This window comes from Sphaerodactylus townsendi, linkage group LG08, assembly GCF_021028975.2.
Source record: "Sphaerodactylus townsendi isolate TG3544 linkage group LG08, MPM_Stown_v2.3, whole genome shotgun sequence".
In the NCBI taxonomy this organism is placed as follows: Eukaryota; Metazoa; Chordata; class Lepidosauria; order Squamata; family Sphaerodactylidae; genus Sphaerodactylus; species Sphaerodactylus townsendi.
In genome coordinates, this window is record NC_059432.1 from 21259171 (window position 1) to 21330653 (window position 71483).

Genomic DNA, 71483 nt, shown 5'->3' on the forward strand with positions numbered 1-71483 from the left:
CTGGAACATTAAAGAAAACAAAGCGGGGGCTCTCAGGGTACTGGGGAGAAATAAAAATAATTTGCACAGTAGCTTTAAGAGCATTTCATAGATCTTTCCCAATAATCCCTTCTATAAGATGGGAGGAAAAGAACAGGGTGCAGTTTCTTTGACCTTTTAGATCCCAGCGTGTTTTGCTATAACAAAACAGGGATCTTAAATCCCTTGCTATGACAGGGGATCTTAAATAGACACTTCTCTGTCCCCCACCTTGGCCAAATGAAATGTCCTTTCTCTACCAGTGCAGCCTGATTTTCTTCCAGATTGCTGTAAGGTGGGCCAGCAGATGCCAAGCTTACACTAGAGGCGAAATCTGACCTGGGGACTTCCAAATAAGCAGCTCTCTCATACCCACAGCCTTCCCCTCACTAGCTGTCAAGATGTTAAGAGGAACTGGTCACAAACTATGCATGCAGTGTGGTTTTTAACCATCTCATGCAGGCTGCCCTATTAATATCACCAAGGAAAAAGCTCCTGTTGCAGGTCATTTGTTGCCATTGTGTCATACCTGAGTTCCACCAGTTCAGTTGTTTTCAAAATGATACATTATGCAGTAGATTAGGACAAAGGCAAAGGAAAGCAAGAAGGAATCCAAACCAACAGAAACGAGGTTTGGAAGCATTTCATGTCAAGGGGAGGCTGCCAGTCCTGCCCATGTAAGATTTTTGCCTCTGAACCTTTCGGCACTTTTCAAGGTGGAGAATTCTTCAAAGGCAACAGCATTTCAGGGTGTAACTTTGTGTTGGGCCAAACAAAAGGGCCATCCCACTAGCAGGCTGGAAGGTTCAGCTGATATCTACGAAGAGGAAAATCATTCTTTGTGTTTGGTAAATGGAAGGTCAGTACTCCAATGTGCTTCCGCTCTTGCCCCGCCTTCATTACTTTAAGGCTGAAGCCAGGCTCCTTTTTTTGTAAGGATTCCAGCAAAAGACCAAGTCACACCCACCTCAGTGTTCCAGTGGGTTTTCCCCCCTAAAGCAGATAAACCCCAAACCCAACAATTGTAGCAATTAAGAAACAGAGAAGTAACGGAAATTGCCGCTTCCTCTCCCCCCACTCCAGTGCTTCATGCTATCTTGTTAAACAAAAAAAGGCATATGATAGATGCCCAAACTGTACTTAATTTGAGTTGAAAAAGGGTCTTTGGAAATCTACTCCAAGCAGCACAGCGAACCATCTGCAGTCATGTGAGAAAGCATCGTGTGCAGTGGCTTGAAACACACAAAATAAAGGCATGAATCATTGATTCCAATAGAGTTAAGAGCATCTTTCCCAATGGGACTGTTAAAAGCTTAACTTTAGTTAGATTGGGCCGAATGCCATCATTTGAAGATCAGCCACTTCTCAGGCAAAGTGGTGAACTCACATCTGCTTGAAATGTCTCCAAATGTATATCAGAAAATGGTAGCTATTAGAAACTGTTAAGCTTAGAGGTTTAGAAAGTTCTTAAGATATTGTTCAATTGTTTCACTGCTCTTGAAGCAAAAACACAAGGCACCCTTGTTACCATACCACCCTGGCACAGAGGGGGTGGGGTGGGGTGTTTCTCAGCTACCCCTGCCTACTTGCCAGCCTATGAAGGGTGATGTTGGCATTGTATTGCAGAGATGGGAAGCCCATTTTCTGGCAATAGCCAGGGCAGCCTAAAATAATTGTTTTCTGTTTCTCATGCTGTCAGCCTGCTTATCGTGTCAGCACATTTTTAGCAGAACAGCCATGGATATGTTCTCAATGTGATACAGTAGCCCTGCTGAATGAATATTCATTTCATCCGCAAGAAGACTCCTGATGTCATCCCCTCCACTGGTTAACACAGATACTCCCAGAGGTTGTCCTGACATCCTCCAAAGGTTGGCCTGACACCCCCAGAGGTGATCCTTCCCTTATAAATCCCTCAGCCTCCAAAAAAAACCCTTTGCCCAGTGCCATTGACACCTTTCCATCTTTGTCACTGTGCCCATCGCATTGCACCCCCCCACCCACCCCTGGAACCAGACGCTGGCCGTTTGGCTCTGAACCCTGGATCTTCTTCACTTCATGATCAGGTTGTATCACCCATATACCCCATACCCTTTTTCTATTCCAAATCTGTTTTCAATCTATATCTTAGGAACTCTGTGTGTGCATGTTTGCTGAATTGAATCAGATGCTTGTGAACCCCTCATCCCTACAATAAAGATTGCCAAATTTGTATCATATTCCTCTCTGTGGATTTTCTTCTGAGAGCTGATCATATATACTGGTATCAAAGGTGCCTTACCAAAGCCTCTTGCAATGTTAAAAGCAGCCTGCTCTCAGCTAATATTCCCCACATTATTGAGAGACTGTGTCTCCATCTTGGGTAACCCCCTTCAAAAAACACAGGTGTGTGGTGTAAGACCTCCCTCTTTCCCTATAATGCCCCATAAAATGTGATGGAAGGGTTGTGTGTGCCCCTTGGTGCCACAAGGGGAGGAAATTCGGCACCTGCAGAGACCAAGTATCTACCTTCCAAAAACTTCTGGCTGGTGGTCAGAATTGCTAGCTTTGAGCACTGGAAACACGTTATCTACAAGATCAGTTTTCTTATACCCACAGTGGCTGAGTGTTGCCCGGTGGTAACCATTTTTCATAATTGTTGCACTGTCCTTAAACTGTACCTTTGCAACCAATCTGGATTTCTTAATGAGGCAAAAAGTGTGAGAATTCCAGCAGCAAAAAGCATGCTCCTTAGGACTCTTAGCTAGTCTATCCCATGGGCAGCTTCTTGGTAACAAGGCCCACGGCTGTCAAAAGGTCTAATTTCCACCAAAACAGGCTCAGGACTGGCTTGCAAGTCCCATGATCAGTTCACAGTTCACAAGGCCTAATAGGGGAAAAACCAAAATCCCTGATGATCTCTTTAAGGGTTGCAGCAGCAAGTAGTACTCTTCAAAAGTTGAATATGTACCAGCTTCTGCCAATGAGCTATCTACAAGTACAGCATGAAAATATTCTTCAGGAAGTAATCACCCGCCCTGTTCCCCTCTCTGATTTCCATGCTGTGAAGTTGTATTGAGCACACACTACAGGGGTGTCCAACTCTGACACTTCAGATGTTCATGGACTACATTTCCCATCACCCCGTGCTGGCGTAGCCAATTGGCCATGCCAGCAGGTGCTGATGGAAATTGTAGTCCATGAACATCTAAAGCACCAGAGTTGGACACCCCCTGACATAGTACATACTGAATAACATGTAAAGTAGCTTTTATCTGGTTTTTTTGCACACCACAATGCAAGACATCAGGACAGGTGGTAACAACTTCTGAATGAGCGTTTATCAACAGGCCAGGATCCCGAAACCCAGCTTGTAGAAGGAGGTGCAGCTTGGCCTCACTGATAATTATTTTTCTTTGGAAGGTATATAAACATTTTGATAGCTAGGCAGATATAAAAAAAATGTTTAAAGATCATTTTTCCTGGAGTAAAACCAATTTATTTTGATGTTTTGCAGACAGATTTTTATGTGCAGTTATATTAAACATATGGGAGATCGCAATATAACCATTTGGTAGTGGTTATATTAAGATATTGTCCTATCTTCTTTCAGCCTAATCCCTTGAAGCAAATTGCTGCATCTTTGGCTGCAGCGCAGCGTTAATTAAATCATTCATCTGTGCTCGGCTTCCACAGCACCCCCACTTTAAACAAAAAATGAATCCATCATACTTCAGCATTCTTTCTAAACTCATAAGGCAATCAAGCTTCCGGGGACTGAAATGTCTGCCAAGCTCCTTGTAAACGCGGTATGATAGTTCATTGATGGTAACTGGGGAAAAGTCTGCTATGACTACATGCATCATTAAAAGAACAGAGGCATTTGCACTATTTCATGCAACCAGCCACAGTTCTGGGTCTTTTGAGTCTAAGAACAAACAGAACAATTGAAGGAAGACCACAGCTGGCTTTGGGGAACTGCTTGCAAGTCACTACTGATGCCCTGCACTGTTTATCCCTGCTTATAGGTGAAGCGGACGGGCGATTGGTACAGGGCCTTTTCTGTGGTGATGTCTCAGTTTTTGAATGCCTTCCCCACAGCTCTTTGCCTCATATCCAACCTATCTGGGTTTAGGCCGTGAATGGAAATGGTTGGTTTTGTGGTGTTCAGAAATTATGTTGACTGATTTATTTTATTATTTCCCAAAGGTTACTTCAGACCCCAGCCAAGGTGAGAGTTTTCACGTAGGCAATAAATCTCCTAAATGAGTACTGCATTTTAGACAGCTTGTATGCTTGTTTCTCATACACATATATCTGATGTGAACAAAATATACTTCTGTTTAAATACCAATGCATGTATCTTGCGGGACAACAACTGAACATTGTGGTAAATATGCCATGCAGTGCTGTTATGTGAGGCTGTTACCTCAAGTGCATTTACATGGACCCTTAAAATACTCATGAAGATACTCCTGGAAACCTCAGTCTGTCCAAGGATCTCTGGCCAAGTGTTGGTTTGTTGTCTAGTCAGTTGACTTGTTGAGACTCTGTAAGGTTTTCAAGGTGAGAGACAAACAGATGTGATTTGCCATTGCCTGCCTTCATCTAGCAGTCTTGGACTGCCCTTGGTGGTCTCCCATCCAAGTACTTAATCAGGGCTGACCCTACTTAGCTTACAAGATGAAATGAAAATGAGCTGGGAAAGACGTGTTAAGGTTTTATCATAGGTGTACACGGAAACACTGAACACAGCAGTACCATTTAGAATTCAACGTGGAGATCTACCATAAAACAAACCTTGGAGAATGTAGAAAACAGAAATGTCAGAGAATGTTGTGCTCACTTTAGTACCTTAAAGTGAGATGGATGTCAGTCTATACAATACAGCTGCATCCAATTGCTTTGATTAATATTTCCTTTCTTAGTACCAAAATGGCCATAGTTAGACTATTAGAACTGTAATTAATATCAGCTATTGGATACCTTTATCTCTGCCTTATTATTACAGTAAGTTAACACAGTTTGCTCCTGTACTACCCCAGGGGGTCCTTTCAGACAGGAAACTATACTGTTTTACAAAAGCAGATAAACCCAAAATAGTTCCTTAATTTCACAAAAGTGAGAGAAGTATAACTTATATTTCTATAAATGTACTTTAAAAAAATATACATCTGAAAGCTATGGATCTCCCCCGACCAAAAGCATTGTTTCCCCAACACTGTTCCAAAAAAGGTCTATTATCATTCTTGCAACAACAGGAACATTTATTAGTACTCAAACACAAGATTTAATTGTTATAAACACCTTTTCTCTAAGGACAATATAGCTCAAAAGGGCAAACAATGCAAATTTTAGCAGCAAAACATTTTTTAAAAAACTACTAGGCTTGCTTACAGTCCTTTCAAGTACATATAGTAAGATACCGGGCTTTAAAAATAGCTAGCAATCACCAACAGACTTTCCAAAATGTAAACATATTAGGCTAACAGTACACACACACACAAAGAACTACCAAACATGAACTCCATTTATAACATGCCAGGTTGATACAAAGAGTATCTGCAATATTAATTATAGATTTTAGCTATAAACAACTTTTTACTTCATTAGTTACAAGTTCCTAGACAAGATAGAAAGATTCCCACTTTAGAGCAAATTTCCTCTAGACTGGCTTACTGTTCTTGCAGTTTGGGAAAGTTTACAGAGAGGACAACAAATCAAACTCCAATCAAAGCTTTCAAAACAGACTTCATTTCAAGGGAGAAGGTTCACATACTCAGTGAAGAGTCATCAAACAGGAATGAGATTGAGGGATGAGGTTGTAGGTGAGGACACGTCAAGCCACAAAATTTAGGCATTATACCTTTTAAAAGTCTTCCTCCAGAGAGCTTAGTCTGCTGTAGCTGATATTGTCCCATCTTACCTTCACAACCAGTTTGTGCAGATAGGGAAAGAGAGGTGATCTTATGGTTACCCAATGAGCTTCATGACTAAACTGGGATTTAAGCCAGGTGGCCCCTCATCAGGGTTCATCACCTGTCCACTGTACCCCAGCCAAGCCTTCATTTGCATTGTAGAAATCTTCCTGTGCCTGACTAAAACTCAGCTCAGGACCATCTTGGAGTCAATTTGAGAAAGTGATATACAAAATGCTATGATGTAACATTGTCCAGCATTTGTTGCAAAAACCTAAAGCATAAACAGATTTTTCAACTCATGTGTCTCATGGTGAACACATACCTTGCAAGAGTTGTATTGCTACAAGTTATTTCATTCATTTGAACCATGACAACACCCAGTAGTACCCAAAATGTATACCTGCCACTGCTTAAACCCCACCTCTCCATTTTCTACACTCCCCAACTTGAACTTCAGTCCGATTCTCCTGCTGAAAAGGGTGCAGAACACTTATTACATCTGCCCCTTTAAGAAGTAGAGGCAATTCAGTCCCAAGACTAAAAGAACCAGGGAGTTTTCCCTGCCATTTTACACTGGGCTAAGAGAATCCTGACACACTCTTTATCCTGGAAAAGGAATGCCTGTGTTGCCTCTCAGAACCTTAAAGGTGCTACAATAAACAAGGGAAAGGTGATTTCTTTTTTGTCCCAAAGATTTTCTGCTGTTCCTAAATGTAAAGTACACACAAATAGGCTTCCTAGCAGTGTGACTGTGTGGTTAAAAATACAAAATAATTAACAGTGAATGAATTCTATAGCTAAGTGCTGCCTTGCAAGTTCAGTCACAGTTGCAAAATGCTTTAGAGCCGCATTAGTGAAAGCAAGGCTTGCTCTATGGACATATTTCATGGAGCTTCTCTGTGCTATTGCAGCTTTTTAATGAAATAAAGATGCAGGAATTTGGAATGCTTTGCACATTGCTAATCCGTAGTTCAAGGCATGGAATAAAAGCAAATATCAATAAGCTCAGCATATTCCTGAGAGTCTTAAAATTGAGAAGATTGCTTAATTGGCACTCCCTACTGCTAACAGAAATGTGCCAATTAAAAGGATTCTACTATACTCATTAAAGGATTAGAGAGCATTAATGTCATACTAACCCTCTGCTACATTATCTTTATTTCTGCTGCTCCATGAATATCTATGAACACAGAGAACATGAGATTATGGATCTTCCAAACCACATTAAGAACACCCTGCATCTTACACACAGAACTTCATAACATGAAACACAGGTTAAAATCACAGCAACGATGCCATTAAAATAGCATGCTAATGTACCTAGAAACTCTTGAATTCTTACAGACCTCTCTTACTAAACAGAAGTCAATAAGCAGCCATTTCCTTATTAAAACTGAAACACATGAAGAAAATATAGGGATGACATTTGAGAACAGAACCTTTTTTAAAAAAAAACCCTTTGTAATTTATATTGTACACTGCTGGTTCCAATTAATTCACATTGGTTGTTGCAGTTTTATATGAAAGTTTGCTCATTTCCTGCTCATCTTTGCAACACAAATTGATGTCTGAGGTTTTTTAAACTTAATAAGGTAATGTTCCTCTAAAGGAACATCTATCCAAATAGAAATCTTCAAAACATACATCCCCCCCTCCCACTCTGTAACATAGAGTTTAATTCTGATTGGCATTTAACAATAGAGGGGATGTTTTCATATATATCAAGATGCTGCCTATTGGCTCCATCCACCACCGACACAAGAACATGCCCATCATAATTCATTCCCATTGTACAAATGAACCCAGGAAAATAAATAGAAAATACTTAACACAGAGGGTGGGGTTTACAGCCAAGCAGGCTTCCTTGTCGCAATTTTTGCAAGATTCCTCATGTAGAACCACATTTTTAAAATACAGATAACCTTATCATTGAGGGAGTCTAGGGAATGGGCATGTAGACTTTTACAAGCAGTGTGTCACTTAGTTAATTCTTACAACTGGAGGAAAAACTTCATTCACCTCAAAGTGTGAGCCAGATAAACAGCATTTCACAATGTTAAGAGTGCATATTTGAAACAGTCTGAGAGAAAACCATAGGTCAACTATGATTATAAAAAAGAGATGATGTTTCAGAGATCAGAACAGTTCAGAGTCGTCTAAAGGTTTTCCATCATTTAAAGAAAGGGAAGGGAGAGACCACTGATTTGTATCTTTGTTGAAGAATCTGTTTACATTTCGACTCTGCCAAACAGAACAGAACTTTGGAAAGGAATGGGGGGAGGGGGGGAACAGTCATTTTTTCCCCTAATAAATAAATCTTTTTGTTCTGATCTCAACAACCTTGAACCCTAACTGTATGTTACAAAAAGCGTTTCCTGGCATTCTGGTGAAAGTTTGTAAACAGTGATAATATTGTAAACTTGGCTTATGAAACATCCCTCTCTTTTGAACTGAAAGCAAACATCAACATTACTCCTGCGATTGCAATCGAGATCTAGACACAAGCAGCTCTTGGGCCAATTTCTGCCTAGGAGCAGGAACAGGCTTTGTAGGAAAAGAGGCAGAAGTTTTATCATCGGCGGAAGTACCTTTCCAGCAAGTAACTGATTTGCAAGGAGCCATAATAGGTCTCTGCAAATGCGGTGAGGAAGTCTGCCCAGAATCAAAAGAACAGACCCTATGTGCGAGAGAATTCTTCCCAATGTTCTCCTTGTCCAATTGGATAGATGGTGTTTGTACTGCTGAGCTGTATGGTGGTTTATCAGATGGTGGGAGAGGCGCTCGTCTTTTGGTGCCTTTGCTTTCATTAGGGGGTACAATTTCTTTGTTAGTGCCTGGAATCCTGTTTTTCTGCACAAGCATCTGGTGAGAACTTTCAAACATGGCAGCCCATGGAGGGGGCACACGCTGTTCTTCTTGGCCAACCCGAAACTTCCCATGGGCTTCCTCTATTTTTCGTTGCACTATATCAATTGATCCTTCATGTTTTACTGGGGAATCAATACCTGTTAACATTTTAAGACACAACATAACATTCTTATTAATGGGATTTTTGGCTGCAATGTTACCCCAGAGCCTAAACTACATACAGTGCAACCCTAAGAGTTCTTTCCTGAGAGTGAGCCCCACTGAGTAGGCTTGCTTAGGATTGCTCTCTAAATGTATCACTGATCAAAACTGCTCATTCTTACAACCCCCCTCCTGCAAGATCACTTGAAATTCCCATACTGTTCACTTACTAGAACACCATGAAACACTGAGCAAGAAACCACACTATAAACTATTATTATGACTAATAAACTCATTATGTTTTTACTTTCCACTGTAAAACAGGCTTCATTATGTTGAACTTAATCAGGTAATTGTCCATTCTTCAGGCAGGAGGCTAAATGCATTGTGGATTTTCATAAATTTGTAATGAATTCATAGCAATAATTGGGAGGAAGGGTCATATTTAATACCACTCTTTGTCAGTAAGATTCTTTCATTTTCATGCACAGATTTTGCTGATTATTTGATTTCTTTAAGAAGACTATAATGCACCTTTCAGTAGCTTACATTTCGCTGTTGGTTTACTTTCTGACAATTTAAGACAGTTCAAATATTACTTTGCTTGTAGTGCAGTATAATCACAGGACAATTTATATTAAAAAATTCTCCAGCAGATTCCAAGTGAATACCTGGAGGATGCCAGACAGTCCAAAATAAGAGCTCTAATCTAAACAGTCAGCAACCTCAGTCAGTAGAGCTGGTCACGGATATGTGCATACACATTTTAGAGTATTATTGAAAGTTTTAAAAAATACACACATGCAGAAATTATTTACTTCCTTTATTATCCCACTATTCTCTCCAATGGGACTCAAAGTAGCTTAGAACATTTTCCCCTGCTCTGTTATATGTGATCCAGCATCTAAACAAGAAGGCTGGACTAGTTGTCTGCATGCAGGAAGGAATAGATTTAATAAAGAGCATGGGAAACATTGCATTCTTGAACCTACAGAGCAAAGGGCACACTCACAGGGGACCTCTGGATCTGCTATTAAAGGCTTTTCACAATTGTTCCATATAAACTCCCTGAAAATTTTAATTCTAGCAACTCTGAATGGCTAGCTTAGTGGCACTAGTGCCCAGGAGTAGCTAATTACAGGTCACAATTTTTAGTTGGTTATTCAAGGTTTAGTTAGCTATTCAATGTTAAGTTTTTCCCTGTGATACCATCAAAAGAGAGCTTTTTGGACACAGATGCTGTATATCTTATTCAGGCCTCACTGAAAAGGGTTGGACACTAACACAAAAATGGGTTGAAACTCTATAAAGGCGACACAACAGTTGGTCATTCGGTTGTGTTCTGTGTTGTTTCCAATAACCCCGCTATCTCCCACTTACACATATCTTGGTAAACTGAAGTTGCCTCTTTTGTCAAGAACAATGGTGGTTTCCGTGGTGACATAATCTCAATTTTCATGAATTCTTCACAACAGTGTTTCCACTGACCTGAAAGAAAATCAGAAAGCAATTAACGGAACTCAAAATGCCCTACTTTTAAAAGAATACTATAATTATAGGCAGTTCATGCAATTACTATCTGACGATAATTATTTCATAAATACTGTAGCTCCACTTTTTCAGTTCTTCCAGATTGCTAGTAGACTGGTCTAGGGTGTCATAATCTCTTAGGCAAAAATTATGCCTTTGGCATCTGCTGGGGAATAGAAAGCTGGAATTTCTAAAATATCTAATACGAGATTTGAATAAACAATTCTCATAATCTGGTCAAGCTTATTTTTATGATTCATACATTAACAGTATTCATACGTTAACATTCACAAACAGTTATTTACTCCTGGCTACTACACTGGGGAAAGAAGGGGGCAACTGAAGCAAACAAAGAAAAGCTCAGCTAAGCAGTGAATGAGATGTGTAATAAATAAATCCCTTCCTTTAATGACACATTTCTGCAGGGGTCCCCAACCTTTTTGGGCCTGTGGGCCCCTTTGGAATTTTGACACAGGGTGGTGGACATAACCACAAGATGGCTGCCACAGGAGGTGACACCACATGCACAGAGGAAGCCCAAGTGAAGAAGAGGAGTAATTTTCAAAATACACTGGGAAATAAAACCAACACTGTGCTGGCCCCTGCCTCTGAAACAATGGGTGATTCCGCATAGGCCAAATATAATGGGTTCAGGTCCTTGTTTAAAAGCGTTGTGGGGGAGGAGTTCCCACAGAACCCGCCCCCAAATGCTTCTAACCCATTGTTTTTGCCAGAACCCCGGTTAAATTAGGTTTCTGACACTCCCTGATTGCCTGTGTGAATTACAGTAAGCAGGAAGCATTCTATTTCTCACCGTGCCGTCCACCATTATGGTGAAACACAGCGTTTCATGAACAAACCATGCTGCCTCCTGCTGCCGGGATCCCAGCAATCCTGGCTGGCCCCTGCACCCACTGTGTAAACGGTGGCACAGGCAACATGGGTTCATTTAACCTGTTAGAGTTGGTTGTGCAGAATCAGCCAATATTATTTTAATGTGCTCAGTCAATCAGACCTCAAATGTTGGGCATGTGCCCCATTTGGCCCCACCCACGTTCTGAAAACATTTGGTGGAAGCCAGGAAAAGTGTCGGCAAGCACCACGTCACCCACGAGTCACCTGCCTTACTGAAACATTCCACAATGAATAGGTTCTCTCTAAGCCTGTGGAATATTAAAGCAAGTAAGAACCAGAAAGGGGGAAGTTTCAGTGTTTCCTGCTTTTCCCTTGCAGGACATTCAACTTCTGTATTAGGAAAACAATAATTTATTTTCCTCTTGGCAAATGGCGAGATTGTTATGCCCTGCGAGCTCAAAATGTTCAGCCCATTCTTTGAACTGACATAGGTGTCCCTGCACAAGAGCAGACAGAGCTACTTACTGAAATCATAGAAGTGTTGCCAAAAAGCTTCTGTCCACTTAGAAAGGTCTTCCCGGCTTTCAACTGCAAAAATCTGAGTCACGGCCTCCCCAGACTCAGGGTTGATAATAGAAATGTTTTTGGCTTTTTTCTGGCTGTCTTTATCCACAGCACGGATTCTGGTTTCCTACACATTTTTTTTAAAAGGTAAAGTGAAATAATAACTTCAGTCAGTCGTAAAGGTCTGAAGCTACTCAACCGTCGTCAAATAGGCTGTTTTCCAATCCAAAGATTTTTCTTTTCAAGGAATGCATGTCCCTAATGCTGTTTTACAGACATAACAAAACAAAAACAATATTACATTTATATTATATACATATAATGGGGCTCATTACAACCAACTTGTATTTAATGCAGAAGTGAGAAAATGGTCTGAATCCCATGCATAGAATGGCTTTTAGAGAATGGAGGCACGTTGGATATCCTATGAATAGGATAACAGACACTATTCACTGCCAATTTAAGTGCTATATGATGCTGAACTGTGTTACCAGACACAGACAAACTTTCCCAAGAAACAAGACCACATTTCTCTACCAATTACAGGAATGTTTTTGATCTATTCTTTCAGATCCCATACTGTTTCAGCTTAAAATTACCTTCGATTTTTCTTTTAATCATATATGGAAACAATTAGAGAGGCTTCTTTGTGTGTCTATAAATACAAATTGGATTGCTGCAACCAAACTTCTTGTGACTTTCAATTACAAGGGTTTTTTTAAAGCATCCTTTGCTTTCATCACTTTAAACACCACAGCTGTCTGTTAAAAATGAACGCAAAATGACAGTTAATAAAGTGGGGGAGTCCTGGGTCTCAATGGCAGAACATCTGCATGGCATTCCAAAGGTCCCAGGTACATTTCTCAGTGTCTCCACTTTAAAGGCTCAGGTGGTAGTGATATGAAAGCCCTCTAATTGACACCCTGGAGAACCACTTCTAGTCTCATAAGACAAAACTGACCCTCACTGGGCCCGAGGTTTGGTTCAGTACAAGATAGCTACTTGTATTCATGTTTACTCAAGGGAAACAAACCAGATCACTAGAGGTACCTGAATGGATTCTGCCAACTCAGCTATGAAGCTATTCTTCCGGAAACACTGGTGCACTGAATGATTAAGTTATTGTAGGTTTTAATATGTGGATTGCAAATTAAACGTAAATGTTTCTACTGAGAGCTGCTCCCCTACATCTTAAATAGTACTTATGTGACTCAGCTGTGGTGAAGGGACAATATACGGATGCTGTCCTTGGAAACTGTGCCAGTTACATGACCGCCTGCTTACCTGTGGTTGGGTCACCTAAGAACAAGGGTCCTGCTCTGTGGGGTCAGCCCAGATGGTTTGCATGACCAAACATTATCCCAGCCACACAGTCAAGGAGAAGTAGCTGTTGTGCAGTCAAGGTAACATTTACATTCAATTAACAGTCCACCTTTTGAAACTTACAATTACTGAATTATTCCAGTTCAATGATGCCTGCCTTCATACCTTCAAAACACACAGGTTAAAACACCACACACAATTATGCATGTCCAAGTGCAAATGAACTGAGCAGGACTGCAGCCTAAACTTTTCCATACCTGATCACTTGCCTAACCAACAGCTGTAATCAAAAACAAAAATAAACCATCACCTTGTTCAGCACAGCAAGCTGGTCATTAAATCAACCTCTGCTACAAGCCCAAAATCTACCAGTAATAGAGACAGGAAGTTTCTTATTTAATCTCATTTCACTTTAAGCCCATACCACCTATTCTCCAGCATGTCAACTCACATCACCAAAGATTAAATACATAACTATAAAAAGTAAGTTACATATATTGTCATGTGGAAAAAACCCTTAGGGCTGACAGTCTTTGACAATCTGCAAACCATTCTTGAGAGGGTACATTTTTAAGGAGGCATTACCGGAGGAACTGCTTGAAATACAAACACAGCTGTTTGTAGCATATCTGATGAATTTGCTCATTTAAATTTTTTCATTCTAAAAATAGAAGATTAAGTAATTCATCCATAAATGCTGTGTCCTATTAATGCAGGTAACCATAGATACCAGTATAAAATTAAGACAAACAGATTTACATTTGACAGTTAGGACTTCAATCCGCCTGGTGGCATAAGTTCATTTAGTGCTTGCTATATATCTTGTGCCATAAATGCATTTATAAAACAAAAGAGATCCTCAAGCAAGAGACATTTGATTCCTCACTTGATTATTTAAGCAATAGAAGACGCTAACTTCAGCAGTAATAGGTTGATATGCCTCTGAAGCAGTGATACATTATGCAACAGATGGAACACAGCCAAGGAACTGCATATTAAGTATGCTACTTAAAGTGCCCACAACCTCTCTAGCACAACACACACATTTGCTGAACAATACTGCATCCTACCCACCATCTCTGGATAAAACATCTCCAGCTTTGAGTGCCTGATACTGAGTTTTCTTGCACTGATTCTGAACAGCCTCAGGGAAGCACAAGTATGAAAACAGCTGCTGCATTGGCCAACTGGCCTGAATGTGGCTTTCCAGTCTCCTGCTAGATGCATGTGCATGGGTGGATTAGGCCTTAGCCTAGCTACGAATAGCACTCTGTGATAAAAGTAGGGTATATATAATTTCATTTGCAGTCCAAAGACTCAATTTACAAAAAAACCCATAAACATTATAAAAAGAGCAAAATTAACAGTAAAAAGGTGCACCCATCATCTATAAAACGTATTAAAACGATTCAGCGATACATAGAAAACACATGTCAACTGGACTTAGTCTAATCCTGACTGCCTCAGAGAGGAATTTTGCAGCTGCAAGGGTAATTTTTGTCCTCCAGCAGCAATTTGACTAATAATGCAAATGGTAGGTTTTTGTTATGTGATATCAGAGGCAGTATCAGCTCCTGTTGCAGATTATGATACCAGTTGCAGAACAAAAGGATGTGTTCAGCAGATTCTAAGTCTTTATCATTGCAGGGACAGACTCTGGCCAAAGATTTTCAATGCAAAAATGGTAGCCCAAATTTTGTTTGCTTTTTCAATTTGGATACAAGGGCTTAATAGTGAAATAGATAGGTTGCAAGTAAGCTTTTTGAGATCTCTTTTCCAGATCCCAAAGTGCATTCCAAATGTGGTCTTACTCCTTGAAGGTGGAGAATGGACCTCCCGAAGGACCACAGGTGGAAACACATTCACATCAAAAAGCCTCCAATATCTTACCACTGTTAGATTTTTTAGGTAGTAAGCCACACCAAATGGATTTAAGTAATTTAGGCCAAATTCAGTAGGGGAGCATCTAGAGCAGGGGTAGGGAACCTGCGGCTCTCCAGATGTTCAGGAACTACAATTCCCATCAGCCCCTACCAGCATGGCCAATTGGCCATGCTGACAGCGGCTGATGGGAATTGTAGTTCCTGAACATCTGGCTTGTTTATTCCTGCACTCTTGAGATCTAGAGGTAGATGCAAGCTGCAATTCTGCTAGGCGTACATCCTTAAAGCGTTGTATCACAGCTTCAAGAGCCATGTCTGGGTCAAGCAAAGCAAGAAAGGATGATGCAAGGTCATAAGAGGTTACCTTGCATTCAACAAACCTACACCAACGGCTAACATACTCCTCAGTTGCTAGATAGGATAGTAAACCAGATCCCTTTGTAAAGAGGGATCCCTTCATCCACAGTTTAATGGTGACAATCCACGCCTTGAGGGATATTGGACATTCTCCACCTTCAAGGAGTAAGACCACATTTGGAATGCACTTTGGGATCTGGAAAAGAGATCTCAAAAAGCTTACTTGCAACCTATCTATTTCACTATTAAGCCCTTGTATCCAAATTGAAAAAGCAAACAAAATTTGGGCTACCATTTTTGCATTGAAAATCTTTACTGCAGAGGGGAAATATTGACCTCCATTTTTACTAATGGTCGCTTTTTGTTTTATGATGTTTCTTTGCTCTTCCCAGGATAGAGTGTGATGAAAGTTTAATCCTAGGTCTGAAAAGGACCTCACTTGTTCAAGCACTTGGCCATTTATTAACCCTTTCCTAAAATGGAATTTCTTCTCAAAAACCATGTTGGATTTGGCATAGTTAATCCTTAGCTTATTTGCCTGACAGTATCCAGCAAATAGATTTAACAAACGTTTGAGGTGAATCCTAGTTTGTGAAAGAAGGGCTGCATCATCTACATGTACCAGGATTGGTGTTTACCCTCTCCTTGGCAAATGAGCATTTGCATCTTGTAACGCTTGTTCTAAATCATTGATATAATATTAAAAAGAGATGGTGCCAAAATACAACCTTGCCTAACACCTTTCATCATTAAAATTGGATTTGAGAGCCACCCTCGGGGATAAAATTAGTGTTAAAGGAGGGGCTTTCTTTGCACTGATTGCAGCAAAATGTAAAGCTATGCTGTAAAAAAATCCACTCCTATTAAATACTGGGAACAAACAATAAAAATCATGGTGCTGTATACTGTATTCTGCCAACTAGTTATACAGTATTTATTTTTAGCATGTTATTTGTCAGGTGCTATTAATTTTTGTTTTCTTTTGTAGCCGTTGGCTAAATGCAAACTGAATAATGCAATTTTATGGATCTTTATTCCAACAGAAGCCCCAGGTTATTCAGTGAGACTTACCCCTTGATAAGGGTGCACAGGAATGCAGTCTGAATCTAAATGCTGACGGCATTAGGAAATTAGTTTTGGGTAAATCTCGAAAGTTGCACCAAAAATATTTTTTTAATGTCAGGCCTTTAAGAAGGTATATTCATAACATTATTTTGCAGCTGCCTTGACGTGTTACAATGTGCATCAAGATTGTTTTCAAGCATTCAGGTATATTAAAGCCTGGATGGCTTCCTGCCTTTCCCATAAGGCATAGAAGTAGAGGGAAAACATTTGCACTAGTTCCCCATTTGATGCATAAAGCACACCCTGGTTAGTAATAGGGTGATCAATGGGTTAGTAATAGGGAGATGATCAAGGAATACCAGGGGTGCCATGCAGAGGAACTAGTTAGTCTCTTGCCTTGAAAACCTGCTGGGATGCTGTAAGTTGGCTACAATTGTATGGCACTTCACTCACTCACTCACACACACACGCACCACCATATACTCTGTAGAACATTTTTATATTCTTATAAGAGTGATCTAAGACCTGACCATTAGGCTGGAAACTGAGGTAGGTGGATTCCAGTGCTACTTTGGACACTAATCTACTGAAAGCTTGACCAAAACATGTCTTTCACATGCCATGCATCCACTCCGTTGCTTGTTTTCTTCCTCAGCTACAACTTTTCTATATTTTCATGCAAGTTCTTGTTACTGCACAAATTCAGGCTTTGCACTACCCATGAGATGCCCACTCCAATGAAAATGGTTTTAGTTCAGGACCCACTTAGAGCCAGTTACTGGCCCAGAGACTCTGCAGCTAACAGAGAGACCTGGCATAAAGGGAATTTCATATCACAATCTGCATACAGCATTTAACAAAACGGGCATTGAATTAAAGAGAACCTATAAAGTTAGCATCAGAATTCAGGCCATGTTACCTTGTTAACAGGAACGGTCAAAGCGGGCTCCACTTTAGCTTCTATTTCTTCTGGTGTATAGTAACAAAGGAGTTTTCCACCTCTCAGCACACAGTATAGTCTCCTCCAGGAAGTCAACTTCCCTACCATTTGCTACAAGAAGAAAAGATGTAATCTCTGTTATTGCTGCATACTGCTTTACCCTACAGTCATTTTTTTTACGACCCACATTTTCAGAACACCAAAGAGGATGAATGGTTCACACATGTGGAAAGCTACCTTTGCAACTAATGAGGTAGTTTTTGGTAGTTACACGCCCTCCTAACAACACTATGGTCCTTTGCTACATAATATTTCACTATGGATTAAGACAAACATAATATTTGGTTCCAGATGACGTGAGTTTTAACTATCTTTTGATGCTTCATTGTGTTGCTACAAAAGCAACAGTGCAAAAAAAGAAAAAAAAAAGTTCTAATACCCCAAATGACAGTGAGATGAATCCAAAAGTACCTTTCAATCACTGTAATGGAACTTGTTCCAGGGGTGCAACACATCTTTGCTTAGTTTTTCAATATAGAAATATGACACAAACAAAAACAGCACCTTAAATATTTATGGTACATAATGAAAATACCTCAAAATCTAACTTGAGAGTTTTTTTCTAAAAATCAATGAAGGCTTTCTAACTTCTTGCGAAGATTGGTCTAAACAAGGGGTAGGGAACCTGCGGCTCTCCAGATGTTCAGGAACTACAATTCCCATCAGCCCCTGCCAGCATGGCCAATTGGCCATGCTGACGAAACTGATAAGTTGGAGAGCCGCAGGTTCCCTACCCCTGGTCTAAACCATCTTTCATCACACAGTACACTACCTAACTCAATTTTAGACAACATTTTGACAATTCCACTGTGGCCAATTTTTTTTCAAGTTTTAACAGTTTGATTTTTTCTTTTAAAAATTTTATTATATTTATACCCTATCTGTTCCCAGCCAAAGCTGGGTTCAGAGGGGCTTACAGTAAAGTTAAAAACACAACACCAAAAATATAAGATAAATTTAACACTAAAACCCAACATTTATGATGGTGTACAATTTCATAAAAGATCCTAGCCTAAAAATTTAATCCAGCCCCCCCATCCTGACATTAATCATCCTCTATTTATGGGGGGAGAAGGGAAGGGGTGTGTGTAGATTGTAAATTCATAAGGTAGGGGAGACCAGCAGTAGTGGCGTAGTGGTTAAGAGCAGGTGCATTCTAATCTGGAGGAACCGGGTTTGATTCCCCACTCTGCCGCCTGAGCTGTGGAGGCTTATCTGGGGAATTCAGATTAGCCTGTGCACTCCCACACATGCCAGCTGGGTGACCTTGGGCTAGTCACAGCTTTTCAGAGCCCTCTCAGCCCCATCCACTCACAGGATGTTTGTTGTGAGGGGGGAAGGGCAAGGAGATTGTAAGCTCCTTTGAGTCTCCTACAGGAGAGAAAGGGGGATATAAATCCAAACTCTTCTTCTTCTTATCAGTTGCATTAATCAGACTTTAGGTGGCCTCAACCAAAGGCTCAGTGGAACATCTCTGTCTTGAAGGCCCTACAGAACTAATCAAGATCCTACAGGGCCCTGGTGTCAGCTGACAGAATTTTCCGTCAGGCTGGTGCCAAGGCCAAGAAGGCTCTGGTTGAGGTCAACCAGATGCCCTTGGGGCCAGGGGTCACCAGTAGATTGCTGTTGGAGGACCAAAGTGTCCTCCGTGGCCAATACAGGGTGATGCAGTTTCAAAGACATGAAGGGCCCAGACTGCTCAAGTCCTTAAAGGTCAGAACCAAAACCTTGAACATGATCTGGAACTCTACTGGCAGCCGATGCAGCTGCCATAATATTGATGCAATATGCTCTCTCATTGCCCTGGGGAGGAGCCTTGCCGCAGCATTCTGGACCAATTTTAACTTCCGGATCAATCTTAAGGGCAGGACCTCATAAAGCGAGTTAGTTATTTTTGTTATGCTAGCAAAGGTTTTCTACAGTTCCGCATTTATGCACCTATAAAGAGATCCAATATAATATGATTTTAATCAGGCAAATAACCAAACATAAAGGTTGCTCAAAATAGTTATGTCTCTCATCCTTTCCATTTCACTGAAAATTTCCTCCCAGGATTCTAGGACAAACTCACCACCACAAATAATCTGCTGATCATTTTCCACATTTGCATGTTTTTTCTATATGCATAACTCTTGTTAAACTTAAAAGGGGTGAAATACTATAAATTGGTAACTTTATAAAAGTTCTCTTTCATATTGATGCAGACTGAGTTTGCCAAACATGAAGTGATAATTTCTATTTATTTTCTTTAATGACAGTGTTTAGCATTTCTCTCAGGGACTTCACAGGTTTCTGCTTCAAAATAACCAAATTGTCTTTGAGCTTTCTGATGTTGCTGCAAAATTAATCTGAAAAAAAATTCAAAACAGATGACTGCTGTACTTTCTAAAAAACAAAGTCTACATCTGTACACGAGTTGCAAAGAAAATATCTTCACGTTTTATCAAGCAAGTAGGAGGATTTTGGTTTTTTCGGAGTCTGGTTGAACTGAGTTTTCCTGACTAGCAATTTAAATAATAATTTTAACTGATTTAACCTAAATCAGCCACAGGCCCTTCACAACAAACCCCTCCTACATATTGCTCACGCACCTCATTGTTTGAGTATTTGTAGCAGTTTAAGTATTGTAGCATTGTTTAAGTATTTGTAGCAATTTTCCCTTAATTTTGCTGTGCACAATGTTAAAGGTTCCGACAGTTTGAGCATTCTGTGTACAGCATTAATTCAAAACAGAACATTTCCCAGGAAGAATAGTGTTAACTGTTGATTAACCACAATTTAAATGTTAGGAAGAGAAATCTTGAAGTCTTTTTTACCTGTTGATTGAGGAACCCTGCCATCATATCCTTGGTCATGCAGGATGGTTGAACAACTAAACGACAACACATGCTGCCATACAAGGGAAGCCAAAAAGATGATTCCTCTAAAAAGAAAACCATGAAAATTGTACACTGTTAGATTAGCAAGTGCTTGCTAGCATCGAACTTTTCAGAAAAGTACAGGTAAGGTTTGAAAAATAAATATTAAACAAAAACGAATTCATGCCTTGAATTTCACAATACAAGGGACAAAAATTGGATATATATACATCAAAATAGATTTGGACAAGTCATCTCTTAGATCCCTAGAGCTTGGTCTAATAATCAAACTCGGGTATACTGTTCGGTAGCCTTTATTATGGAAACACAAGCCCGGAACACCGGATCAAAGCCAATTCTGCCAGACATGCCTTCTGGTTACACATTTATCCCCCTGGAATCCCCCCTCCCATATTCTAAGAGAAGGACATCTGCTAATTGTTGAATCCGCTTACACCCAGCACCAGAAGGGGGCATTCCTTTCCAGTGTTTTAGTGCAAGAAAATTCTCTCCAAAGCCAGGCTTGTGCAGGCACAAGACCAAAGGTGAACTCTGGATTTGATATACAGAAAGATATTGAAATAATTAACATTGCTCCCTTATCGACAGTTTAATAATTTGGGCTGCAATCCTATGCCCTCTTACTTGACAGCAAGAGGGATGCATTTCCAGGAAAACTTGCAGAGGGTAAGCTGTTACACTAGAAAAACATTATGGAAAGGCGTGTTGGTATGGTTGTGTGGGGACGGGCCAGAATGTGTATAAAACTGTATTTAATCAAGAAACATGAAATTCATAGAACCAGAGATTGCTAAGAATCAAAATGGGGTTCTCTGTGTAAGTGACCAGCTGAAGCCTGCATTTTTGCAATAGGTCAAAAAGGCATGTTACCAGCTTGTCAGTGACTATGCAGGCAAGCAAGATAACATCTTTAGTATCTTGGCACTGAGGGCCAACGTGACAGCAGACATATGCATTTTATTACTTGGTTTTTGGGTTAGAAATGAATGTGATTAGTTAAATAGAATAAGTGTTTTTCTATATAGTTAAATGAACACATAAATGATAATGAGAGATTCATATGTATTAGTATTTCACTATAATTCTATTGTGTTGGAATCAATATTTGTAAAATCATGTTTTAACATTTCATGTTGGGAGAGAAGGAAGTTTTATGATCTAAAGGAATGTATGTAGATTCAAACCTGCAATACCCTGAAGGGGATAGCTCTCTCTCTGGGAGCAACTTAGCAAAACAGGTTTTTCTTGGAGACAGCAAGCTAGTTTTATGGCTGCCCTTTGTATATGCATAGAGGCCATAAGCTAACAGCATGCAGCGTTTAACGTAGAATAAGAGGTTGTCTTACTGTGACCAGGAGACAGATTCTGTCCAATGGGGTTTGACCATACATGCTTGTCGCACGTGAAAGGGGTATGGATCATAATACGTGAAACTTAAAGGGATGGACTATGTGACGTCTGTATTCTGTATCTATAAAAATTAAGGCTCTTCCTCTACTGGGCGTGCCTCTTTCGAGAGCCACCCGGGAGGGTCAACCTCCTGTAACGTTCTAAATTTGGTGTCTCTCCCTCGGGAGAGTTCACATTCTGTAATCTTATCTATATTCTGCTAAGTAAAAACTGTCTGTTTCTAATGTCAGATGTCTTTTGCTTTTATTTCTAACTTAGTTTTTCTTAAACTAATTCAGCTGTGTAGGACCAGAAACGCGGTCCTGGCCCCACAGTTGCTAGAGAAAGACAAAAAAAGGATGGCTAGGAAAGAATGTGGCCCATCTTTAATGGAAGTTATTCCCCACCACTGTTTTGAGATAGAAAATAGAAACCCCGCCCTCCCACACTCTGCAGGGCTTGGCAGAAACTGCAGTACGAGGGAAAAAATCAGGCCTTTTATATTACAATTAAACCAAGATGCAACATTTTGCTTCTTTTTGTTTGTTTGCTTATTTTACTACACTTGAACTTACCATTTCCCACAATAGTTAGATTGTGAGTCTTGAAACTGTCCTCAACACTTTCCAGCCCCAAAGTTGCATGTGCCAGCAAGTTATACTTTGCACCCCTGGTTAAGATAAAGTAGACGGATTCAGTACAGTTAATTCACAGGAATTTATATTTCTTGTTCTTATTAAAGAGTCTTCCAGATCTTTTAAGTAGAAGTATGCACTTTGGAAGCCATTCATGACTTAAATGGATTTAAAAATAACCTGATTTCTTGCTGAAATTCAAGGCAGATTACTGGATATAAACAGAAACCCATCAAACAACCTTGGGAATGGCCTGGGATTTAATATGGGAGGCTGCAACGGGAAGGTGAAACTGACAGAAATAACCCCTACACTCTTGTGCAGACAGAGAAAGAGTTCAAACCTAGGAGGGGAAAAAAGTTAACCACTCCGCCTGGAGTCCCCTAACCTACAACCACGACATTTCTAAATATCTCCTGACCCTCAGGAATTTTTTTCAGGGCTGAAGTGAGAAGGCAACAAAGACCCCTCCCTGAACTCTGTTTCTTAGGATCAAAGGCATTAAATAGCTGCTTTAAGTTTTAAACTGATTAGAGGATTGTTCAGCAGCAGTATAACTAAGCACACTTTTCTTCTAACAGCTCAGTAGGTTTTACCTACACTTGATAAACAGGGAGGTTTCTTTTCCTCCACCTCAAGATAATTCATTTTATAGGGTAAAAGCTACATGTTACACTGTCACAGAGGATAAATACCATTGCTGCACAATTCCCATTAGCAGATCAAGGGAAAATCTTTGTACAGCTGAAAACAAGTTGCTGGATCCCCATCAAAAGATTCTCAGTACTAGACAAACACACGAAAGCCATCTGTAATTGAACCATTTTGTTCCATTTAAAATAGCTGATTTTTTTTAAAAAACCACACAGATGAAAATCTTTTTGTACTGAATGTTTAACTTAGTTTTAAGAGATCTGTACTATTTATAGTGCAAGATCTGCCAACGAAAACATACTACCTCACCACTGAAATATGCTTCAAATACCATTTTCCTTCACTTGATTCTCCCCTCTGTTTTTTGGCTCACTTCAGTATATCATTTTCAGATTGTTACCATTTGCCAGTTGCTTCATCTTTCAAACCTTTATCAGTTTTCAAATATAACAGGCTAATTAGCTTCGCTGGCAATATTTCCCCTTAATGTTTGAATTAGATTATTGCCTTAAATGGAAGTATCCTTATAGAAACAAACGAGTCATGCTTGCTAAGACTGGAATAGTATTTTGCAGTCCCAGTGCTCCCTGCACGTTCTCAAAGCTTTTCAATACTTACATTTTAAAAAGACACCCTTCTGGCTCTCAACCAGCCTCTTCTATCACTATGCTGACTTAGAAAACACTCAGTCCAGGTTTATTTACGTAGTATCTATTTGCACGTATGTGGTGGATCAGTATTCTTATTAAAGAGAAGATGCTAAATGTTGCCCAGAGGCACCGTAGTCACTAGACTATTCTCGTGGCCTTGCTAATACACTGTATTTTATGGTCTCAGATCTTGCCATGCACCCCTTTTACCACAGCTGCCCCATCCCTAGTCTTTTAAAAAGTTGCTGCTGGGAGTTGTGGAAATGTCATGAAAAAAATGTCATTGAAGGAATGAGAATCAGGAAAATATTGATTGCCCCTCTTTCCTTGGCTGACCCAAGAGGACTCGGAAGGAGATGTGGCCCAATTCTACTTCTTTTCTGTACCCTCTTGGCATTTTGTCTGAGTGGCTCCTGGGACTCCCAACAATAACTTTGGATGTCTCAGGAGGCTGCTGGGGAAAATGGAAAAAATCCCAACTTCTTCTTAAGCCTTGTGAGGTACATGCTGATACCTACAGTGAACTACTGTGTTGGTTTACTCCCAGGGTAAGGAGTACTATGGCCTCCTTAGTCTCTATTCTCCAGTTTATCCAGTCATCCTGCACTGTAAGTCTTGTATCCTGGCCACTGCAAGAAATCAACCTTGAGACTTTGTGTGCTATTGAGTAGACTTCTAGCTGACTGCCAGGAAACAGAGATCAATTCTTCTGCTTATTTTCTTGGTGAACACTCTGGCAACTTGCCTTCATAACTGGAAACAGGCACCGACTGCCTCCCCCTGATAGCCAAGCGAAGTTGCACAACAGCAACTCATCTGCCCCAGAACTGTTCTCCTCTAAAGGGGAAGACATTCACAGTAACAGACCAGCATAAGAACATAAGAACTAGCCTGCTGGATCAGACCAGAGTCCATCTAGTCCAGCACTCTGCTACTCGCAGTGGCCCACCAGGTGCCTTTGGGAGCTCACGTGCAGGATGTGAAAGCAATGGCCTTCTGCTGCTGCTGCTCCCGAGCACCTGGTCTGCTAAGGCATTTGCAATCTGAGATCAAGGCAGATCAAGATTGGTAGCCATAGATCGACTTCTCCTCCATAAATCTGTCCAAGCCCCTTTTAAAGCTATCCAGGTTAGTGGCCATCACCACCTCCTGTGGCAGCATATTCCAAACACCAATTACACGTTGCGTGAAGAAATGTTTCCTTTTATTAGTCTTAATTCTTCCCCCCAGCATTTTCAATGAATGCCCCCTGGTTCTAGTATTGTGAGAAAGAGAGAAAAATTTCTCTCTGTCAACATTTTCTACCCCATGCATAATTTTATAGACTTCAATCGTATCCTCCCTCAGACGTCTCCTCTCCAAACTAAAGACCCCCAAACCCTGCAGCCTCTCCTCATAAGGAAGGTGCTCTCTCCCTCCAATACTAAGCTTTGGGCAGAAGTAAATTCTTGCTATTTGGTTTCTTTTTAGGCTGATCTCTGGTAAGGAGATAATTGACAAAAGCCATTTCCTGATGCTGCATCCTTCCAACAGTCTGGCAAAATGCAAATCAGATCTCTCATATCTTCTCTGATCTTCCCTTGTCCCTTTGCCATGGAAACTTAGATCTTTTGAGATTTCGAAAGCTTCAATTTGAGCTCATACACACACACTTTTTTCAGATGCTTTTATGTGAAGACAATGCCAGCTAACAACCCCAAATCCTAATGCAGGCTGAAATTAAGAAATAATTCACTTACAGTACAACTGTGTCACTGAGGCATAACAATTCAGGGTTGTCATCTTCTGAGGTAGAGCTGAGTTTCCTCCCAGTAGCTTTGCCAATTGAGGTTTTCAGTTTCTTGACTAACTTTTTGGGAGTGTTCGGAATGATAGAAGACTCTTCAGTACAACAGCAGCTATAGACTTCAAGTTTCAGCTGGAAGTCTGGCCCAACTTCCTCACTAGAATCAATTTTTCATAGCTTTAGTGTACACGCAACCACTAAGTCATAATAAAATGAAATACATCACAACTGGTTCCACAACCCAGATGTCATTTGTCATTTTATACATCAGAATTTGTCATTCTATACATCAGAAAAGACAAAACTGGAGACACTAATTTGTCAAGTGTCACTAGAACTTGGAGGACTTTTATCAACACAAGGGGCATCAAACTGGGATACTGACTCAATGAGATTAATTAGGTGGCATGGTTAGCATATTCATTTCAGTAAGCCCTTGTTACATTTTGGGCTTTAGGCATACCTGCATCTGTACACCTCTGTACACTTATGCAACCTATGCATTGTAATTCTGTAAGTACTGGCACACAATACCAAGGCAACAGCCTTTAACTAAATATGGAAGAGGGGAATCAAAATAATCCTTAAACAAGTTTACACTATGTTAGTTGGGGAAGCTGCCAAGAGCTATTTTGCATAGGTGGTGATTCAAGTAGGGCATTTCATCAACTCCCAAAACCATGCCACCAATCAGAACCTTTCTTTAAATAGCACCTCTCAATATGCAGATTTACTAATGCTTCTAATGAAATCCCAGTTTAGGAGCAGATCTCTATCTTTGCTGTTCCTAGTAAGTAGGTAATATGATTAAGTAGCTAAGAAGACACTGTAAGCCAAACTTTCTTTAACCACACCTGCTTCTCCTTTCCAAGGTTCTAAAAGGGGCCTTTGCTAACGAGTGCAGGGGCAGGGCTATTCTATCAACCATGTACCAGTTGTTTCCCAACCAACAGATTCTTGTATTACAATTTCAATCAACACCTTCTAAATATGTATACAGAAAAATTCCAGTAGATCAAAAACATCCCACAGTGGACCCCAAGAATAAGTAGATCTCCAGGATTAGAAAACAGATACAGGCTCTGTTTATGATCAAATTCCAGCTTTGGTCAGATTTCCTTAGTTTCCCTCAAATAATGTCAACATACTGCCCCCAAATATGTAGATGTTACTCTCCTATACTCCAAGCAAAATTTATAATTTAATCTTTATGAACTCTTTATGATTTAGCAAGCTTTTGGTACAATTCTATGCATGTGCTGCAGAACTCTGCATAGGATTTTGAATATATATCTTCAGAGTAAGAAAAATCTGGAGTTCCTTTACATAAACTCAACAAAAATGTTGCTTGGTAAGGACTTTCACTGCTCCAAAGATACTTACAAAACAGTTACACCTTCAAAGCAGATGTCTGTTATTGCTTTATCCACAATAAGCAAATCTGTATCGAAAACTTGGGCTCCTATTTTGAATAAGCAAAAAACTGAATAACGCTGAGTTCCTGGAAAAGAAACAAAAAATATTTAATGTCACAAAAGATGTTACACACCACAGTATAAAACTGCCTCATTAAACAAAGCCAATCCAGCAACAGCTGAAAATATCAAGGCAATGGTCTTCTTCTCATTGACTAGAACTCACAAAGTTACTTAGTTGGGTTGAAAGCTGTTCCCATAGAACTGTTTGTTTTTAAAGCTTTTGTAAGGACCTGCTGCTAGCACTCCTACAGAGCAAGGCTTCCTCATGCACTGCCTCTCTTTGCATGCACGTTTCAAAGAGAATCACAAGAGTAACTTAGTGGAGGATAGGATTTATTTCTGGTACAAGCAGGTTTGGAGACTGGCTGGTGTGTCTCTCCTTGCCACAGAGTTATGATGTTTTATATCTTCCTCAGAGGAGTTCTGGGGTAAATGGCGCCCAGAGACAAATTGTCTCCAGGACGCCCCCCAGCCTCTGCCCCGCCCCACCCCTGCTCCGCCCCTGATGCCCCCAGGCTCCACCCCCACTGCCCTCGACCCCACCCAGGGGAGGAAGGGGGGGGAGTCCAGGGTGGGATTGAGGGTGCTTGGAGGCAGCAGGAAGTCCTGCTGCCTGATCATTTTTGCATGCCTCAAATGGGGTCGAGGCATGCGAAAATGATGAGACAGCAGGACTTCCTGGTCACGTGGGGGGCTGATTATGCACCCCCACATGACCAGAAGAGTGGTGCCCAGGGACAAGGGTACCCAAGGGTACCCTTGTCCCTAGGCAGATACGCCACTGATCTTCCTACTATGTGCTTATAGCTCAGTTAATGCCATGCTTAGACCTGGAGTTAGTTTGTTTGTTTGTTTATTTATTTTTTCAACTTATATACCGCCCAACCTCCGAAGGGAGTTACAGGCAGGTTCCAGGTCTGGAAAGATATAAGACCACTGGATCAAGGCATTGATCATAAGTGAATTCGTGGGCACATGCACCCTCCTCACACACAGCATTCTGAGCTCTGAAGGGAGATCAGCAGGTAGTAATTCCTCCAATGGGAACAGCAGTGGGGCATTGCATCAAGCCTTTATGGGCCAAGTCAATTCAGAATTGTACTTCAGCAAAACATATTTACAGGTGAGCTTTAAAAACGCACACAGCATAAGTTTCCAGGAAAAAATGAGGACTTTAGACTTTAGCTGTATATATTTAATTTAATAACTCATCTTCAAAGCCTGCAGAAATAACTTGGTCCCAACATGCCTATATATATTTTTTAAAAGAAAGAGAAAACCATTGAAGCATCTTGAGGATACACACTGTATTACAAATGCACAATGAAGGATTAGTGTATTTTGTCATACTTAGCCTGTCTGCCCTTACAGAAAATCAAAGTGAAATCAATGGTGGGAGACAGGTAGAAAAGACTCGAGGTTAATCTACACGACACAGCAAACTGCATGCATTCATGAAGACAAACCAATAATCCATTCAACAGAAAGAATTCTAATTTAGATACTTTTCCGGCTTGGTAATCCTCTCCAAACACTATTTAAATTTAAAGTACTAGTAGTATTTCCTATAACTTCTTCGGGTGTTTAAATATTCCCATGACCCAACATGTGAAACGTACTATATACTTGCATTGTTCTATACGTTGCCAAGAAATACATTGTAAGCTAATTGCAAACCTACAGTTCTTATTTCAAACAGCTGTAACCACCAACACTGCAATAGCATTTCATGTCATACAGGAATGGAATTCTGCAGAATTACTTCACTCCCCGCCACGCCCCCCCCCCCCCCAGCTGTACACAAAAATATAGTTTAAACGGACAGAGGAAAAGAATACAATAAACTATATCCTGGCCTGGTTCAGGATTCATTGGGCTAGCTTAAGGTGGCTCTTTCCCTTTGGTGTCTGTCCTTTGCTCATATTCAGCATTAAGCACTTGCAAACAGAGGTTCAGCACAGTTACCGTATTCCTAAGAATTTTCTCTCATTAGTTGAATTTCTCTGATAAGTAGACATTAATAAGACATTGGGCTCCCATTCTTGGATTTAAATAGCCACTTTTAAAAACACATACTTTCTTTGTTGCTGAAGTGATCAGAGTCTTTCCACATCAATGGTATTCGAAGGTCTAAAACAAAAAGGGAAAGTGAAGTCAGAAGACACCATCACATTCCAGTCTGCTTTTCACTTAATCTCTGTCTAAATGTAAACCAGTCTTAACACAACCTAGCCAATCAGCATCAATAACAAGGCTCCGTTTTTTGCTTCTTCCTCTATGATGGCCAAAGGTACAGCCTGACATCCTCGTCATTTTAAATCTGCAAAGCTGCTCAGAATTCCATGTGTTTACCAAAGCATCACCTATCAAACTTACCAATCAAACCTGGCACACAGATTTTTCTTCATTTCAGCAAGTAAACTTTCGGTTATTATTATTGATATGGCACCATCAACCTACATGGTACTTTACAGAGAGAACTAAAAAAAGTCCCATCCCCCAAGAGCTTAGATACTTGTGTAGAAATCTACATCAAAGGGAGGATACAGTTGGGCAAAGGCAATGGGCAGTGACATGTATTTAATCCTTCATTCCCAAATGATCAGTAACTGAAGTCAGAAATATCACACAAAAAATGGCTTTCAACATAGAAGATGAAGGAAGAAAAAGATGTATTTGGGGAAGAAGTTGAACCAATAGAGAATAGGCAAATCATTTAAAAGAATAATAATGGCAGAATTGGAAGAGCCAATTTCACAAGGTTCTTGATCACTTTTATCATGTTAAAAACCTAAAGCTGTGTTTGTTTGTTTGTTTGTTTATTTATTTATTCATTCGTTCCACTTTTATACCACCCTCCCCCGGAGGGCTCAGGGCGGTTTACAACATAAATACAAACAAGTGGATAAATAAGATAAAATGCTAAAAATTAATATCAGTTAAAATGCAGCGCTACAGATCATAATCATTTAAAACAGATGGCGTACAACCCTTAACTCCTCTAGTTCCTCTGAGAGGAGGAGAATAAAGCCGGATCTCAGCTGCTTAATGGGCACTCTATCAGCCAAGTCAGGCCTCCCCCCAAAAGTCTCCAAGGAATAACTCAGCTCTTACAGGCCCCAAGCGGAACTTCGTGGTAGGTCCCGCAGGGCCATGGACAGGCTCCTATGAGAGGAAGAGCATTCCCATCAGGCAGGGGGCCAGGGCCTGTAAAGAGTGCCCTGTAGCCCTCGCGGGAGGCCAAAATGCCGCTCCATCATAGCAGAGGGCGGGGATCTCAGTAAATTGGGCCTCCTGGGCCGCTTGCTGACAGAGACCGACGTGGGACATATGGGGCCAGACGGTCCCTAAGGTACGAGGGTCCCATGTTCCTAATGATCTTGGGAGATTCTGCTTTGGCTTTCCCTGCTTTCTGAGATTAGACAGGTAGCAACCTCACAGAGAACTTATAGATAACAGTAGTACCAAAACTGGGAATCCTGCTGCTTGTATTGATTAGTGGATTCCAATATATCTGATGAGATAGTTTATTACACACCCAATAATATTGTGGCAATTTAATGTCCTTGAAATGGTTTTGAATTTTTAATTTGGGTTAGTTCAGTATATACTAATGGAGTAGTTTAAGAATTTATGAAAGCTATATTAAAATTACATATGCTGATATGAGTGTATTATGTCATGTTTAAAAAAGGGACTTGATTTAGCAAATAGAAGTTGAAGCCTGGAAACTAATTAGAAGAAATCTCCCCTTAAACTTATTGACTCGAGTATAAGTCTAGGATGGGAAATGCAGCAGCTACTTGTAAATTTCAAAAATAAAAATAGATATCAATAAAATTACCTTAATTGAGGTATCAGTAGATTAAATGTTTTTGAATATTTATTTCAAAGAAAAACAGTACACTAGCTCTGTAAGTGGAAAAGAGGGTCAACAAAAACAATATAATAGCAACAATAACTTTAAAAGTACAAAAACCTTAGTTCAATCAGCAACCAAGCTAAAACACAAGAATTAAAATCCTTCAAGACAGGATTCCTCCTCCTCATCTGTATGTCCAAATGTAATCCAACTTAGATTTTAAGAGGTTATTTTCAGAAATGGAAAAGGAGTTCAAGTCTTTGACAGTGTGATCCCACCTTGTGACCCTTAACATTCACCAGACGTACAACAAAAGAAACTTTAAATCTGTTTTCTGTTTCGTAACCAATAGTGTGCAGTATAACAATGAAATATGGCAAACCAATACAGAAACAATAATCAACATATAATAGTTCTGGCCTGCTATGCAAAACAAACTAGCAGATCTCTTAACAATTCTGAGGAAAATAATATTTATATAACGCCCATTATAGCATTTGCAAATCAATCAGTGTTTATTAGCCTTAGGTCATACACACATACAGAGGTACCTCAGCCAAAGCCCTACTCCCCACAGTTTACAAAAAGTATAAAACATGTTGTGAGAGTTTTTCAAGCATTAGAGTACAGAAGCAATGCAGTTATACAACGTTCAGAGGAATATCATAAATTTAGTTATAACAGGATTGTAATTTTAGGAATTTTTAACCACCTTTATTACAACTTAGATTTTGTGGTTTGAACATCAGTTGAACTTTCTCTGATTTTTGCTGCTAGAAACATAAATATCGCTACTTTGGATGTAACCTCAGCATACACATCGGCCATCAGAAAGCAAACTTTCTCCTCCTCGCTGCCTGTCAGGCCTGACAGGATATCATTGATATATTTGTTAAGGATAGCAGAATAAAATGGGCAAAGAAGTGTGTAGTGTATTATGTCCTCACTCTGATTTAAGCTACATCTGCATACTCGTAGCTCTCTTGGTATTTTAGCAACTCTCCCCAGTAAATGTTCGATTGAAACATCTGATATCTCAGGGAAGTGAATGATTTTCTTAGGTTTGCTTCCTTGAGATTTGTAAGATATTGTGCATAACATTTATTCTTTTTAACATGAGAGAACCATGGGGAGTATTTCTGGATGGCAGCAAGTTGGTTGTCTTGTAGAGCATCTTTACTATAGAGCCAGTCACGAATTTTGCTAACGTCCCATATATGAATAGTTTCCAGGTCAGGAATTTCGTAAAGAGCTAGTATGGGAGAAATTTGATCCTCCCACCTATTTGTTCTCATCTTGTGTCTGTAACTCAGAGGCTGTTTCCGCACGGCGGCGGAATTCCGCCTCTGGGACCGTTAGCATGAACAGTCCCAGAACAGTCCGGGACGATGGCGCAGAGCTGCGCCGTTGTCAGGGCGACCTTCCTGTCTTGCTGCCCTCCGGCGCGTCACCGAGGCCAGGGGACACGCCCCCCGGCCCTGCGCAACCGCTCCGGAGTCGCAGGGCAGAGGGGGCGTGTCCCCAGGCCTCGGCGACGCGCCGGAGGGCCGCAGGACAGGCAGGTCGATGAGACATGGGGGGAGGGAGGGCGCCTCAAAGCCGCCGTTTTCCGAAAACCTCACGAGGTCGGAAAGCGAGGTCGGAAAACGGCGGCTTCGCACCAGTCGGGTGGAGCAAGGGTGGCACGGGCTGCGAAGCAGCTGCGCCCCCTGTGTGAATGGCTCCCTGGGGACGGCGTTTTTGCCGTCCCCAGGGCGCCATATTCCGCCCGTGCGGAAGGGGCCAGATTTACTAATTGGTTGGGCTTTAGAGTTGCCAGGGTTTTATAATACAAAAGTATTCTTACATGGATTCTTGTCCTGATGGAAGATAGCCCTACTTCCATTTGGAGCAATGGGGCGGGGGTGGAGGGTGGCAGGGCCAAAATCTTTCTCAGAGAGATATTTTGGACCGTTTCCATTTTTCCTACTGTGGCGATGTCCCAACCCCAAATTTCTGCTCCGTACAGTACTTGCGCCAGCACTTTACTCTGAAACGCTTTAAGAATTGGAGGAATCAGTAGGCCTCCTTTACTCAAAGAAAAATCTGAGTAGCCTCCATTGGACCAGGCCGAGTTGCTTTGCTGGAATTTTTTCCCACTTATTTGGGCCCTCCAGGATAAAAGAATCCTGGAAAGGTTAGTCCTAAGTGCATATTTATATAGGGAGGGTTTGCTCTAACCAGCTGCTGCTTCTATTTTTCCAGTTTTGTTTCTTATTTCTGCTTCCAAAGACAACTATTTTTGTCTTGCTGCCATTAAATTTTAGTTTATTGATGTTACAGTCCATTTCTAATCTAGAGAGCATTTGTTTCATTCCTACTTTGGTGATCGACATGACAGCCATGTTGTCAGCATATAAAAGTATTGGTATCTGTCTCCCTTCCAGAACTGGAGGGAAAAATGTAGGGTCTCCCATATATTGTACACAGTCATTTATAAAGAAATTGAATGGGGCTAACAAGCAACCTTGTTTTACACCCTTCCTCAACTGGATTGAATCTGTCAGTTGGCCCTTATTTCCTACTCTCACTCTTGCTGTGATATCTGTGTGTAACTCTCTCAGAATAGTTAAAAGCTTTCTATCAATATTTGTCCTACCTAGTTTTTGCCATAGGATCGACCTGTCGATAGAATCAAACCAAAAAATAAACTTCTCAACAATTAATACAAACATTCTCATACCTGAAATATGAAAATACAGTTCATAACAACTGAACTCTGAGGAACTGAATTCTGAGGAAATAGAGCCTTTGCTTCCTTCTATGGAAAATCTGAGCTCTTTAGCTCCCCCTAATGGACCCTGGGTTACACAAACAGAGCACATACAATTGTATATAAATACCGTATATACTTGAGTATAAGACCTGAATATAAGTCGAGGGGGGCTTTTTCAGCATAAAAAATGTGCAGAAAAAGTTGACTTATACACAAGTATATACTTATACACGAGTATATATGGTATATCTATAAAACATATTTGTGATTATCATAACAAAGTATATCTATAAAAACCTTCATGGTGTTGATTATAACAACATAGATACTTACTTTCACATGCAATGGATTTGCAACCCCCCACCCCCAACTTTTTGAAAGGTGATATATGATAAGATCAGTATACTTTTGAAACTAGATTTAATGCTTAATCAGAAAATGGCTTTGTTAAATGTATTCAAAGGATAAAAGAAGAAACAGGCCCATAAATCATGGATAATTTTTTTAAATAGCAGCATTAAAATAGCATTAGAAATTCACCACAGAAGTTACAATTAGTATGATGTATAAGCATTTGTGAAATATGATGGCAAAATTAACTAATCAGACTAGATCAGCAAAAAATATCAAGTGAGTGCAGAAATTTCTTTTGTGCTTTGGAATCCATTCATATCTTTTGGTAGTCAATGCGCAACAATTACTCAATACTAGGAATTTATACAAATGTATGTTTGACAGATAATTCAGACATAAGTGATAGAGCTGTAAAAACAACTTATTACGAGGCTTCTGCCTGAAATGCTAAAGAGTAATTATTAGCATTATGCATAACTCACTCCCTGACATTCTGTGGTTGGCTCAGCCATTTTGAGGTTGCTCCCACCTAAATCAGAACATCAAAGACACCTTGCAGGCTCAGAAAAGTTGGGGACGCCTGGTCCGTAACAAAGTTTCTAGAGACAAAGTCATCATGTCTGGTGGTAGTCTTTATGGTAGTTCTTCACAAATCATAACACCATAATTCCATTATGAGGACATTCTTAGATAATAGAGAGCCAGTGTGGTGTAGTGGTTAGGAGTAGCAGACTCTTGTCTATAAGCATAAGCATAAGCATTTTATTGTCATTGTGCACGCACAACGAAATTTACAGCAGCATTCCTTGATGCACACAATTTCAGACTCATACATCATCCTCACTTTCCCCTTCCTCCACCCATCCCTACACAGCCCCAAATACATCAATATGAAGCAGTGGAGTTTAGCATAGCCACAGCTCTAGAGTAGAAGCTGTCTCTAAGCCTCTTTGTCCTAGTTCTGAGGGCCCTGTATCGTCTGCCAGATGGTAACAGTTTAAAGAGAGTGTGCTGGATGAAGGAATAGCGGGTCCCTCAGGAATATTTTGGGCTTTATTTAGGCTTTAGGAATTATAGATTTCTTCCAAAGGAGGGAAGAGGGGCAGCCGATAATCCCTTTGTGCAGTAGTGATCACCCTCTTGGAAGCGCCTTCCTATTCGCCAACAACGCTGGAGAACCATACACAGATGCAGTAGGTTAGGACACTCTCTATAGCACAGCGGTAAAAGGACACCAGAAGTTTTCCATCTAGTTGTTGCTTCCTTAAAAGTCTCAGAAAGTACAGTCTTTGCTGGGCTTTCTTAACAGTCTTTTGCTGGGCTTTCTTTCTTGTCTAGTGAACCAGGTTCAATTCCCCACTCCTCCACAAGAAGCCTGCTGGGTGACCTTGGGCTAGTCACAGTTCTCTCAGAACTCTTTCAGTCCACATGGAGGCAAACCATCTCCAAACATCTCTTGCTTTGAAAACTCTATGGGCTGTCTGTCAGCTGTGATTATGGCACTTCCCATTCCCACTTGGATAATAACTAATATCAGGCATTTTGTTTATAATGCTTGTTAACCAGAGACTTACAGCCCCATCCAGATTTGGTGCCGCCCTGCCCTCTCCAAGGGACTTCCCATGCTGCGTGAAAAACAAACAAGCCACAAACAACAACAACAACCCCCCCCCCCAAAAAAAAACCATGGCGTATCTCCAAGGTTGGCAAGTGGGGTCTGGGTGGGCAGTGGAAGTTGACTAAGGTTGGTTCCACCCTCTGGCTTGCCCCCAGCCACATCAGCACAGGTTTCTGCAACAGCGGGCCTAGGGGAGGATGGTGGCTTCCAGATTGGGTGCTGCAGAGCCACATGGTGCCCGCCCGCCTGGGTAAGTCACCCTTCTGCTGGTGCATTTGTGCCAGCTCTAGAGGTGGGTCCACCCACCCACCCAGATTGGGCTGCTAGCATTATATAATCACAGTAATATTATTTCTGTTTTCAATGCTCCATCACTTCTCCATTTATTTTATTACCACTATATTGCCATTTATTTACTTCATTTATACCCAACTTTTCTCCCCAATGAATACCCAAAATGGCTTACAACATTCCCTTTCTCCATTTATCCTTGCAACAACCATGTGAGGTAGTTTAGGCTGACAGTGTGGTTCAAGGTTACCAAGCAAGCTTCCACTGCTGAGAAAGAATTCAAACCTGGGTCTCCCAGGTTCTAGTCCAACACTATAACCACTATACAACACTGGCTCTTTTCCATTAAACCTCATAAAAAGTGTTTACAGTCAAGTTAATAAAAATGACTTTAACTTTCCAAATGATTTCACAGTTCCCCATGTCCTGGAATTTCAGAGTAAGATAATCAAGTTGGAATATGGGTTTCATAAAAAGGTATAGTACTGAGAAAATCTTGAGCTTCTTTAAGGTTCCAAAATAAAGGAAACTGAATATACCTGATATGGCAACTTTGCCCCGACAAGCTTCTCGATCTTTAGCAGCAAAATCTGAACGCCTAACAAAAAGAGAGCAAAAACTTTAATTAAACCAAGTAATGAACTTCCATTTGCATTCTTCCCTCATTCAAGAAAAGATGGCTAAGAGATTACTGGGTATTAAATTATAGCCATTTATATACTTGCATTGTGCCTTGCAGCCAGCGTACCTTTCCTCTGTAGTAGACTATCCTTTATGCATTATTTTTTGCCCTTTCCAAATCCACTGCAGGGCAGAGCAAAGAAACTGAACAGTTTCCAAATGCTAGCAAAATGCGCCCTTTCCTATTGCCTTGCTTTTCCCCACAAAGCAAAACAGCTAAACAGGAAGTATAATTCTTTATCCAGGTGTTATTGCTCCTTCCTGCCTTCCCCAGCTCACCCAACAGGAGCTTTTCCGATTCTTCTGGCCACCATTTCCAAATCAGAAATGCTTTGTATGCATATATGAGACAGAGAGAGTATGTTTTAAATGCTGAAGGTCTAACACTGGAGCAAGGCACAGGTCTATTGGGTTATCAGATGTCAGGAGAAAAAAGTGGGGCAGGCAGCCTCTCCAAATTGGCTCTTCTGGCCACCATTTCTGAATGATCAGAATGGCTTTGCGTGTGTGTGTGTGTTTTAATGTTGCAGGCCTAATTTTGGAGCAAGGGACTGGTCTATTGAGCTATCAGACCCTGGGGGGGGGGGGGGGGGAAAGGGGGGGGGAAAATTTGCCAGAAAACAAAAGACACGCAGGATTAAACTTTTGCTCATGTTGGCTTGGCAGGAATACTTTAGGTAAGAAGAAAAGGACCGTTTTAAATTGCAATAATGTAGGCATTCTGCTAGGGTGGTACATTTATATTGTGTGTGGGTATAAAAATAAAAAAACTCTGTTCCCCCCTATTATCTGTGCAACTTAGTTTGGTCCTACTGAGTGGAGTTCTTGATTTCAGTTTCTAGTTCTTGTATGTCAGCTAATGCTGATGGTTGTAAGAGGTGCCTTCCTTATCGCTTACAAAGTATGTGATTTAAGAGTCACAGACTTAGAAACAATAACCAGACAAGCTTCAACACTCCACTTTTTAAAATAGGCAGAGCATCCCAAACCTGCTTGTCTAAATAATTATCGAAAGTCCCTACTGGACTCCCTATGCAGGGTACCTGTTATATCTTCACTTCTCTCCCTCCAAAACTACAGTCCTGTTTTCAGTTGGTTATTGGCTGCTAAACTGCCTCAAGTTCTTTCCCTTCACTTCTTCAGTTTTCCATTCAACCTTTCAAATTTGGTTAATCTGAGCTAAATGGGGAAGAAAAGAGGTCAGAATCTTTTCTTGTATCTACCTTACAGGGAAATGTGGCATTTTAATTCTATGAATATCTAGAAATTTTAACAGAAGTCTTTGCAGCTACTCAAAGATATAGTATTCAGGGCTTTTTGGCAGCAGCTTTGACAACTAAACCACATTACATATGTACGGGCCCAAATTTTCTCATTTTTAATTACTCTACCCATTCACCATTTATGCTTTTTATGCTTCAAATCCCTTCTCAAAACATAATTCTTCCCTCAAGCTGTCATTTCCCTTTCCCCCTCCTCAGAAAGGTCAAAGCCTGCACATTCATATTCACTCCATTTTACCTTTTCTTTTCTCATCTTTTCCTGCCTTTTGTTGTTTCCCTACTATAAGTTTTTTTTTTTTAGAATGTAAGCTCCCTGGAGAAGTGCTCAGTTTTCAAGCTCTTGGGTATATTGGGCTTATGGTATTAAATGCCATATACACTGAAAATGCAACCTATAATACACGAGAATCTCTTTAATGAGAAGATATCCATTAACCAAAATCTGCTTAAGCAATTTTATTGCTTTAAATCTGTTAGCTGTCCAAATACACTAATGACAATAAATTTTTTGACAGTAAGTTGCTACTCACTTTAAAAGCTATTCAAATGTAGTCCTTCCACGAGTAATTAAAGACAAGCAATATCTGAATTTACTCTGACCAAGCAAATGACCTGAGCTGGAATGCATCAGAGTCCTGAAATCAGTACTACAAAACCCTGAACAATCTGCTGTGAGGCTGGTATTCATTTTCCTTGAGATATGTTGATGTAGTTAACTAAGCTGACCAGCAGATGGCACTAATTAATCATTTTTGCGGAAAAAAATTACAGACAAGGTTAAACACTCCATAGCACCCTAAGATACATGCTTAACTTTTCCTATGTTTTGACCCATCAAGCACATCATATGTCATCTCTGGACAGCCACTGTAAATACAACAGGCAAACCATTAATACCAAGACAGTCCTGAGACAGTCCTGAGACTTTTGTCGTTTGCACATTTCTGGAAAAAATTATGACCTGCTCCTTCCATAACTGGACAGGTACAGGTTTCCCATTAATGGCTCCTATGTGGCTAGAATAACATTTAAATAGTTTAATCGTATGAGCAGACACTGGTCTTGAGAGGATTATTTTGAAGGAATCTGCTCCCGTCCCTCCATGCAGTCCACCCCAGCCTCATGACTGAGACATTCAAATGTTCCTCCAGCTACACAGAAGCCACGGAACCCTTTTCCTCTGCATTAAACATTTAAAGGGCTCTCTTATGTGTATCAAGCAGCACAGCTGAGCTTTCTTGTCTATCACAGTTTTATCCTGTCCTTTCCTCCAATGGGCTCAAGATGACATCCACAACTCTCTCTTCTTCCCTCTTAACACCAGAACAGCCTAGCACAGTGGTGGCGAACCTTTGGCACTCCAGATGTTATGGACTACAATTCCCATCAGCCCCTGCCAGAATGGCTAATTGGCCATGCTGGCAGGGGGCCTGATGGAGTAACCAGTCAGCTAACATCTGGAGTGCTCAAGAATGTGCTCGCTCACCACATAACCTAGCTGGAAATAGAGTCATTGTGAGAAAAAATATCAGCCAGCGAACATCATCGACATTTGAACCCAGGCCTAACTGCTATACTTAGGTTTCTATACCTATACCTATTAGAACACTGTAATGAGACCATCACATTGTTCAGCCTCAGCAGCATTTAAAAAAGAGTATATTTTTTGCATTCATACACTACAAGGTTCTCAAGGTTCATTAAGTGAGAAAAAATTTACCTGAAAAAATTTCATTTAGACCAATAAGCAGACCCAGAGGAAATAACACTTGACCCCGCTGCAATGTCACCTTCTAGGAATTTCCATCTGCACACTCCCTGAAGGATGAACATCCCTGCAAGTCTTCATCTGATAAAGTAGCCTCTAGCCCACAATTTCTGGTGTTACAATAAGGGTCTGTTTTCCAAGGTGCCATTTCATTACAAACCAATCTCAATCTGCACCTCCTTGCCCCTCTGACACCCATCAGATTCCTTTCCCGAGGCAAGGCTCTTCTAGTCAGTTCTTAAACCTACTCTTCAAATTATCCACTGGGATCCCACATCAAGCATTTGCTTGGCATGCAATTCCTGGCACCTCCACTTCAAAGAGCTGAAGCAGTAATTGCTGGGAAAGACACTGCCCGAGAACCTGGAGAGCTGCTTCCAGTCAAAGTAGCCAATACCAAGCTACATGGTATAAAAATCTGACTCAGTGTGGCAGTTTCTTGTTTCTACCTGCCAACAGCAGGGAAGGGAGTAGGGGGACATCTCTGCCCTATGAGTAAGATTTGAGCAGAGTTTCTGTGGCCTTTTTTGTTACAGATATTTAAGACCCGGTGTGGCCAGAGGCTTCATGCAAAAGGCTCCTGGCCAAAGCTTGTGGTCCTGGATCTATCAGCCTAACTCAGTGGTGCCGAACCTATGGCACGGGTGCCAGAGGTGGCACTCAGAGCCCTCTCTGTGGGCTCACAGAGTCGCCCCCTCCCCCCACACACCTACCTAGGCTGGCCTGGGCCACTGGGCTCGATTATTAGCATTAAACCTAATTTTGGGGAAGCAGTGTAGGTAACCCTGTTAAGTGCTGTTAAACCCCACTGATTTTCATGTGAAGAACTAAAGCGCGATCCTTTACCTGGGAGTAAGCTCGGTTGCTGGCAATGGGGCTTGCTTCTGAGTAAACCCTTTTGGAAGAGTTGCACGGTTGCTTCAAAGCAAAGCCACCAACTACCACCAAGCTTACTCCCGAGTAACACATGCCTCGGAGTCAACTGTTTTTTCTAAACTAAAACCTCAGTATTCAGGTTAAATTGCTGTGTGGCCACTGTGCGATAAATAAGTGGGTTTTGGGTTGTAATTTGGGCACTCGGTCTCGAAAAGGTTTGCCATCACTGGCCTAACTCATTTATTTTTGCTGTTGGTTTGAATTTATATTTTTGTGTTTATCGTGTAAGCTTCTTTGAGATCCTGATGTGGCAGAAAAGTTGGGTAAAATGCACTAAGACTAATAAACAGCACACAGCTAACAACAGTTACAACACTTGTGAATATTCTGTGATAAACTTTAGTAGCCTCAGGGGATGTGCATTCAGATATATACTGTCAGAATATATATTTGAAAAATACTTTATTGGTAGTTTTCGGATATAATTGGGTCTCTGGATGGATATCTGGAATTTTTTGGTATACCAGGAAAAGAGTTTTGGTATACCAGAAATATTTGGCAGTAACTGGGAATATAGGGAGTCAGCATTTTAAGATTCCCAGTTTCTTCACTTTTTCTGTGTGTCTGTGTCTTCTCAGGGCTTGGTATCAGCCGACTGTGTTAGTTTGGCTTTGATTCTGTCCTTTGAAATGTGTTTTGTTGGTCTTGCAACATTGCATTCTTTGATTCTGATTTGATTCTAGGGTTGTCCATTGGCTCAGATTCTCTGAGTTTACATTTGTTGAGTTTGCGTCAGCATTCCTATTTTGGTTTGCTGGAACAATTCTTGTTGCACCTGGCCTGGATTTTGGGCTTTACATTTATAATAGGGAATAATAAAACTGAATAATATCAGAATCCTGAAGAAAAAACAACACCTTGATCTGAATACCAAACCACTTTTTGGAACCAGGACAACTGAGAATATTTTTTCAGCTTCTTGATACTTGGATCTGAAAAAAAGTGATCTGTTCTCTGGCATACATCCGTGCTCAAAGGGGTTAAAATGTTCTGTGCAGTGCTGCAAAATGCTCAACCTGCACAAAATGACTAATACATATAGGGCAGAACATAGGTTATGTTACGTATTAAACATCAGTTATCTGCATGCAAGAAAACTCAGATTGTCACTGACCGCCCTGTATTTCTATTTCTGGTCGACGCTCTCTGTTGCCTCTGTAGCTCTGTGTTATAGGCCAGGATGCGAGCATTGCAAACCATCAGGTTTTTAATTGCATGCAACCTCTGGTCTTTTTGTGTGGTCACAGCAAGCAGTTTACAAATTCCTTCTCGCATTCGCATTTCAAAGTCAATTTTTTCTTGAATGCTGGAGCCCTAAATAGAAAAATACAAATTACAGTTAAATAAACCCCAAATGACAGAATTATGATTGAACAGCCTCAGTTAAATGATTTCATTATGTGAAGAAGCTACAGGCATTTTATTAAACAATAGTGACAGTAAATATCTCAGCCTTGGAGACTGTCAATAAGATAAAATTTCTAATGCCATCTTTAAGCTACGCTGAAAGACAGTTATAAACTAAAAACAGCTGATGAATGTAGATGCCTGTGCTGAAATAAAAAGGAATGAATATTCTCCACAGCGCAAAAGACATTTTTTTTATAAGTTTCTTATTAGTCAACCAGGCAGTGGGAAATATTGTGACTACAGAGCCCTAGAAAGACTACAGAGCCCTAGAAAACAGTACAGAGCCACTCCCCACATAAACATATCCTACACTATAATAAGGGGCTTCTTAAGGGACATAATTCTAGCAAGAGAAATACCGTATCCCCCTGATTTTTGACCTGCCGGTGCATCTATTGTTGCCTGTATGAAGATTTCAGAAAAGAACCCCCTCACAAACACATATATGAAATGACCATTAGGTTCTGCAACTGAACAACAACAAAAAAAGCACCTAATCTGAAAACTCCTATATGGCATAGCTTACACTCTGATACTAAACTTTAACAAACGCAGGACCCACATTCTAAAGTTTTCTGTGTATGCCTAACATTTTCTTTTTAATAGCAGTTAAAAAGTATAATAAGGACAAAGTCCTGACTGCTATTTAAAAAAAAAAAAAGGGGGGGGGGATGGCCATCCACTACATATAGCCAGTTTTAGTTCTGACCTTTGTTAAACAAAAGCCTTATTTTATCAACCCTACTAAACTGTCCTAGAAAGATGTACGATTTTCCTCTTTAACACAGAGACCAGTACCACCCTGCCTTCCTTTTGCCAAATTAATCTTATCATGGAAGATTTTTTCACACATCAGAACACTGCACGTTCTTGCAAAAGCCATACCATTTCTAACTACACGCATATCATATACTTCAGAATCTCCCAAACTGTGTGGAATGAAAAATGAGATGCACCTGGAAGCATTAAGCCACTGTGTAGAACACATCGACTGTTCTTTGCACTTCTTGGTCAGCAAAAGTACAATCTATGGGAAGCAAGGTGCACCAGGACTCCCTGATGCAGGCCAGGCTACAAGTGACTGGCACACGGGACTCTTACTAGTCTCACGACTTACAAAGCACAGCCTCATTGAAGAGGGCTTGGGAAACAGTATTAACTACAACAGGGTCCAACCAATTTTTAAACATTACATCTATAAACAATTAAAACCCTCATTAGATAAACATTAAAGCATCCTAACATATACAATGGGGATGCCAGTCAAATAAGAAAAGGAAGGGACAACTAAACCACTAATAAGGAGTAATGGGTGTAGGGTAGCAATCCAACAATAAATTAAAAAGGAAATGAAAGGGGAAAGGAAGGAGGAAAAGGGAGAGAGGGACCAGGCAACCATGTAAAAATACCGGCTCATTGCTCTTTTTGAGTACAAGAGCGAAAGGTCCTCTGGTGTCTGATCCCTTTCCCCTCAAAACTTACCATATTTACCTAAAAGAGGCCTAAATGCAAAATGCCCCTTCCCCACACGAAGAAGGTTATACATAACAGCTGATGACCTGAAATCTAAGATGCCCTGCTCTTCTAAAAAGAAATGGTCATCCCTGCTACTCAGCTGATATGATAGAGGCTCACCTCTCTGACACAAGCCAGAGTGGGCCCATCAACTGGTTTGTGCAGGCTGCTTTCAGCCCTAAAGCCCAACTGGCAAAGGACCGCATCACCTCACCTAGCATTGGGGCAGAGAGAAACTGGCAGAGAGAAATCAGCTGGTTTGTGAAGCCATCCAGCTGGTATGTGGGGCCAGATGATCCAGTGAAAGGGCAAGAGAGGGACATGGGCCTGCCAGTCAGATAGATCAAGGTGGCAGCCCCCTACTACTCATACTAGAGTCAAAGGTTTCGCTCTTGTACAAGGTTTTTACTTTCTTTTTAAAAGCATCTTGTTTTTAAGTTATTGTGGTAGAATACACAAATCAAAAGTTTGGCGAACATTAGTGTACGTGTTACAGTGGGCAGCATTTGGCTCAGTGTGCCTTTTTTTCTTTTGCAGTGTAATTGTTACAAAATATTTTATTTTTGGAAAACCAACCAACTTTATGCTGCACAAACTCCTGCAAAGCAGTCAGAATTCTTCCCTTGGTCTAGTTCCACACCATTAACTGGCCAAAGTAGGTAAGACAGTCAAATTCTCTTTAAAATCAAACTTAAAGAGAAAACAAGCAATAATGTTTTGGGTGCTGTGTGGTTTCCGGGCTGTATGGCCGTGTTCTAGCAGCATTCTCTCCTGACGTTTCGCCTGCATCCATGGCTGGCATCTTCAGAGGATCCTCTGAAGATGCCAGCATCTAATCACTAAGAACTCTGATAACAAACTCCACAACCTCCCATCAGACCATAGAAGATGCCTTCGACAAAACAAGCAATAATGTTTGATGTACCTATATTTCACAGCACAATACTTTGAAATAAAGGGGCAAACGTTCAAAGTGCGGCCAGTCGCCCTCAGTTCTACACTAACGCTTATGTAGAAGGGTTTCCATTCATTTCAATATCAATAATGTACAGACTCTACCAGTTTTGTATTGACTGCGTATTGCACTGTGGTTCATAGCCCAGTCAAAATCAGGAAGTAAAACGGGCGAAGCACTGCAAAACCAAAGCTTTCAACTCTTTGATGGTATCCTCAAGATCGTTGAGCAAACAGTTATCCCTCTAACTATACAGATGAAATTACAAGTGCTGGGGGAAAGAATAACTTTTCTACATTTTCAACACACACTCATGTGTACAAACAGGATATAGTCTACGCCGTGGGCTGTGAACGAAAAAAACAGGGACAGCAGATTCATTTATGTTTGCCTGCTATTTCACTCCTTTGAGTGGGAAGATTCGAATTTGTACCACAGTGACCAGCATAGACTGGGATCCTGACTGCTGCTGACAGTCATCCTCATCGTTGCTGACCGAAATTGACATGCAACCATGCAAAGTACTGGAGCAGGAACTAACAGGCAGGTCATCACACAGTGCTGTCTGTGGTTGTGGAAGCTGGCTCACACACCATCACAACTGCATCCCTCCGCGTCTTGTTGGGGACTGATGACAAATTTAGACGTTTCCTCAAAGCATGACAGCAATTGGAAGTTTTTTAAAGAAGTCGAAAGAAACCGGGCTGGCAACGCGGGAGGGAACTCCGCACTCGAACCCCGTTTCAAACGGCGGCCCCCGTTATTCTCTCGGGCGCCTCCAAACAAAAGGCGACCGAGCGGCCAACCCTTTCCTCGGTCCTCCCGCGACACGCCTTCCAGCGCCCAGCCGATTCATCCCGACCCGCCCGCGGTTTCAGGCCGGCCACCGACCGCAACGGTGTCGTCGCTACTATGCGGCTAGGGGGAGACTAGGACGTGCCCTCGGGGCGAAAAAGCGGGCGCTGTCCCCAACCCCGGCCCGCCCGCGCCTCACCGGCTCCTTCGTCGCCCCCTGCCCGCCGAAGCTCCCCGCCTCCCGAGAGCGCCTCATGGCCCCGCGCTCGCCTCCTCGCAGGCTCCGCCGCCGCCGCCGCCTCCGTTCAAACTTCCCGCCCCGCCTCCTTCCTCTCAGCTCGGGCCAACCGTCACGGCGCCCCGCCCCCGGCCCCAACGGCCACCGCCTCTGGCGTCGAATCCCGCCACTCCTCTTCGCTGAACCGAGTCCCTTCGGGAGGAGACCCGCAAGGACTCGTTTCATTCGCCGCCGTTAGAAAGCAACGGCTGAGCGCCTAAACAAGGGAGAGGGAGCCCCGGTGCTCCTTGGGGAGGCGCAGAGCCCCCCCCCCCCCCGCGATTGATCCACGATTGGCAGCAGCAGCAGCCGCTTTCCTTCTCCCTCCCTAGGCAGAGAGAGAGGGCGGTGGGGGCGGGAGAAAGCGGGAATCTACCCCCAATCAGCATCACTTTCAATGGTGTTTAAACTATGGAACCCAGAGTCTCCTTTTAAATCCACCTTAAAGGCAGAATCTGGGGTCCCCAGTTAAAACAACATTGAAAGTGATGTTGTTTTGGGGGTGGATTCTCCCCCACCCTGAAACAGCATCACTTTCAATGTTTAAACTGGGGACCTCAGATTCTCCCTTTAAATCCATGCCGGAGGGGGTGGATTTAAAAGGAAAATCTGGGAAAATTGGGGGGGGGGGTGCCTGCTGTCAAGGGTGCAATTGTTAAGCTAGCAGCACCAAACTTTCAAGGTATCTTTAGGAGACTCTCCTGATGATACCACTCAGGTTCAGGGTGTCCAAAGTTATGGACCCTCAACGGTGTAGCCCCCATCTTCTGTTAGCTCCCATTGGAAACAATGGAGATGGGGCACCCCCTATGGGAGTCCATAGCTTTGGACCCCCAGAACCAAACATCACCAAACCTGGATGGTGTCACCAGGAGAGTCTCCCAACCAATCCGTGAAATTTTGGAGCTGCTAGCCCAGGGGTAGGGAACCTGCGGCTCTCCAGATGTTCAGGAACTACAATTCCCATCAGCCTCTGTCAGCATGGCCAATTGGCCACCGTACTGGTGAGAACTGATAGAATTATGATTCCTGAACATCTGAGCCGCAAGTCTCCGATAACTAGGGGAACTTCTGCGGCTCTCAGATGTTGGGAACCGAAATTCCCATCCGGCCTCTGTCAGCATGGCAACCCAATTGGCCATGCTGAGTAGAAACTGATGAGAACCAGTTCCCTGGTAATTCTATCTTAACTAAAAAACTGCACCCCCTGCGGGCCAAAATCCAAAAAACCACTAAAAATCAAAAAACCCACAAATGGGGGCAGAGCTTCAGACGTGTAATGGGGGGTTTCAACCCAAGAACTCCCTTATCTACATCCTTGGTCCATAGATAGCAGTTTGTGCCATAAAAGATCCCTTCTGACCAAATCGAAGGCACCTCTCAAATCGAGGAATTCTGCGTAGAGGTTTGAATCCAAGAATACCCTTGGGGTATTGCTGTATTTCTCTGCAAGATGATTAAGCACTGTGCAGTGATTATAGATAGACTGACCTTTTAGGAAACCTATTTGCAAAGGCTCGAGAAAGGGGGTTGCCCAAACCTGCAATTTTTTTAAGAAGATGCATTGCATAGAGTTTGCCGGCAATAGAAAGTAAACTAATTAGCCTATAATTAGAGGCAATGGGTGGGTTGTCTTTCTTGTAGATGGGCACAATTGTTGCAGTAGTCCAAGAGCTAGGGTTGAGGCCACTGTGATCAATTTTGGAAAATAAGTTGGCAAGGACTAGGGACCAGTTATCAGAAAGGTTAATAATTTTTTCTGGGTGGATACCATCAGGTCCAGGGGCCTTGCCTCTCTTCAACTGCACGATCAAACAATACCTCATCAGAGGAGACAGGTGGCCATTCTGGCATCTCGTGGATTGATGGAGCCTCAGCAGCGATGGCAGGAACTGATGGGTCAAAAAAGATATTGTGGTAATGATTCCACCATGTAAGGTCTGGTATTAATGGATTGATGGAATTTGAGTTTGGTTGAGGGACTTGAGACACGAGTTGCCAAAAAGTTTTGTGGTCCTTTGAGTTTGTAGCTTCGATAAGAATATTCCAGTTTTTTTAATACAATTGTCTTCTCTTAATCTGCATCAATTTGTAAAAGTCTTTTACAACTGGAGACAGTGATGTAGGTATAGATTTTTTATGGGGGTGGGGTGGGGTTGGGGCCACGCCTCTCCAAGCCCCACCCCAGCCTCAGTGCTTATAAAAGCAGCTCTCCAAGGCCAGGGATGGCAGACTCCCCTGCCTACCCCGCCCCGCCCCGCCCCGGGTTCCCAGCTGGCAGCTGGCAGTCTCTTCTGCCCTCCCCTCTGGGTAGGCGTAGCTAGGGAAAATGGAGTCTGGTGCAAAATCTAAGCCCCCCCCCCCCCGGTCTCTGTGATGCTGGAATCCACCCCAAAACAGCATCACTTTCAATGGTGTTTAAACTAGGGAACCCAGATTCTCCTTTTAAATCCACCTTAAAGGGAGAATCTGGGGTCCCCAGTTAAAACAACATTGAAAGTGATGCTGTTTTAAGAGTGAATCTCCTCCCTGAAACAGCATCACTTTCAATGTTTAAACTGAGGACCTCAGATTCTCCCTTTAAATCCATGCCGAAGGGGGTGGATTTAAAAGGAGAATCTGGGGAAATGGGGATGCCGGCTGTCAGGGGTGCAATTGTTAAGCTAGCAAATTCGGTGCTGATAGCCTAAAAACCGCACCCCCTGCAGGCCAAAAACTGAAAAATACTAAAAAATTACCAAAAACCCACAAACGGTGGGCGGAGCTTCGGACATGTAATGCGGGGGGGTTGAATCCAAGAACCCTCCCTGTCCCATGTCCTTGACTGGAGATGTAGTCTTCGCACGCTGATTGGGTTGGACATTCAATGAGGAGGCGGTAAAGATCTTGGAATTGAGATTTCAATTGGAGACATTCCAGGTCAAACCAGGAATCATTTGAAGAGTGAAAAGTTGAATTGCTGGGTTTGGTTCTTAGTCAAGTGGATTTAATGATTAAATATGTTAATTTCTCATAAAAAGAGAGTGAAACTTTGGCAGATTCAGCATTTTTAATAGCCAAGAAAAATTTATCCAAAGACCCCGTGCTTAGCAGAATCATCAGTTGTACCTCCTTCTGAATGGACCATTTGGTCAGAGGATCGAAGCAAGGAGGATTTACATAGGTCTGCATAGGGGTAGTTATAGGCTGCAGATTGTCCTAACTAATGTAAGTGACCAGAGGCTGATGGTCAATAAGAGAAGCAGCTGCAGCCGTCAAATTAAGAGTTAATTAAACATTTGACCAAATATAGCAGGCTAATTTTTAAGTTGATAATTTTGTATGGCTCGTGAATGATGTTATAAATATCCAAATGGCCCTTGGCAGAAAAATGGTTCCCCATCCCTGTTCTAAACCCACTAAGTTCAATGAACTTAGAAGGGTCTAACATTGTTTAGAATTACACTTTCAGTTTCAAAACACAAGCCTGAAATACCTGTTGAAAATCTTTACACGCCAGTCCTAAACATATTACCCAGTGAAAGTTAGCTTATGCTTGACATTAAGCATGCATAGTCAGAAATAAGATCTGCATTCTGTGGAATTTACTCCCTGGTAAATGGGCCTAGACTTGCATCGTGGAAGTCACATCTAATGCAATACCACTAAGTACAGTTAACTTGCACTAGTTCCATAGAACAATGTGCAGAATTCTGTATAAACTCCCCCAATTTGCTTTTTATAGTATTAAAGGAACATGAAGAGAACAGGAACAGGCAAGCATAAGTATGTGGGTGTGCTAGTAAATTTGTCAAAGAGAGGTAATAAATCATCACTAAAGATTTTTTAAATGGTCATGACAGCCATATATACATGGGAATTTATTTTCTCATTATGAATCCATCAGTACTCTATCAGCCAAACTTTCATGGCTTTATATTTTCCTTGGGGTACATTTATCTGGGAGCTGTTGAGAAGTTGTCAATGAATATAAGAGTGCAGTTAAAAAAAAGTATTAAAATTTGGAGCTGTCTATTTTCCAACTGGAAGCATCCTGGTTGCTGTGTTTTCCTTCTTGAATGTAAACACCTTAGGTAACTTTTTTGAGGCAGAAGCTTTTATTTTCTATCATAATTTTACCCCATAATTCCTCCAAGGAACTCAGTGGGGCATACATAGTTCTCATCCAGTCTAATGTCAAAACAATCCTGTAAGGTACGTTACAGTGCTATCAACCAATGTGTGTTGTTAATTAGGATATAAAATGATGCTTCAAGCATCGTTTTTCTGCTCGGTGGTTGCCTTGTGTAGACTAAATAAGTAAATGAATAAAATTAGACCCACAGTATCTGATAATCATAAGTAAAAATAACTGTTTACCGTTCAATTTATGGCCTCCTTCAACACAAGGGTTCAAGGCAAATAACATTAATAACCATCTGGGATGCTAGCTAAATTTACTTTTTTCCTGATTCCCCCCTTTCTCCCCCTGCACAAGACCACGTGAATCAACATGGGTGCTTTACCCTTAACAGACAAACTTGCTGATTCACACATTATGGATGCACAGACAAGGTCTGGGGTCCCACTGTATGTAACAGACATGAATTGTAAGTTCTCCTCAAATTCCTACATATGTGGTGCCTGATTAAGATAGGGTCTACAATGTGTGGGGTGGAGGGGAGTCAGCCTCCCCTCTGGGCTGTTTCCCTGATCTAGTTGACCCACTGGGGAAACTCATTTGCTCTCTGGAAGACACATGTGTATGTGTCCCCAGTGGGCCAAACAAGATCCTCCCAGGGCTGTTTCAGGTCAGAAAAACAGCAGGGAGCAGGAAGACCCTCTGCAGTCCCTATACAAATTGGGCACCACACAAGTTGAAATTTGAGAAGAACCTGCAACTCATATCTGACTTACATAGTGGGGACTCCAGACCCAACCTATGGACTTTGTGCAAACTGGAGATTATAACTGGAACATAGAGTTGGAACTTGGAAGTTGTCTCTTGGATACACTGATCCGAAGTCTTTTATGGTTATCAGAACCCCTTGAATTGTGTCTGAAAGGTTATCGAAAGCAAACGCAGATGCTGGAAAATTAATATGATGTGTTCCTTACTACCTGCTCCCTCAGCAAAAGTGGGCTACAGCATTTTGTACCATCAGAAGGTTCTGAACCATCATCAAGAGCCACCCTGCATAAAGGGCGTTACAGTTCCCCTACTTAGTCTTGTTATGGCAAGTAAACAGTCAACCATTGGAGCCCAGGATTTAACATCAACACAAAAGGCTGGTATGACAATAGTATTCCACTAACAGTCCTCTCAATTCATCCCAGTGTATGTGCACAGAACTCTAATGTTGTGCAGATGGGGCATGATTTTGTGAGCAGAGACAGGACGGGAACAGGGGTGACATGTAACCAACAGAGCATCCTCATGGCCTCCAATGTAGCTGTTCAATCTACATTTATAAATGTGAAAGGAAGAATAGAACACACTTCTACACTGCATGGTGAGACACGGCTGCTGAATCTGCATTCGGCAGGATGATGGAGTAAAGATGTCATCTCGAGCTGCTTGGTGTGTTCTTTGTCACAGTTTTGGATTCAGTCCATGTCCCTTAGGGCGATTCCGCACACGAGTAAAATAGGTTCAACCCAGTGCCCTGAGAAGGGTACTAACCTAGGTCGAAGCCATTGTTGTTCCCCACTGCAACCACCTTGATTCCAGCTCAGAGAGCGGAATCATCCTGTGCCTCTTCGCCGCTCCGTTCCGATTGGCTACTGTTCTACAGCCATGTTCCGTCCATCCCCACACGTTATAAAAAAAACTGCCACAGGAATGGAAAGACAAAAATGGCGTTTTTTGATTGGCCAGCTGTACGCATACCCGAAACACTCAGCTGTGACTGGCTGAATGGGGGACTCCTTGCACCAGAGATTCCGCACTTTACTGGAATCAAGCTGAGTTCGAGCGTGGTTCCCTGAAAAAGTAGTAGTTCCCAACTGGAGTCAGTTACACGGGGCGAAGCTGGTACAAAACCACGTCGATCCCAGTGGTTGTGCGGAGCACTTAGGTCAAACGCAGCTCGAACTTAGGTCGATAACGCAAGTGTGGAATCGACCTTAGTTTAGGTGGACATGGCAGTTAGTCATCTATTACAGACACAGCTTGGGAAAGTAAGGCATATTTCAATGTGATATCTACCTGTTCTTTGGAGGGGGGTTCACCCCCAGCCCATTCTCCAAATTCAAATGACATCAAAAGCAGCGGGCTTCTAGTTGCAAAGAAATACAAATGGAAATTAGGGAGTGTAAAACCATAGGGCCACGGGTATGCTGAACTCTTACCAGGCTCGTAAGTGGCCAGATGTATCCAATCAAACAGGCTTGCCTTTGAAAGTTTTTTCTGGCACATTGCAAAATAGATGAAAGTCCTCCCGGCCCCGCATGTGTCTGCTGCTTATTGTGAGAAAGAAATGGACTTGATTACATGAAGATGCCTCACCGGACAGTGGAGACTGTGAAGGTGCTCATGACTATTTGATTCGACAAGTACAGATTTTGTTCACATTCGCTTAGTCGGCTGGCTCACGTGGTTTACGCAGCACAAGTCTTGACAAACATCTCATGCCCTTTGATGGTATTTGAAGTCTTCAATAATTAATTGCATTGCTACGCTTTTCTGGGCAGGAATGCCTTGCCATCTCTTTGAACTTCTTTGAGAAGGGAATTTATTTCCACATTATGTGTGTGTGTGTGTGCGTGTGTGAAGAAAGATGCCAAGGACTGAGTCTGCTATTTCCTCCGTATATATTTTCACACACAACTGTAAATATGAAACAGATCAAACAGCAGCAAAACAGATGCCGGAGAAAACTTCTCTCTTTGGAATGTATGTATGGTGCATCTGTGTGTGTGTCTGTTTTGGCCCATTTGGAAATGAGACAGTGACCAATGCAGTAGCGACCTCACTGGGAGCAAAGTGTCCCACCCAGAGGGAATTTGTATGCCACACTCGAGGTCTGAGATTGCAGCCCTACAAATCTGACTTGTACGAGCAAATCTATTTGTACCTGGAAATCATCAGAATATGGCAAGTTTGCATAGAAGGGAAAAAAAGATACAGGAACAGGCTGTCAAGAAGAAATATTTTTCAGTGGGTAATTGGGTGAGAAAAGTGCAGAAAATAGCTGCCAAGTTAGCTCTGCTACAGCTTTTTAGAGGGGGTTTAAATCAGAGTTGTGCATGGACCTTTTTTTGACCCCTTCCAAGACTGAAGTAAATTTTATTTTATTGTTCGTGCCCTAATCTCTGTTACAAATATGGGACTGGTTTCATGAAGGAAGAAAAGGTGGGGAGAAGTGAGAGTTTTTATTAGCTTCAGAGAGTGCTTCCCATCCACTTGGCTTACCTTTTTACTAGCATACATGCACTATAAAACTGAATGTGAATGCCAATCTGGCTGTAGCCTCTGAAAGCACCAGATGCTTTCATTCAGTGAAGGAACTTCTGTCCACCACTTTTTTAAAAAGCCTTTCACAATGGGGAAGACCTCAAGCTTGATTAATATTTTGCTTGAGCAGATGTTGGCTACACAGGTAGTTTCAGAGAGGGTGGATTATTTCTAGACCTATTTTAATTTGGATTCAGGCTTGAGTTTGGCCTGGAAACAGCTGTGGTTGTCCTGACATCATCTTCCCCAGGAGAGTGGAAGGGAAATGGTGTTCCTGTTGATTTTCCTGGACCTCCCTGAGCCTTTCAGTTCCATCAACCATTGCCACTTTCAGAGTCTACCTGCTTCGCTCCTTCTGTTTTGAAAGCAGAATGTCCCAGGTTCAATCTCTGTCAGTTAAAGGTCGATTCCGCACTTGCGTTATCGACCTAAGTTCGCTGCGACCTAAGTTCGAGCTCCGCACAACCACTGGGATCGATGTGGTTTTGTACCAGCTTCGCCCCGTGTAACTGACTCCAGTTGGGAACTACTACTTTTTCAGGGAACCACGCTCGAACTCAGCTTGATTCCAGTAAAGTGGGGAATCTCTGGTGCTAGGAGTCCCCCATTCAGCCAGTCACAGCTGAGTGTTTCGGGTATGCGTACAGCTGGCCAATCAAAAGACGCCACCTTCGTCCCTCCATTCCTGTGGCAGTTTTTTTAATAATGTGTGTGGGAATAGACGGAACAGGGCCATAGAACAGTAGCCAATTGGAACGGAGCAGCAAAGAGGCACAGGATGATTCCACCCTCCGAGCTGGGATCAAGGTGGTTGCAGTGGGGAACAACAATGGCTTCGACCTAGGTCAGTACCCTTCTCAGGAAACTGGGTCGAACCTATTTTACTCATGTGCGGAATCGCCCAAAGAGATCAGGTAGTAGTTGGTGTGAGAGATCTCCACAGCCAGTCAAAGAAAACAATTCTGACTTAGATAGGTTAACAGCCTGATTCAATATAAGGCAGCGCCATGCATTCATGGAATGTAGGGGAGGTGGACTCATGAACCCAAAGTGACAAAAGACTGAACAAGAGATGGGGATTGAGAGCACCGCCCCCCCCCGCCCCCGATCCATAATATCAGAACTGGATGTCACCCAGACAATAGATTCAGGACAGACAAGAGAGAATACTTGTTGAGTAAAGAATTGACTGCTCTTGTACCCATGGCTATTAACATAGATGGCGTAGACAGATTCATGGAGGATCGGTGGATAACAGTCATGATGACTAAAGGAAACTCCATAGTCAGGGGCAATAAACCTCAGAATACCGGAGCTAGGCTGCACCATCAAATAGTTTATTGGCTCTCTCCACATTTGTTGATCCTCCAGAGAAACTGGTGGGCCAATGTGTGAAACAGGAATGCTGGAGTAGCAGGAGACAGCCCAAGCAAGGTAATACCATAAACATTAAGCACCGTGCATCTTGGGTGGCTTCCACATAGTTTTTCCTCATCTTTGTGCCTGGATTGGAGAACGGTTTGGAGGGGCATCCACATGATAATGTCCTCCAACTGTCCATTTCCCAGGTTTCCCCCATACTTGGCATGCTCTTTCTCAAGCCAGGGTTGCATCCACACAATTAAGGTTCTCCCTTTAGCTTTCATGGCTGCTGCAAATCCAGAGGCTTTTGAACTGGCAACAGAGCATCCACAGCACCAGGTACAACAGTATATCGACAGGCTGCCATTAAATCACAGATTCAATTAAAAAAAAAACTACCAGGGAAGTCTGGGGATCAGTTAGGACAGCAGAATGGTTGACGCCAGCGATAGAGTACACAGAAAGGCGGGATGCTGCTGGCGTACGCTGACATAATGCTGCTGGATTAATAGTGCTTTATGTGCTACCTCTTTGTTGTCTTGACAACAGAAGTAATTCAGGAGGAAAAAGCCGCTTCTCATTTTTTGCTGCCTCCTCTTAGTAAACTGCCTTGAACATTGGGACATATAAGCTTTTTAACAATTAACTTTAATGCACAACATTTTCCTTGTCTTAAGAAAAAGCAAGCCAAATGTAGGCAAACAAACAAGATGGACAGACAAGTAGATTCTAATTTCTCGCTACTTACAGTACAGTCCTAAACAGAATTACACTTTTCTTAGTCCAATGGATGGGTTTAGAAGGGCATAACTCGGCTTAGGAGTCAGGACAGCACTGTCGGATTCTCCCATTTGACTCTCTTGAGGATCATTATTTGGGTTTGTTCTTTTTGCCCAAGCACATTTTCTTCTTTGGACAACCATGGATGTAGGGGTTTGTTGGTTTTGTTTGGCCATTTCAGACATCTCACTTTCAAAATAGTTTAAAAGTTCAAGATAAAGATGATCACAACAGAAATGTCATGCTTTCATTTCCCTTGAGAAGAACAGAAAGAACAATTTTAAAAGTAGTGAGGTGGCAAAATGGCTCTTGTGCAACTTTGTCACCAATGCTAACAACACATGATATAAAAATAGATATGAAGCACGATTTTTAAAAAGACTGGATTGAAAAGATGGATGCACATGACATAGGATTCCTTTCTGGAGTGGGATTCTGGCTCTAAAAATGAGCACTTGCCTCTAAGTTAACAAAAATTACAAAATATTTCAAAAGCCATTTTTTGTCAAGCAACTATGATGTTGGAGATTGGAGGAGAAGGGAGATCAGCTTTGGAACTTTACACATAAAATGAGAAACTAGTATTTGCTGATCTATGCCCGTATTATTTGGCATCTCAAACCAAAAACCCCACAGGATCTCAACACTATGGAAGTTATGTAGCCACTAATAAAAAACACAGTTAATTATATCATTACGTGGAAGATAAACCATAAGAACATGGCCAAAGAGAGATTATTATATTTGCTCATTAACAGTCCCATATACATTAAAGCAGTGATGGCGAACCTTTACGAGACTGAGTACCCAAATTGCAACCCAAAACCCACTTATTTATCGCAAAGTGCCAACATGGCAATTTAACCTGAATACTGACGTTTTAGTTTAGAAAAAAAGTTGGCTCCAAGGCGCACGTTACTCGGGAGTAAGCTTGGTGAAGCAACCATGCAACACTTTGAACGGGTCGTGCCCAGTGGCCCAGGCCAGCCTATATGTGTGTGTGTGGGTGTGATTTTCCGCCACCCCACATGATGAACTCTGTGCGCGCGTGCCCACAGAGAGGGCTCTGAGTGCCACCTCTGGCAAGCGTGCCATAGGTTCGCCACCACTGCATTAAAGGAACAGACCACATGCATTAACAATCCACAGCACAGACATAACACAAGAGGAGGAGCGAGGGGAAACTCCGCCGGAATATCCCCTCCCCCTCCACGGCCTGGCCATGCCTCCGCTGTGGCTCCGCCCTGGAATGCCCAGCCACAGAACCCAGTTCTCCATTGGCACTCCTGCACTGCCCCGAGCTGTGCAGGCATGGCAGGGGCATTCCCAGGGGTGGAGCTGATCTTAGTCAGCTTCCACTACCTGTTTAGCCTCCTTAAGCAGGTGGGCCCAGGCTCAGAGAAATGCCACATTTTCCGCAGTGTATCTCCACTTTTCCCTACTGGGGATTTTTAGGTCGCTTTTAAAAAAAACATGTTTTGGGCTTCCTGTGCTGCAGAAAAGCCCTTTGGAGAGGGCGAAAGGGCGCTGGATCAGTGCTGTTCCTGCCCACCAGCCCAGTCTGGATTGGGCTACCTGTGAGGTGCAGTAGAATGTTGGAGAAATCTGTGTCTTTGTGGAAATTATTAGCCTAATTGGCAAGTGAGAGAATAAGTCTTTGTGGCTAGATCCATTTAAAGAACTTCAGGGAAAGAATAGTGGTTCTTCTCTGAAACCATTACACTTATGTACCTACCTGAAACCATTTTGCTTATAAACAGTTTTGCTGTTATACTTCTAAATTCATGCTATTTATGTTTATGAGAAGACTTATTAAAAGTATCCCCTTTTACCACAGAGTCACCCTCGTTTACTGATCATTCTGTCATTCTACTAAATATTACTAAGCCATCCTGATCACCCAGCAGGCTTCATGGGTAGGAGCGGGAAAACAAACCCAGTCCCCCAGATTAGAGTCCACTACTCATGTGGAGAACTGAGGAATCAAATGTGATCCTCCAGATTAGTCCTCTTAACGACTACACCATGCTGGCTCTGTAGCTAGTACAGAATACAGTTTATTGTTTTCTTTTCCATATTTACCCTTCCTTTTAGCTAGTAAACATATTATATAAAACTCACTGGTATCTGGGTCATTGTCCTTTATTATACTCTGCATTAACGTAAATTCAACCAACAACAATGCATCTGTGCTATAAAGATTTACAAAGTCTTGTAGTTTTTAGATTTAAATTTTGTCCTCCACTCACATAGGATTCTCTATCTGTAAGGCCTGTAATTAAAATCAGTCTTCTATCCCCTCCCGCCCCCACTCCCTTTGTACTTCTTGTCAAATTGGGGAAAGGATGGGTCACACAGATGGGGTGATTCTACTCCAGGTTTAAGTGTGGCTCATCATAATTTCCTCTTCCTGGGAATTAGAGGCATTTCTAAGATCCAAACCTTTGATGTAGCTTCCTAGTGAATCATTTAGTGGGCGGGGGGGGGGGGGAGGGTCTTAATCAGATCAGAGACATTTTCCCTCAGCTTCTTCCTGTTTTCCAGGAACTTGCTTATCCACTGATAAAACTTTCCAACAATTCTCTTTTCTATCATAAATTTTTAACACATAGTTTCAAGGCAATTCCTGTACTGCGCGACTACAATGTTAACACCCCAATCTTAAATTCCACTATAGACCTCACATTGTTTGATTCTATTTTTATCTCACTGACCACGAGCAAGCAATGCGAGGATTTTGCTACTGATATGCTGACTGATTTGGCAACCATGCTCTTCCATATTTTACTACTGATGCACCTTGTGTGTGTTCTTTGAAGAATTATCGCTTAAATAGTTTTAGTCCACTTCACCTCCACAAAAAACCAGTACCAAAAGTAGGCTACAAACATAACTTAAAATATCAAACAGTCCCATGGGGAGGGAGCAGTGTGGACTTGTGTCAGCATGTTTGCCCTCCCCAGGGCTCTTACCACTGGCAGAGGGGAAGATGCATCAGTGGGGCATGTCCTGCAGCCTCACTGCTGCAGAACTCAGACGTTCAGGCCGCAGTGATGCTGTGTTGGCATCCTGCTCAGACACCAATGTAAGAGGAACAAGCCAGGGGTGAGGGCTGGGAGTGTGGTGCCCTGGCCCTCAAACTTACTCCATGCTTTTGGTGGTGTACATCCTGTATGCTCTATGGGGTTTTTCAGTGGGGGTGGGGTTGGGCTTTCTCCTGCCCTCTATGTTGCCAGAAAGCCCTCCTGGAGATAGTGTGGTGACACAGCATTGGTGCGGTGTCTCACTGCCTCCAGGTTTGGATGGGGCAGCTTGTCACAATAATAAAACCACAATACAACCACCACCACCCCACACACATATAAGTTGATATCTAAACCAGGGGTTCCAAATGTGGTGCCTGCCAAAACCTTTTCTGATGCCCATCAAGTATTTTTAGACATTGGGTGTTGCCAGGTAGGACTACTGCCCAGCAGGGCTTTTGATTAACATAGGGAATCTGATTGGCTGTGCAAATTAAAATAACATTTTCAGCACAAGCTGCCACTACAGAGCTTGTTTTATTCTCTCTTCTTTTCTGGCGCATTAAAAAAATTACTCTTCTTGACCCCTGCATTTGGGCTTCCTGTGTGTGTCTACCTCTTGCAGTGGCCATTTTGAGGACACCCTGCCTCCCACAGATGTCATTTTATGGTTTCGTCCACTACTTTCTGTTGGAACTCCCAAGTTGCCCATAGGCTCAAAAAGCGTGGTGACCTCTGATCTAAATCATCAGCATAGCACAGTGACATTACCTATCCTAAATATTCTCCAGAATGGTTCTGCTTTGCGGAGCTTAAGAATGAGGGTCGGTGCACTCCAAAGCTTCCAGAACAGGTCAAGGCTGACCAAAGCAGATTTTACTTGCCTGGAACTGGTTGGAACAGTTGCTGGGAAGTTCAACATTGGATTATTATGGACAGAATGATCCTAGACCTGTTATTTAAAATGATACTGGGGCAGTCACAGGTTTGCCCCTTCATTTCTATCATGTGATTCGGATGTCACATGACTCCCCATCACATAGTTACATCTCAGTGAGTCTCAGGTTTGAATAGACCATTCGGCCAATAGACCATTAGAGGCAGCTAGCAATACCTCAGTCTTGCCTGAACTCAATTTTGCTTCTATGGTCTTCATCTAATACAGTGATGGCGAACCTATGGCACAAGTGCCAAAGGTGGCACTCAGAGCCCTTTCTGTGGGCACGTGCAAACAGAGTCCCCCGCCCCCACATCTAGATTGGTCTGGGCCACTAAGCTTGATTATTAGCATTAAACCCAAGACCTAGTTTTGGGGAAGCAGTGTAGGTAACCCTGTTAAGCGCTGTTAAACCCCACTGATTTTCATGCAAAGAACTAAAGCACAATCCTTTACCTGGGAGTAAGCTGGGTTGCCGGCAATGGGGCTTGCTTCTGAGTAAACCCTCCTAGGATCGTGATTCACCCGTTGGAAGAATTGCACTGTTGCTTCAAAGCAAAGCTATCAACTACCACCAAGCTTACTCCTGCGTAACGCACGCCTCAGAGCCATTTTTTCTAAACGAAAACCTCAGTATTCAGGTTAAATTACCATGTTGGCACTTTGCAATAAATAAGTGGGTTTTGGGTTGCAATTTGGGCACTCGGTCTTGAAAAGGTTCGCCATCGCTGATCTAATAGATGTTTACAAGCTATGGTTAGAAGGTACAGCTGACAAAGAATATGGTTGTCCATCTAATGGCTGATGTAAGGTGAGGGCTTTGCCATACTGACAGTGCCCAACTCAAAATGCTGCTTTCCTGGGTTCAGCCTGCCATGGGAATTCCTCCCACAGGATACACCATGCCCATTAAGATCAAGAATAGAAGTTCTGCTCTGTATTGTTTTACCAAAGACATCCCATCAATTAGATTTAGGAACTGGTCTTTTCCCATTGTGCCATATTTTACCGAGGATATTCACCAGATTAGACACCTTTCCGAGGGGAGACAAAGAGGACGTTGCAGAGGTTCAATAAAATAATCACTCTAAAACAGCTTCTTTAAAGAAGTAATTAAAATGATCTTATAAGCCAGCAGGGCTAAAGCAATAAGAGTACATTCATACTAAAATAAGCAGTGAACGTGAAGAACTTAAAACCCTTCATAATGATAAACTGTGGACTATTGAGTGGAAAATATCCAACAACTTTGAACTTTCCCCAGGCGATAGTTCCAGTGATGTGGATTGGCACTCATAGGTAACTGCCAAGATCAAGTTACCACCTGGGAGCACAGTATCAGTGCTCTGAAAACCAGCAGTTGAAGGGTATGAGGGCTGAGAGGCGGCTGTGGGGAAGAGGAACAGGCGATGCCATTGCTGCATGTTCTCCAAACCCATCAATGTGTCTGTCTGATGGACTCCACAGGGAGGAAAGGGGTTTTCCACCTAGGGTCTCTGTGCTGTGGCTAACAAAACCTGGAGCCAACTTCGTGCAGATAGCCTTCATGCCCTGACATGTCAATGCACCGATATTTACAGCACACTCCCTCAAAGCGAGGGAAGGCACAAGCAGGAGAAGGTCTGTTGACTGTCATTGAAGGATTATTCCACCATACAGAACAAACTCCCTTGGGTGGCTGGCTGGATACCTTGCCCAAAGAAACTTCATTGGGAAACTTGGTGGGTGGGTGGTAAAATGTATCCCTTACTTCTGTTTTACATATTGAGCTCTGGCAATTTAGCAGGATTTATTTATAGAGGACAGATTTATCGCATTGGCTGTAAACTAGACTGAGGTGGCTTCGTGCCACCAAACATGGCTTGTAAACTAGTCGTAGGTTCCTATGGCCACCATCAAGGGATGGAGGTGGGGCAGGATTGCCAGATGGAGCTTGTGAAACTCCTAAAGATCTGGGGTTGGAACATGGGGAGCACAGAGACTTCGGTGGAGTACAGTGCTAGAGAGTCCACTCTCCAAAGCATCGATTTTGTCCAGGCAATCTGATTTCAGTAGTCAAGAAATGAGAACATAAGAACATAAGAAAGAGCCTGCTGGATCAGACCAGAGTCCATCTAGTCAAGCACTCTGCTACTTGCAGTGGCCCACCAGGTGCCTTTGGGAGTTCACATGCAGGAGGTGAAAGCAATGGCCTTCTGCTGCTGCCGTTCCCGAGCACCTGGTCTGCTAAGGCATTTGCAACCTCAGATCAAGAAGGATCAAGATTGGTAGCCAGAGATCGACTTCTCCTCCATAAATCTGTCCAAGCCCCTATGAGCTGCAATTGCAGGGGATCTCCAAGTACAACCTGGAAACTGACTTCCCTACTTGTAAATACCCCAAATCATGAATGAAAATGGTAAAGGAAAACACTAACACTAATCTTGTGGCATGCAAGTGGCAGGGAAATGAGGAAGGGGTTTCTTCACAGGAAGTGACTGGAAGAAGCCATCAAAGCTGTAACATGTTCCCACACAGCATTTAATCTGTTAAGCATCTCTCTCTAGCCCTTCTCCCCCAAGCCCCAGTTTTATGGAGAGTCTGGAAATATACAGTTTATGAAGTCAATCTCCGTTTTGTGCTTTTGAATGGTTTGCGTTGTCATCCTTCAAACAAGTTCTTTTGAATAGCATGAAGTTTTGCAAAAAAATTAATAACAAGATCGCCAGAATTTCTTCAGTCCTTCAGTGAATCCAAAATGTTATAATTCCTGGCCCTTTGATTGTCACAGCATCCCTGTAAGTTTGCCCAAGCCACCTGCATCCTGCATAGACCTTACCATGAACACTTCCAAATTCCTGAACAGATCCTACGCCTAGTCAACAATATGCAAGTGGAGCCCTGAAACGGAGAGAGCCATACAAGCAATCTAGAGCAGGGCCAAAGCAGAGGATCCCATTCTCCAGAGCATCCTTACATGGGCTTAGATATGGAGCAAGAGACTGAACCCAGATTCAGCTCTGGAACACATGAAACAGGCAGAAACGAAAAGGCTCCTGAGCAGGCACAGAGCTTGTGATCCCCAGAGAGCATCCCCAGCTCCAAACTACTCGGTCAAAACGCCGTTTGAAGCAAGGCCGCCCCTTTTCCTACTGCTTTCCACCAGCCAAAACCTGCCGCACCTACTAGGCCATCCTGCCCCTTCTCTCCAAAAGCATCTTCTCTCCCCGTCCTTCCTTCTGGGAGATTTTCGGATGCCTTAGCCCGGACCGCACCTTCTCCCCAAACCTCCGGGCCCTCTCCGTCCGGCACCCCTCCCCAATTTGGCCGGGCCTCCCGGGAGGGGGCTGCGCGGGAGTTGGCGAGGGGGGCGTGACTACGCCGGGCTCGCCGTGATTTACGGCTCTGCTGAAAACGGCCGCTACCCGCTCCCCCCGTAGCAGCAGCAGAAACAGCAGCACCGCCAGCAACAAGTCAGGTAAGGCGCTGCGCTCTGCGCCACAGCCGGGACGGGGCGGCCGGAGCAGGAGGGGCGGCCCCAGGTGCGCGGGGAAGGCGAGCCGGCGGCAGCAGCAGCCAGGCGCCTGGGGGAGATCTGCCGCTCGGAGCTTGGGATCCAGCCGCCACATCCTTGCAGAACCGGCGGCCGGGGCTTGAAGCGAGCCCGGGGCGCTTGGCCAGGTTCGTTCCCCGCCTCCTCCCCACCTCTGCAAGGTGCCCCACATTGCACCGACCTTCCCGGTGCGACCCCCCCGCCCCCCGCCTCCAGATCTGCATGCAGCCGGCTGATCTCCGCTGCCTCCCCCGCCCGCATCCTTTTTGATCTTGCAGAAGCTCCAGGGGGAGGAGGGGAAGGGAAGCAGCCAGACTTTGCACAGCTTTCCTCTCCTGCGCCGCTTTCGCCCGCCCGGCTTATTTTTCACCTTGCCGCCCTTCGTTCCCTGGATGGAGCTGGCTGGTTAGCGGATGGGGGGAAGGGAGGGGAGAAGCGAGCGGATTTCCCTGCCCAACTTGCCCAAGAGAAGGCCTTGTGGTTGACCCGGATCCGTCAGCAAGGTTCAGTCGCTGACGGTTGATTGATGGAAGGAAGGAAGTACTGTTTTGAGGCTGATTTTTTCCTCCCATCATTGAAATATGCTCATTGCCCACGTTTTCCAGGCCCTTGACAAATACTGCAGTTTTTGGTATTGCCTTCAGTGATCAGCTTTCAGACTGTACTGTCTAAATTGACTGGTGGTAATATTTTGAGATGTGAACCTGAAATTTGATCGCTTGTCTGACCATTTTTAGAATTTCAGTGTGGGTCTTGCCACATTGCCCCGTGGACACTTGCGATGCATTTGCAAACATACAAACAAGCAGGCAAAACGTGCCATGGTGGAATAAAAGTACTCTGAACTCCTGTTTATGTCCCTAAGCAAAGTTGAAGTGTATACTTCACTTTCTTGTGGAAATCCATGGAACTTTAGAAGAGCTTAACTTGGGCTGGATCAGGTCCTGAATTCCCAGACATATTAGCAGCAGCAAGGCTAGGAATGTATGCCACCAAGATGGAACTGCCTCGCAAAAAATCACTAGTATTATGTAACCAGTTGTTGTGAAGGATGGGGTAAAACCCCAGGTAGCAGAGTTGCACAACTCACTGGAACGCAGTAGGAACTCACACGCACACAGTTGTGTCCTCTTGAGGTTCAGACTGACTAATAATAAAACAACTTTCCAATTTGTAAATAACACCAAAGCCTTTTGAATTACGACAAAATATTGTGCTTTATACAGAATTTTGATAATTTCCTTTATTGTATAGGAATTGTACCTATAGCTGACTTTTCTTGTTGGAAACTCTGAGCAACGGACTGGTACTACCGTGTTTCCCCAAAAATAAGACAGTGTCTTATATTAATTTTTGCTCCCAAAGATGCGCTGTGCCTTATTTTCAGGGGATGTCTTATTTTTCTGTGTTCTGTTCGTCAGGCATGCTTCCAAACAAAAACTTTGCTATGTCTTACTTTTGGAGGATGCCTTATATTTCACACTACAGCAAAACCTCTACTACGTCTTATTTTCCGGGGATGTCTTATATTCGGGGAAACAGGGTATGGCTCAGTGTGCATCTGCACAGTATTGGCATGCAGAAGGTCCCAGGCTCAATCTGCAGTTGTTTTTTTAAGGAGCGGGTATTAGGTGGTGGCCCTGACTTGGAAGGCCCAGTCTTTCAGGTCTTAGAAGCTAAGCTGGGTCAACCCTGGTTAGTATTTGGATGGGAGACCACCAAGGAAGTCCAGGGTCACTATGCTGACGTAGTCAACGGCGAACCATTTCTGTTACTCTAGTGCCTTGGAAACCCTACTGGGTTGCCATGTGGCAGCTGCAATTTGACAGCACTTTCGACTTAGGGCATGAGACCATGAACAGCTGCTGCCAGCCAGAGCGGACAACACTGACTTTGATAGACCAGTGGTCCTGACTCAGTACAAGGCAGCCTATGTGACGCTCCAAAGTATTAAAGCTGCAACTAGCTTAGCTTTAACAACATCTGTTATTGATTTATTGCTTTGGAAAACTTATATGCCAGCTCTCCTGAGGCTTGCTCTCAAAGGCAGCTCACAGAGTAAAAACAATAAAATAATAAAGATGAACATCACATAAACAACCTTAAAATAAGTCCGGGGCTTGCTAAGGGACAGCATAAAAAATCCAGCCGATTAAATCAGTATCCATAAGAGGGCCTTCAGGCCATAAAAAACAACTTTTTAAAAGATGGTTTGCTTCCGTTAAATGCCTGAATGAAGAGGAATGTTTTAACCGAGTGCCTAAAGGACAGTACAGTAGGCTCCAGGTAAGTCTTAAGGGGAAGACTTTTCAAAAGGCAAGGTACCACTACTGAAAAAAACCCTGTTTGTTGGCATCCATCTCCCCTCCGTAGGCAGGGGCACAGAAGGCAGGGATTGAGAACAGGATCTTAACTAGTAGACTGGAAAGAGCAGGCTGTGTTGTTAGAGAATGAATGAACAGCTCTACACACCTGTCAGTTGCTCTCCATTATTATTACTAAATGTACACAATATATGATGTAGCCTTATGTGAAGTTTCGCCATTGATGGATACAGCTTAGTGTTTTTTTTTTTCTTGACTACTGGTATTCCCTTTTTTTCTAGGATTTGGAAAGTAATGCAACAGAACACTTTTGAAGAAAGCAGATACCCCTGGCAGGAGTCATTTGAAAATGTTAACGTCTGCATGCCGTTTCGTTGCCCGAGATGTGGGGACCACACACGATTCCGGACCTTGTCTTCCTTGAGAGCTCACCTCGAATACAATCACAGCTACGAAGAAAGAAGCCTCCTGACGAAATGCAACCTCTTTTCCTCTTTCAAGGATGCAGACCTGATCTGTGCTTCCGAGCCCTTGACGCAAGCAGTGCTTGGGGATAGCACGAGTATTGTGAAACCAAAGCCGTCCTACTTGAACTTCTGCGACTCAACCCATGAAAACACAAACAACAGGAAGCCGTTGGAAGTGGAAGCGGAGAGACCTGCTTCTTTTGGGACAAATTACATGACGGGTGAGACCGACGAGGAGCTCCTTTCTAAGCCGGGTCTGGTGACCATAGACTCTAAAGCTTCATTTGAGGCCCATGTGAGAGAGAAGTTCAACCGAATGGTGGAAGCCGTGGATAAAACAATCGAGAAGCGGATTGACAAGCTTACCAAAGAGCTGGCCCAAAAGACTGCCGAACTCTTGGAGGTTCGAGCGGCCTTTGTGCAGCTTTCGCAGAAGAAACAGGAAGTGCAGAGGCGCGAAAGGACCCTAAACAGACAAGTGGACGTCGCAGTTGAGATGATTGCGGTGCTGAAACAGCGCCTCGTGGATTCCGAGGAAGAGCTTCACAGGAAGGAGGAGTAAGTAGAAGGATGGGGCGTGTAGCAAGGCAGTGGCATGTATCTTCCCTTAGTTCCTCCAACCTAAGGATCCTTCCTTCTTCTTCAGTGGGTCTTCCATTGGATGAAAAGCTGCTGAACTTGGAAGATGTTTCCTTAGGAGGAAGAGCCACTTAAGGTGGAGGAAATCTCCTTAGATGGAAAGGAGGCTTCCAACTCTTTTCAGTTGAATGGTAGGATATATACCATTGTGCGGTTCGCAGTAGTTTTTTTGGTATGTACAAGACAATGTGACCATCAAAATGTTCCAGATTGTGAGGCCCTTACTAGGTGTTTCAAGCGACACAGATAGCAGGACTATGGCATGCTTGAATAGGTACAGGAAGGCCTGTGTAAGACAGATGCAGACCAAACTTCTTACCTGCTTTTTAGCTTATTGGGCAAGAGGCACCCCTTGGGATATCCTTTAGCATGCACAAAAGCAATATAGTCTCGTACTTAGAATTGTGGCTGACATGCTTTCCAAAAAGCCTAGCTACCATCACTCTAAAAAGGTCTAAAGAGGGGATGTCATATTAATACAAGGGCTAGGAGGGTGTAGGGCCGTGGTGGCGAACCTTTGGCACTCCAGATGTTATGGACTACAATTCCCATCAGCCCCTGCCAGCATGGTCAATTGGCCATGCTGGCAGGGGCTGATGGGAATTGTTGTCCATTGGGGTGGGGGGGGGTGCGGGGGGGGGGGGGGGTGGCGGGGGGGGGGGGGGGGTGGTGGGGGGTGGGGGGGTTGGGGGTGGGGGGGGGTGGGGGCGGGGGGGGGTGTGCTGGGGGGGGGGGGGGTGGGGGGGGGGGGGGGTGGGGGGGGGGGGGGGTGGGGGGGGGGGGGGGTGGGGGGGGGGGGGGGTGGGGGGGGGGGGGGGTGGGGGGGGGGGGGGGTGGGGGGGGGGGGGGGTGGGGGGGGGGGGGGGTGGGGGGGGGGGGGGGTGGGGGGGGGGGGGGGTGGGGGGGGGGGGGGGTGGGGGGGGGGGGGGGTGGGGGGGGGGGGGGGTGGGGGGGGGGGGGGGTGGGGGGGGGGGGGGGTGGGGGGGGGGGGGGGTGGGGGGGGGGGGGGGTGGGGGGGGGGGGGGGTGGGGGGGGGGGGGGGTGGGGGGGGGGGGGGGTGGGGGGGGGGGGGGGTGGGGGGGGGGGGGGGTGGGGGGGGGGGGGGGTGGGGGGGGGGGGGGGTGGGGGGGGGGGGGGGTGGGGGGGGGGGGGGGTGGGGGGGGGGGGGGGTGGGGGGGGGGGGGGGTGGGGGGGGGGGGGGGTGGGGGGGGGGGGGGGTGGGGGGGGGGGGGGGTGGGGGGGGGGGGGGGTGGGGGGGGGGGGGGGTGGGGGGGGGGGGGGGTGGGGGGGGGGGGGGGTGGGGGGGGGGGGGGGTGGGGGGGGGGGGGGGTGGGGGGGGGGGGGGGTGGGGGGGGGGGGGGGTGGGGGGGGGGGGGGGTGGGGGGGGGGGGGGGTGGGGGGGGGGGGGGGTGGGGGGGGGGGGGGGTGGGGGGGGGGGGGGGTGGGGGGGGGGGGGGGTGGGGGGGGGGGGGGGTGGGGGGGGGGGGGGGTGGGGGGGGGGGGGGGTGGGGGGGGGGGGGGGTGGGGGGGGGGGGGGGTGGGGGGGGGGGGGGGTGGGGGGGGGGGGGGGTGGGGGGGGGGGGGGGTGGGGGGGGGGGGGGGTGGGGGGGGGGGGGGGTGGGGGGGGGGGGGGGTGGGGGGGGGGGGGGGTGGGGGGGGGGGGGGGTGGGGGGGGGGGGGGGTGGGGGGGGGGGGGGGTGGGGGGGGGGGGGGGTGGGGGGGGGGGGGGGTGGGGGGGGGGGGGGGTGGGGGGGGGGGGGGGTGGGGGGGGGGGGGGGTGGGGGGGGGGGGGGGTGGGGGGGGGGGGGGGTGGGGGGGGGGGGGGGTGGGGGGGGGGGGGGGTGGGGGGGGGGGGGGGTGGGGGGGGGGGGGGGTGGGGGGGGGGGGGGGTGGGGGGGGGGGGGGGTGGGGGGGGGGGGGGGTGGGGGGGGGGGGGGGTGGGGGGGGGGGGGGGTGGGGGGGGGGGGGGGTGGGGGGGGGGGGGGGTGGGGGGGGGGGGGGGTGGGGGGGGGGGGGGGTGGGGGGGGGGGGGGGTGGGGGGGGGGGGGGGTGGGGGGGGGGGGGGGTGGGGGGGGGGGGGGGTGGGGGGGGGGGGGGGTGGGGGGGGGGGGGGGTGGGGGGGGGGGGGGGTGGGGGGGGGGGGGGGTGGGGGGGGGGGGGGGTGGGGGGGGGGGGGGGTGGGGGGGGGGGGGGGTGGGGGGGGGGGGGGGTGGGGGGGGGGGGGGGTGGGGGGGGGGGGGGGTGGGGGGGGGGGGGGGTGGGGGGGGGGGGGGGTGGGGGGGGGGGGGGGTGGGGGGGGGGGGGGGTGGGGGGGGGGGGGGGTGGGGGGGGGGGGGGGTGGGGGGGGGGGGGGGTGGGGGGGGGGGGGGGTGGGGGGGGGGGGGGGTGGGGGGGGGGGGGGGTGGGGGGGGGGGGGGGTGGGGGGGGGGGGGGGTGGGGGGGGGGGGGGGTGGGGGGGGGGGGGGGTGGGGGGGGGGGGGGGTGGGGGGGGGGGGGGGTGGGGGGGGGGGGGGGTGGGGGGGGGGGGGGGTGGGGGGGGGGGGGGGTGGGGGGGGGGGGGGGTGGGGGGGGGGGGGGGTGGGGGGGGGGGGGGGTGGGGGGGGGGGGGGGTGGGGGGGGGGGGGGGTGGGGGGGGGGGGGGGTGGGGGGGGGGGGGGGTGGGGGGGGGGGGGGGTGGGGGGGGGGGGGGGTGGGGGGGGGGGGGGGTGGGGGGGGGGGGGGGTGGGGGGGGGGGGGGGTGGGGGGGGGGGGGGGTGGGGGGGGGGGGGGGTGGGGGGGGGGGGGGGTGGGGGGGGGGGGGGGTGGGGGGGGGGGGGGGTGGGGGGGGGGGGGGGTGGGGGGGGGGGGGGGTGGGGGGGGGGGGGGGTGGGGGGGGGGGGGGGTGGGGGGGGGGGGGGGTGGGGGGGGGGGGGGGTGGGGGGGGGGGGGGGTGGGGGGGGGGGGGGGTGGGGGGGGGGGGGGGTGGGGGGGGGGGGGGGTGGGGGGGGGGGGGGGTGGGGGGGGGGGGGGGTGGGGGGGGGGGGGGGTGGGGGGGGGGGGGGGTGGGGGGGGGGGGGGGTGGGGGGGGGGGGGGGTGGGGGGGGGGGGGGGTGGGGGGGGGGGGGGGTGGGGGGGGGGGGGGGTGGGGGGGGGGGGGGGTGGGGGGGGGGGGGGGTGGGGGGGGGGGGGGGTGGGGGGGGGGGGGGGTGGGGGGGGGGGGGGGTGGGGGGGGGGGGGGGTGGGGGGGGGGGGGGGTGGGGGGGGGGGGGGGTGGGGGGGGGGGGGGGTGGGGGGGGGGGGGGGTGGGGGGGGGGGGGGGTGGGGGGGGGGGGGGGTGGGGGGGGGGGGGGGTGGGGGGGGGGGGGGGTGGGGGGGGGGGGGGGTGGGGGGGGGGGGGGGTGGGGGGGGGGGGGGGTGGGGGGGGGGGGGGGTGGGGGGGGGGGGGGGTGGGGGGGGGGGGGGGTGGGGGGGGGGGGGGGTGGGGGGGGGGGGGGGTGGGGGGGGGGGGGGGTGGGGGGGGGGGGGGGTGGGGGGGGGGGGGGGTGGGGGGGGGGGGGGGTGGGGGGGGGGGGGGGTGGGGGGGGGGGGGGGTGGGGGGGGGGGGGGGTGGGGGGGGGGGGGGGTGGGGGGGGGGGGGGGTGGGGGGGGGGGGGGGTGGGGGGGGGGGGGGGTGGGGGGGGGGGGGGGTGGGGGGGGGGGGGGGTGGGGGGGGGGGGGGGTGGGGGGGGGGGGGGGTGGGGGGGGGGGGGGGTGGGGGGGGGGGGGGGTGGGGGGGGGGGGGGGTGGGGGGGGGGGGGGGTGGGGGGGGGGGGGGGTGGGGGGGGGGGGGGGTGGGGGGGGGGGGGGGTGGGGGGGGGGGGGGGTGGGGGGGGGGGGGGGTGGGGGGGGGGGGGGGTGGGGGGGGGGGGGGGTGGGGGGGGGGGGGGGTGGGGGGGGGGGGGGGTGGGGGGGGGGGGGGGTGGGGGGGGGGGGGGGTGGGGGGGGGGGGGGGTGGGGGGGGGGGGGGGTGGGGGGGGGGGGGGGTGGGGGGGGGGGGGGGTGGGGGGGGGGGGGGGTGGGGGGGGGGGGGGGTGGGGGGGGGGGGGGGTGGGGGGGGGGGGGGGTGGGGGGGGGGGGGGGTGGGGGGGGGGGGGGGTGGGGGGGGGGGGGGGTGGGGGGGGGGGGGGGTGGGGGGGGGGGGGGGTGGGGGGGGGGGGGGGTGGGGGGGGGGGGGGGTGGGGGGGGGGGGGGGTGGGGGGGGGGGGGGGTGGGGGGGGGGGGGGGTGGGGGGGGGGGGGGGTGGGGGGGGGGGGGGGTGGGGGGGGGGGGGGGTGGGGGGGGGGGGGGGTGGGGGGGGGGGGGGGTGGGGGGGGGGGGGGGTGGGGGGGGGGGGGGGTGGGGGGGGGGGGGGGTGGGGGGGGGGGGGGGTGGGGGGGGGGGGGGGTGGGGGGGGGGGGGGGTGGGGGGGGGGGGGGGTGGGGGGGGGGGGGGGTGGGGGGGGGGGGGGGTGGGGGGGGGGGGGGGTGGGGGGGGGGGGGGGTGGGGGGGGGGGGGGGTGGGGGGGGGGGGGGGTGGGGGGGGGGGGGGGTGGGGGGGGGGGGGGGTGGGGGGGGGGGGGGGTGGGGGGGGGGGGGGGTGGGGGGGGGGGGGGGTGGGGGGGGGGGGGGGTGGGGGGGGGGGGGGGTGGGGGGGGGGGGGGGTGGGGGGGGGGGGGGGTGGGGGGGGGGGGGGGTGGGGGGGGGGGGGGGTGGGGGGGGGGGGGGGTGGGGGGGGGGGGGGGTGGGGGGGGGGGGGGGTGGGGGGGGGGGGGGGTGGGGGGGGGGGGGGGTGGGGGGGGGGGGGGGTGGGGGGGGGGGGGGGTGGGGGGGGGGGGGGGTGGGGGGGGGGGGGGGTGGGGGGGGGGGGGGGTGGGGGGGGGGGGGGGTGGGGGGGGGGGGGGGTGGGGGGGGGGGGGGGTGGGGGGGGGGGGGGGTGGGGGGGGGGGGGGGTGGGGGGGGGGGGGGGTGGGGGGGGGGGGGGGTGGGGGGGGGGGGGGGTGGGGGGGGGGGGGGGTGGGGGGGGGGGGGGGTGGGGGGGGGGGGGGGTGGGGGGGGGGGGGGGTGGGGGGGGGGGGGGGTGGGGGGGGGGGGGGGTGGGGGGGGGGGGGGGTGGGGGGGGGGGGGGGTGGGGGGGGGGGGGGGTGGGGGGGGGGGGGGGTGGGGGGGGGGGGGGGTGGGGGGGGGGGGGGGTGGGGGGGGGGGGGGGTGGGGGGGGGGGGGGGTGGGGGGGGGGGGGGGTGGGGGGGGGGGGGGGTGGGGGGGGGGGGGGGTGGGGGGGGGGGGGGGTGGGGGGGGGGGGGGGTGGGGGGGGGGGGGGGTGGGGGGGGGGGGGGGTGGGGGGGGGGGGGGGTGGGGGGGGGGGGGGGTGGGGGGGGGGGGGGGTGGGGGGGGGGGGGGGTGGGGGGGGGGGGGGGTGGGGGGGGGGGGGGGTGGGGGGGGGGGGGGGTGGGGGGGGGGGGGGGTGGGGGGGGGGGGGGGTGGGGGGGGGGGGGGGTGGGGGGGGGGGGGGGTGG

At 46.0% G+C, this 71483-nt stretch overlaps 2 protein-coding genes across 4 annotated transcripts; one reads left to right on the forward strand and one right to left on the reverse strand.

The window, feature by feature from the left end:
- Positions 1 to 5243: 5243 nt before the first annotated feature.
- On the reverse strand, positions 5244 to 45503 carry RTKN2 (rhotekin 2). 2 transcript variants are annotated; one of them, XM_048506679.1, is made up of 12 exons: positions 45398 to 45503; positions 41638 to 41837; positions 36395 to 36453; positions 29052 to 29105; positions 26881 to 26998; positions 25451 to 25654; positions 22348 to 22442; positions 20321 to 20427; positions 17424 to 17555; positions 11838 to 12003; positions 10308 to 10415; positions 5244 to 8923 (listed from the first exon to the last, which is right to left on the reverse strand). In XM_048506679.1, the coding sequence occupies exons 1-12, from the start codon at positions 45452 to 45454 to the stop codon at positions 8388 to 8390; spliced, it is 1836 nt and encodes a 611-aa protein (XP_048362636.1). In that variant the 5' UTR covers positions 45455 to 45503; the 3' UTR covers positions 5244 to 8387. The 2 variants fall into 2 exon arrangements, with proteins under 2 accessions (XP_048362636.1, XP_048362637.1); XM_048506680.1 differs by lacking the exon at positions 45398 to 45503 and adding an exon at positions 44997 to 45331.
- A 16878-nt stretch (positions 45504 to 62381) lies between these two features.
- On the forward strand, positions 62382 to 65902 carry ZNF365 (zinc finger protein 365). 2 transcript variants are annotated; one of them, XM_048506408.1, is made up of 2 exons: positions 62382 to 62469; positions 65150 to 65902. In XM_048506408.1, the coding sequence occupies exon 2, from the start codon at positions 65163 to 65165 to the stop codon at positions 65895 to 65897; it is 735 nt and encodes a 244-aa protein (XP_048362365.1). In that variant the 5' UTR covers positions 62382 to 62469; positions 65150 to 65162; the 3' UTR covers positions 65898 to 65902. The 2 variants fall into 2 exon arrangements, with proteins under 2 accessions (XP_048362365.1, XP_048362366.1); XM_048506409.1 differs by lacking the exon at positions 62382 to 62469 and adding an exon at positions 62527 to 62672.
- Positions 65903 to 71483: the final 5581 nt, after the last annotated feature.

Excerpts from the sequence above, each read along its gene's own strand:
- ZNF365 (XM_048506408.1), top strand. The coding sequence starts at position 65,163 with ATGCAACAGAACACTTTTGAAGAAAGCAGATACCCCTGGCAGGAGTCA.
- RTKN2 (XM_048506679.1), bottom strand. The coding sequence starts at position 45,454 with ATGAGGCGCTCTCGGGAGGCGGGGAGCTTCGGCGGGCAGGGGGCGACG. Across the intron at positions 26,999-29,051 it reads TCACTTCAGCAACAAAGAAA|GAACTCAGCGTTATTCAGTT; the intron begins GTATGTGTTTTT and ends TTTCTTTTCCAG. Across the intron at positions 12,004-17,423 it reads TGACCGTTCCTGTTAACAAG|GAAACCAGAATCCGTGCTGT; the intron begins GTAACATGGCCT and ends AAAAATGTGTAG.